Below are 72,089 nucleotides of genomic sequence, written 5' to 3'. Positions count from 1 at the left end.
GGTAAAGGCTGTGTTCAAAAGGGTATTCTAAAAACACATATGATGACTCATACAGCTGAAAAGCCAGTTTCTTGTACAGTTTGTGGTAAAAGCTTTGCTAGCACAAGTAATCTAAACAAACACATGAGGACTCATACAGGGGGGAAGCCTTTAGTTGAAGTTAGTCACACATATGATCATTCAGTCTAATCCAGGATGTCAATGACAAGGATACTAAATCAGAGGAATCTCATAATATGACAATATCAACGCGACTGAATAAACATTATTTGTTTCTGTATATAGATTTTTGTTTTATTTTGTGTATGGATCTTATTTTCGATTTAACAAGATGTAATTTCAATTGCTTGTTTTTTATAATCTTGTATTATTCCCTCCAGCTGAAGGTTATTGGTAGAACAACATGAGCACCACTGTCCGTCCACATTTGTCGGGATTAAAACGTGTGTTATTCATTATTATTTTCATTGATATGCATGCATAATGGTGCAGTATAGTGCTGACAAGCTGCTGGTTTTGTGTAGCTGTTCACTGTGTGTTGACATGTGTGTTGTTTGTATTGTTAAATTATCATAGTACATATTTGGTAGATGTCTGAGACAGCTGACAGTTGACTTAGTTTACTTTTACGGAATTGTTTTTACAGATTACTTATTTACATTTACTCTGTTTTTCTGAACTGAAATAAACACTTTAATATACCTGGGAAAGTAAACATTGATAATGTTTTTGGGTTGTTTGATTTTAATAAAGGTTTCACCACCACATGTCCTCTATATGTGCTTTATCATTACAGAAATGTTATCAAATATGTGTTGTACTCACCCCTTCATTTTACAGCCTTTATACCTTGTATACTTGTATTACTACAGGGTACATGAGTAAGTATTCATTTTACAGTCTGCATACATTGTATTATTATTATTAGTTGTGTTTGTGTTGGCATTATAAAATAATATTTTTTAACAGTGACCCAGAAGTATATATAGTATAAAACAGGTTAAAATGGTCATATTTTGTATGCTATATGAACCACTATGTTGACTGGGGTCCCCCTCCCTGTTTTCCTCTACACCAAATCTTTCACCAAATTAGCTGGGATCCCCCTGAAACGCACTAAACTAAAGGACCCCTAGTCTTTTATTGTTTTTAAATTAGAGTCAAATCTGCAGACAGGGATTTATATGTATCTGGAGACTCTTGGGTTGTTGAGACGATACTGCCTAATATATCATTTTACATATCCTCTCCTGTCTTTTCAGGATGTGGCTGAGCAAGGCCTTTTGCACTGCACACAGAGTGGGGGAGTGTTTACTAATGAATGACATTGTTTCATTCATAAATGCTGAGTTTCTTCACTACCAAACACATGCACCAAACAGATATCAGTATATCAATCATGGTGTCTCTAGTTAGTTCTTAAAGTGCCATATTGTAGATCAGTGGATCTCAATGTAGGGTTTGGGGACCTCCAGGGGTCATTGAATTTGATCACAATTTCACTGTGATCTCCATACCTACAGTACATAGACAGTAAATGTATTATGGACCAACAATTTGACTGAATCATTCCTGATAACATAAATATCCTTACATTTGGGTTCCAGAGATAAACATCTTGTCAAATGGAGTTATGTGGTCTAATGCAAATCTAATGCGTGGTCCTTGAAATTAGAGAGTTGGAGAATCACATGTAGATCAACGACAACCAAGTCTAGATTGGGGGATACTTGGAGACAATGACACACCTAAAGTGTGTGTAGATTATCTGTGCTGTGCCAAGTGGGCCGGCCGGCACATTTAAAATGCAAATAAGACAACAATAAGGAGTGTGTGTGTGTGTGTGTGTGTGTGTGTGTGTGTGTGTGTGTGTGTGTGTGTGTGTGTGTGTGTGTGTGTGTGTGTGTGTGTGTCTCTTTTGTCTTGTAGTGGAGAAAACCCTCCTCCAGTGAACTGCAGTCAGGGACCATTTCAATGTAAAAGGTTCATAACAAAAGACATCTAGATGATGATGATGGGCCATCATCAGAGATATTTACATAGAGGCAAGTTGACAATGTCTTCATCAACATGCTGACTGTTTTTTCTTAGCCAAAGAAAGCAAACCTCAAGATGTTAACAGTTTATTTCCAATCAAATTATTTTGGTCAATAAATTGGTCAGTGTAGATGATGAAAAAGGTTAGTCTACTGGTATGTGAATAAAATAAAGTGATGATCTGTGTTGTTAATGTGGCAGGATGGGCGTTGGTTCCCACGCTACCCACGGCCCATCCTCTGCCCACTCTATATTCCTGTATAATCATTGCTATAGGCCAGTGGTTCTCAACCTGTGGGTCTAATTTTTGGGATGAAGTCACAATTTAACTTGGACTATTAAGACCTCGCAATGTGAGGCGTTGTGAGTACATCTGCTGTTTTCACAATATGTATTAATTATAACAGAAGGTTCAGAACCACTGCTATACACGACAGAGGTCTCTCCAGCTCTTTAGTAAAAAGTGAATAAACAAGTGTATTTGGTGAAAATAATTTGACAAAATTGGAACTACGTATGATACAAGCTGAGGAATTATATTGTGGGGTTCCCTCTGCTGATGGGGCTTAATTTGTATACTTGACATTTACATTAAAACCAATGTGTGCCATCTTCCCCCAAACGTATTGTGACCTCTGACAGTCTACAAGTAGGTGTTCAATAGATTTGTCCTCATTACAGTTTTCAATAGGTAGTTTAACAGTTTCACACAGCAACTCCTCACTGAGACCAGCCACATGACGTACCTCTTTTTCAGAAATATTTTTACTCCGTATATTTTTATGCACGCCTGCTTTTGAGTGTCATCTAGACGTTTGTAGGGGAAAATGCCAGCATACACATCTTCACACAGATTAACATAAACATTTTTACTGGACATGTCAGACCAATATTTAAATGTGCTTACTAACTCACCATACATAATATTAAAATAAGGCACAGAGCTCCTTGCACAACCCTTCTGTTTGTGCAAACTGTGCTTGCACAACCCTTCTGTTTTTGCAAACTCAAGGCCTCACCTATCCACAAAGCTCTTCTTTATGAACCGGATGCTTCATTTTTTACCAAGCCCTCCATCTGTTAATTTAATACATTTGTAACCTCCCTAGTAATAGTTCCCCATATAAAGTTAACTAATATTTTAGTTCTGTACCTGTCTATCTGTTTGTCAATCAATATGCAGATTTTTAACATCTGCACAACATGTTGCTCTGGGTATTGAAATGAAAGTAAAGACATTGTTGGTAGTTCAAGAATTAAACTCATTCACATGCTATGTAAAAGAAGAACAAAATCACTGGAATAATGTCATTCATTAGTAAACACTCCCGCTCTGTGTGCATTGCTGATAAAACCCAGAATTCAGCACATTTTCTAAAACAAAAAAGGGTGGCATGACAGCGTATCATTGTAATGTCCACCAAACACACTTGTTTTCACAGTGAAGTAACATTTTGTTATCTAAACCGACAATTCCACGGAAGAACTTGATCAATAGCTAAACCTCAAAATTCACTTTTGCCTCATCACAAAGAAGTGAGTGAAATCTGTCATCATGGGTTTGCTTTCTTTGGTAAAAGAAAAACAGTCAAAATGTTGATGAAACAAAAGGCATTGAAACTTGCATCTATGTAAATGTTCCTCTGATGATGACCCATCATTACACTGTCTTTTGTTATGAGCCTTTCACATTGAAATGGACCCTGACTGCAGTGAACTGGATGAATGTGAGGATGTGGGAGGAGGTGTTTCTCCTCTTCAAGATAAAAGGTGGTGTTTTCACTCCAAATCTCCACTCTGTCCTCCTGCTCAGACTCCAGGACACACCACAGTTAAACTCTCAGGACTCACAGTGAGGGAGGACAGACTGTCTTTCCACAGCTCTATCTTCACTTACACACCAGGGGGCTGAAGGCCATAAAGGAGGTAAAAACGTGTCAAATGGAGTCTGTACGGCTGAAGATAAATGAACACATGTCGTCGGTGGGACAGGAGATATTGTGTGTTTTGGACAAACAGCAGCGTGGTGCTGATGTTTGTTGTGTGAAGCTTGTCAAAGTGTTTGTGTTGGAGCACCTCAGTGCGGCTGCAGAGTTCATGTGCAACCTCTTCCAGAGAGAGATAGAGACACTGGAAACTCTACTGGAGAAACAAAACAAACTGCTGGACATTGATTTTGATATGGACATCGATCTACACACTGCAGGTATGTCTGTTACACACGCAACATCAAACTACACACTGCAGCTATGTCTATTGCACAAACATCATCAAACTACACGCTAGAGGTATAAATATGTAAATCTCCACAATGGAGAAGCTTAATCCATGTGGTCACATTAAGTCAGAGATCATCATTGGAGCCACACCGTTTCCATGTGAATCCTGAGATCTACATGATTCTCACTGTTCTATTATAGCAGCTGTTTATAAAGTGGGTATTGCATTCCTTCATTCCAGACCAGTGTGTGGAGTCCAGTCTGCAGGTGAAGATCAGTTCTCCAGCCAGGACTGTTTCTATTAAACAGGAACCTGAAGACCCCCTTAAACAGGAACCTGAAGACCACCTGGATCTTAGTAAGTTTCAAACACTATCTCTTTATTTCTTAGTAGTTAATTAAGTGTGTGTGTGTGTGGGGGGGGGGGGGGTTGGGAGAGGGAATTAGCTACAGTAGTATTAAAGAAGTTTGTCACACTGCAGCTATGTCTATTGCACACACAACATCAAACTACACACTGCAGGTATGTCTGTTACACAACATCAAACTACACGCTACAGGTATACATATGTAAATCTATCTCCACAATGGAGAAGCTTATGTGGTCACATGAAGTCAGAGATCATCATTCAAGTGCTTTATAAAGTGCATTCCTTCATTCCAGACCAGTGTGTGGAGTCCAGTCTGCCGGTGAAGATCAGTTCTCCAGCCAGGACTGTTTCTATTAAACAGGAACCTGAAGACCACCTGGATCTCAGTAAGTTTCAAGCACACTCTATTTATTTTATTGGTGAAAGTGGGCCGGTACTGAGGGTGTAAAGAATCGGTTATCGATTTTAGCATTAACAATGTGACTACATCAATCTAAATGTACCATGAATCAGATGGTGGTTCAGTTGTGGGCAAAGAGTAATCAGTTGATACGTATTCCAGCCACAACTGCACTGAGGTACTGCAGTGGATGTACAAGATGCAAACATGTTATAGAGTCTCATTGTATCTTTTTCGTAGACTTCCTGCATGTCCCTGTGTGTAAAGAGGAGGTTTCCCCTGAAGAGGAGAGGAGCCCCAGTCAGCTCCAGGAGGAACCACAACCTCCTCAGATTAAAGAGGAACAAGAGGAGCTACTTCAAAGACTAAAAGAGAATGGTGGGTCAACGTTGACATTACTAGCAGTGAAAAGTGAAGATGATGATGAAAACAGAGAGACAGAGCCTGTAGCCAGCACCTCAACTGAACACATGAAAACACAAGCTGATGTAGAGGACTGTGGAACATCACCACCAACTAGTGATGACCAGCTCCTCTCTTCTCACTGTTCTGAATCAGACACTGAAGACAGTGATGAGTGGGAGGAGACTAGGGGAGATCAGTCAGCTTTAAAAACTCTGAAATCACACAAGACACAGAATGTGGGAGGACAGCGAAAGCTGTCCCACGACCTGAAATCACCGAAACAAACTCATACAGGCGAAAAGCCCTTTTCTTGTACAGTTTGTGGTAAAGGCTGTGTTCAGAAGGGTAATCTAAAAACACATATGATGACTCATACAGGTGAAAAGCCCTATACCTGTACAGTTTGTGGTAAAGGCTGTGCTCACAAGGGTAATCTAAAAAGACACATGATGACTCATACAGGTGAAAAGCCCTATACCTGTACAGTTTGTGGTAAAGGCTGTGTTAGCACAAGGGATCTAAAAACACACATGATGACTCATACAGGTGAAAAGCCCTATACCTGTACAGTTTGTGGTAAAGGCTGTAATCACAAGGGTAATCTAAAAACACATATGATGACTCATACAGGTGAAAAGCCCTATACCTGTACAGTTTGTGGTAAAGGCTGTGTTAGCACAAGGGATCTAAATACACACATGAGGACTCATACAGGTGAAAAGCCCTTTTCTTGTACAGTTTGTGGTAAAGGCTGTGTTCACAAGGGTCATCTAAAAAGACACATGATGACTCATACAGATGAAAAGCAATTTTCTTGTACAGTATGTGGTAAAAGCTTTAATCAACAGGGTCATCTAAAAACACACATGATGACGCATACAGGTGAAAAGCCCTGTACATGTACAATTTGTGGTAAAGGCTGTGTGCACAAGGGTGATCTAAGAAGACATATGATGACTCATACAGGTCAATGAACAAGGCAATATCATGCAGCTGTATCAAAGGCTGCCAGAAAAACTGTTCCTGTGCAAAGAAGGAAATTCCATGCTACTTAGGATGCCGTTGCCAGGGACTGGAGACACGATGCAGCAGGATCAGTGCAACACGTGACAACAGTGACAGTGAATAGCATTGTACCATAGTATCATTGGCTTTAGAAGCAGGCAAGACAGCACCATAGAGGTCAAAACATTTTAACCTCAAATCCGCTTTTACTCTGTTTGTCACTAAGTAGTCTATATTTTGTTATGTTACTTGAATGCATACCACTATGTTAATTTGTATAGCCCTAAAGTTGAAGTTTTTGGCAAGTCTTGGAGTGTGCATGTGTCTGTTTGTATTGTAGTTAGTTTATTAAAATGATACATAAGATACATTGTGGGCTTTTTCTCAGATTTTTCACTGCAATCATCCCCACAACTATAGATAGAATCTGAGCAAAAATGTAATACCATACATTATTTATGATTACAGCCATATTGACAACATAGAAATGAAAGCTCAAACTGACCAAATGTGTTCATATTGCTTAAAAAGCAGACTTTTTGCCATAACAGTTAGCTGTCACTGTAAAAGTCATAGTAAAACGCATTTTCGGGTGGCGTCCATCTTGGCGTCCATCTTGCAAAGTAAAGGTCCAGACACACCTAATCATAAAAATAAGTATTCCATTGAGTTTCTCATGCTCTGAAACCATGAAATAGACAGGTTTTTATTTCTAGCCCATCTGGTTCAAAAGTTATCGCCAAAACTATTTTCTGATAGGGGCCAATATTGAGGCGGCCATATTGAATTTCCAGCAAAAAAATTGACCGGGTTGTCCATATAGGTTGTGATCCCACTGGGTCATAGATATTATTTCTGGTGGCCAACCTTTTATGGCAGGGCAAATGCAGGGGGGTACCCTTTGCCCCCTGGGTATATGATGAATCATACAGGTGAAAAGCCCTATACCTGTACAGTTTGTGGTAAAGGCTGTGTTAGCACAAGGGATCTAAAAACACACATGATGACTCATACAGGTGAAAAGCCCTATACCTGTACAGTTTGTGGTAAAGGCTGTGCTCACAAGGGTAATCTAAAAACACATATGATGACTCATACAGGTGAAAAGCCCTATACCTGTACAGTTTGTGGTAAAGGCTGTGTTAGCCCAAGGGATCTAAATACACACATGAGGACTCATACAGGTAAAAAGCCCTTTTCTTGTACAGTTTGTGGTAAAGGCTTTAATCAACAGGGTCATCTAAAAACACACATGATGACTCATACAGGTGAAAAGCCCTGTACCTGTACAGTTTGTGGTAAAGGCTGTGTTAACAAAAGTAATCTAAACAAACACATGAGGACTCATAAAGGGGGAAGCCTTTAGTTGAAGTTAGTCACACACAGACACACATCATTCAGTCTAATCCAGGATGTCAATGACAAGGATACTAAAGCAGAGGAATCTCATAATCTGACAATATCAACATGATTGAATAAAATAAACATTATTTGTTTCTGTATATAGATTATTGATTTATCTTGTGTATGGATCTTATTTTCAATTCAACATGATGTAATTTCAATTGCTTGTTTTTTATAATCTTGTATTATTCACTCCAGCCTATAGGTTATTGGTAGAACAACATGAGCACCACTGTCTGTCCACATTTGTCTGGATTAAAACGAGTCTTGTTCATTATTATTTTCATTGTTATGCTTGCATAATGGTGCAGTACAGTGCTGACAAGCTGCTGGTTTTGTGTAGCTGTTCACTGTGTGTTGACATGTGTGTTGTTTGTATTGTTAAATTATCATAGTACATTTGGTAGATGTCTGAGACAGCTGACAGTTGACTTAGTCAACTGTCCCCCCTCCCTGTTTTCCTCTACACCAAAGCTTTCACCAAATTAGCTGGGACCCCCCTGAAACGCCCTCAACTAAAGGACCCCTAGTCTTTTATTGTTTTTAAATTAAAGTCAAATCTGCAGACAGGGATTTATATTTATCTGGAGACTCTTGGTTGTTGAGACGATACTGGCTAATATAATATAATTTTACATATCCTCTCCTGTCTTTTCAGGATGTGGCTGATCAAGGCCCTTTGCACTGCACACAGAGTGGGGGAGTGTTTACTAATGAATTAAATGGTTTCATTCATAATTCTTCAACTACCAAACACATGAGATGCACCAAACAGATATCAGTATATCAACCATGGTCTCTCTAGTTAGTTCTTAAAGTGCCATATTGTAGATCAGTGGATGATGTGGATCTCAATGTAGGGTTTGGGGACCTCCAGGGGTCATTGCATTTGATCACAATTTCACTGTGATCTCCATACCTACAGTACATAGACAGTAAATGTATTATGGACTGACAATTTGACTGAATCATTCCTAATAACATAACTATCCTTACATTTGGGTTCCAGAGATAAACATCTTGTCAAATGGAGGTTTGTGGTCTAATGCAAATCTAAAGGTGGGTCCTTGACATTAGAGAGTTGGAGAATCACAAGTAGATCAACGACAACCAAGTCGTTGGGGGATATTGGGGGATACTTGGAGACAATGACACACCTAAAGTGTGTGTAGATTATCTGTGCTGTGCCAAGTGGACCGGCCGGCACATTTAAAATGCAAATAAGACAACAATAAGGTGTGTGTGTGTGTGTGTGTGTGTGTGTGTGTGTGTGTGTGTGTGTCTTTTAATAATAGAAACTGAAGGCTTTCTATTCCTGGAAAGTTGCAATGTAATAAAATAAGCCATTGCTCTCGTGTTAATACAAATCTGAATAAGAAATGTGAAATCTAGTTGAAAAAAAAAATCATGCCTAACGATGATGTCACAGCTGGTAGACAGATTTCTGGACTGTCCACAGCCCTCCTATGAGACACAGACCAAGTAGAAAACAATTGTACCATTTTATCATGAGTATTAGTGAGGACCAATTATATGAAGATAGGTTGAAAACCGGTGAAGTCGTCCTTTAACAGTTTATTTCCAAAGTGATAAAATTATTTTGGTCAATAAAATGGTCAGTTTAGATGATGAAAAAGGTTAGTCTACTGGTATGTGAATAAAATAAAGAGATGATCTGTGTTGTTAATGTGGCAGGATGGGCGTTGGTTCCCACGCTATCCAAGGCCCATCCTCTGCCCACTCTATATTCCTGTATAATCATTGCTATAGGCCAGTGGTTCTCAACCTGTGGGTCTAATTTTTGGGATGAAGTCACAATTTAAGGACTATTAAGACCTCGCAATGTGAGGTGTTGTGAGCATGTAGATCTGCTGTTTTCACAATATGTATTAATTATAACAGAAGGTTCAGAACCACTGCTATAGACGACTGGGGTCTCTCCAGCTCTTTAGTAAAAAGTGAATAAACAAGTATATTTGGTGAATATAATTTGACCAAATTGGAACTACGTATGACACAAACTGAGGAATTATATCGTGGGGTTCCCTCTGCTGATGGGGCTTAACTTGTAACCAATCTGAAAATGTACAGTTTATTAAAGACCTGGAGAGACAGGGAGCTGTTACTGAACAAACACCCTATAGCAACTGCCCCATTCTAAAGACCAGACCGCACCAATGCAAAGTTAGTCGCAACTCCTTGCAACAAGACAGTTTTAAGGCCAGTCCACACCAATGAAACTCTTTGCAACTGCCATTGGGGATAATGGTTGCAAGGAGTTCCAAGGACCCAGAGAGAACCTCAACATTTTAGTCGCTGCTACCTCCACCAAGATTGTAAAAAATGGGACCCAATGCCATATAACTACACCCCAACTATACGATCGGCAGTGGCGTGCACAGACATTTTGAGGGGCAGGTGCTCAAGTAAAAAAAAAAGTGGTCTAATGCAAATCTAATGCGGGGTCCTTGAAATTAGAGAGTTGGAGAATCACATGTAGATCAACGACAACCAAGTCTAGATTGGGGGATACTTGGAGACAATGACACACCTAAAGTGTGTGTAGATTATCTGTGCTGTGCCAAGTGGGCCGGCCGGCACATTTAAAATGCAAATAAGACAACAATAAGGAGTGTGTGTGTGTGTGTGTGTGTGTGTGTGTGTGTGTGTGTGTGTGTGTGTGTGTGTGTGTGTGTGTGTGTGTGTGTGTGTGTGTGTGTGTGTGTGTGTGTGCGTGCGTGTGTGTGTGTGTCTTTTGTCTTGGAGTGGAGAAAAACCTCCTCCAGTGAACTGCAGTCAGGGACCATTTCAATGTAAAAGGATCATAACAAAAGACACCTAGATGATGATGATGGGCCATCATCAGAGATATTTACATAGAGGCAAGTTGACAATGTCTTCATCAACATGCTGGCTATTTTTTCTTAGCCAAAGAAAGCAAACCTCAAGATGTTAACAGTTTATTTCCAATCAAATTATTTTGGTCAATAAATTGGTCAGTGTAGATGATGAAAAAGGTTAGTCTACTGGTATGTGAATAAAATAAAGTGATGATCTGTGTTGTTAATGTGGCAGGATGGGCGTTGGTTCCCACGCTACCCACGGCCCATCCTCTGCCCACTCTATATTCCTGTATAATCATTGCTATAGGCCAGTGGTTCTCAACCTGTGGGTCTAATTTTTGGGATGAAGTCACAATTTAACTTGGACTATTAAGACCTCGCAATGTGAGGCGTTGTGAGTACATCTGCTGTTTTCACAATATGTATTAATTATAACAGAAGGTTCAGAACCACTGCTATACACGACAGAGGTCTCTCCAGCTCTTTAGTAAAAAGTGAATAAACAAGTGTATTTGGTGAAAATAATTTGACAAAATTGGAACTACGTATGATACAAGCTGAGGAATTATATTGTGGGGTTCCCTCTGCTGATGGGGCTTAATTTGTATACTTGACATTTACATTAAAACCAATGTGTGCCATCTTCCCCCAAACGTATTGTGACCTCTGACAGTCTACAAGTAGGTGTTCAATAGATTTGTCCTCATTACAGTTTTCAATAGGTAGTTTAACAGTTTCACACAGCAACTCCTCACTGAGACCAGCCACATGACGTACCTCTTTTTCAGAAATATTTTTACTCCGTATATTTTTATGCACGCCTGCTTTTGAGTGTCATCTAGACGTTTGTAGGGGAAAATGCCAGCATACACATCTTCACACAGATTAACATAAACATTTTTACTGGACATGTCAGACCAATATTTAAATGTGCTTACTAACTCACCATACATAATATTAAAATAAGGCACAGAGCTCCTTGCACAACCCTTCTGTTTGTGCAAACTGTGCTTGCACAACCCTTCTGTTTTTGCAAACTCAAGGCCTCACCTATCCACAAAGCTCTTCTTTATGAACCGGATGCTTCATTTTTACCAAGCCCTCCATCTGTTAATTTAATACATTTGCAACCTCCCTAGTAATAGTTCCCCATATAAAGTTAACTAATATTTTAGTTCTGTACCTGTCTATCTGTTTGTCAATCAATATGCAGATTTTTAACATCTGCACAACATGTTGCTCTGGGTATTGAAATGAAAGTAAAGACATTGTTGGTAGTTCAAGAATTAAACTCATTCACATGCTATGTAAAAGAAGAACAAAATCACTGGAATAATGTCATTCATTAGTAAACACTCCCGCTCTGTGTGCATTGCTGATAAAACCCAGAATTCAGCACATTTTCTAAAACAAAAAAGGGTGGCATGACAGCGTATCATTGTAATGTCCACCAAACACACTTGTTTTCACAGTGAAGTAACATTTTGTTATCTAAACCGACAATTCCACGGAAGAACTTGATCAGCCTTAGAAAGGCTGAGAGTTTCACGATCAAAGTGGGTGAAAATGTTATCACAAGAAAGGAGGAAATTACCTACCTGGGTTCCATCTTGGAGGCAAACCTCTCAGGTGACAAAAACGCTGAAAAGACGATCAAAAGGGTCCACAAAATAACACGGAGGATGTGGAGGCTTGTTCGTAAAGTCAGTAAGAATACTCTGAAGATTCTTGTAGGGGCCCTCATACAAGGTCATTATGATTATGCATGCACTTCATGGTATCACAACACCTCCAAGGCCCTAAAAACAAGGCTCCAAACATCCCAAAACAAACTTGTAAGGCTACTTCTTGGCCTCAATTTCAAAACCCATCTAACCCATGCCCATTTTGCTAGGCTTGGATGGCTTAGGGTTGAGGACAGAGTACAGCAACTTGCTATGGGCCTGGTCTTTAAGATACACCACAACATTGGGATCCCCCTGTATTTGTCAAAATACTTCCAAAATGTTAATCAAGTCCATGATCATAACACCAGAGGCAGCTCCACAAACCATGTTCAACCCAGATTTGGCACAACAAAGGGAATGAACTCTTTCTCATGCTATTCATCTAAAATGTGGAATGCCCTACCAAAAGGAGTAAAGGAGTGTAAAACCCTACTTACTTTCAAAAATGCCCTAAAGATACACCTTCAGGAGGCTGCAATTCAAAAATGGCCCCTGTCCAAGTCCTAACCTACCCCATGTCCTAACCTAACCTACCCCCCCCCCCCTCTCTTTCTTTTTTGTACATATTCTTCACCCTTCATACTTCATACCAGTAACCTGTAAACTGATTGTATGACATTCTGTATAGTAGTGTGTATATCTGTCTGTCTCTTATATGTCAACATGATTTGTGTGCATGGGGATCTCATCTTAAACAAGCTACGTGCTTAACTGAGCTATCCAGTTTAGTAGACCTTGTATTGCGAATTTGTACTTCCATGTACTGTTATGTACTGCCATGTACTGTTCTCATGTCTTACTAAATAAAGTACATCAATCAATCAATCAATCAATCAATAGCTAAACCTCAAAATTCACTTTTGCCTCATCACAAAGAAGTGAGTGAAATCTGTCATCATGGGTTTGCTTTCTTTGGTAAAAGAAAAACAGTCAACATGTTCATGAAACAAAAGGCTTTGGAACTTGCATCTATGTAAATGTTCCTCTGATGATGACCCATCATTACACTGTCTTTTGTTATGAGCCTTTCACATTGAAATGGGCCCTGACTGCAATGAACTGGATGAATGTGAGGATGTGGGAGGAGGTGTTTTTCCTCTTCAAGATAAATGGTGGTGTTTTCACTCCAAATCTCCACTCTGTCCTCCTGCTCAGACTCCAGGACACACCACAGTTAAACTCTCAGGACTCACAGTGAGGGAGGACAGACTGTCTTTCCACAGCTCTATCTTCACTTACACACCAGGGGGCTGAAGGCCATAAAGGAGGTAAAAACGTGTCAAATGGAGTCTGTACGGCTGAAGATAAATGAACACATGTCGTCGGTGGGACAGGAGATATTGTGTGTTTTGGACAAACAGCAGCGTGGTGCTGATGTTTGTTGTGTGAAGCTTGTCAAAGTGTTTGTGTTGGAGCACCTCAGTGCGGCTGCAGAGTTCATGTGCAACCTCTTCCAGAGAGAGATAGAGACACTGGAAACTCTGCTAGAGAAACAAAACAAACTACTGGACATTGATTTCGATATGGACATCGATCTACACACTGCAGGTATGTCTGTTACACACACAACATCAAACTACACACTGCAGCTATGTCTATTGCACAAACATCATCAAACTACACGCTAGAGGTATAAGTATGTAAATCTCCACAATGGAGAAGCTTAACCCATGTGGTCGCATTAAGTCAGAGATCATCATTGGAGCCACACCGTTTCCATGTGAATCCTGAGATCTACATGATTCTCACTGTTCTATTATAGCAGCTGTTTATAAAGTGCTTTATAAAGTGCATTCCTTCATTCCAGACCAGTGTGTGGAGTCCAGTCTGCCGGTGAAGATCAGTTCTCCAGCCAGGACTGTTTCTATTAAACAGGAACCTGAAGACCCCCTTAAACAGGAACCTGAAGACCACCTGGATCTCAGTAAGTTTCATGCACACTCTATTTATTTTATTTGTGAAAGTGGGTCGGTACTGAGGGTGTAAAGTTAGGAATTGGTAGGATATGGTTATCGATTTTAGCATTAACAATGTGACTACATCAATCTAAATGTACCATGAATCAGAACGATGGTTCAGTTGTGGGCAAAGAGTAATCAGTTGATACGTATTCCAGCCACAACTCTGCACTGAGGTACTGCAGTGGATGTACAAGAATCAAACATTTTATAGAGTCTCATTGTATCTTTTTCGTAGACTTCCTGCATGTCCCTGTGTGTAAAGAGGAGGTTTCCCCTGAAGAGGAGAGGAGCCCCAGTCTGCTCCAGGAGGAACCACAACCTCCACAGATTAAAGAGGAACAAGAGGAGCTACTTCAAATACCAGAAGAGGCTGGTGGGTCAACGTTGACATTACTAGCAGTGAAAAGTGAAGATGATGATGAAAACAGAGAGACAGAGCCTGTAGCCAGCACCTCAACTGAACACATGAAAACACAAGCTGATATAGAGGACTGTGGAACATCACCACCAACTAGTGATGACCAGCTCCTCTCTTCTCACTGTTCTGAATCAGACACTGAAGACAGTGATGAGTGGGAGGAGACTAGGGGAGATCAGTCAGCTTTAAAAACTCTGACATCACACAAGACACAGAAAGACCTGAAATCACCGAAACAAACTCATACAGGCAAAAAGGCCCTTTCTTGTACAGTTTGTGGTAAAGGCTGTGTCCACAAGGGTCATCTAAAAATACATATGATGACTCATACAGGTGAAAAGCCCTATACCTGTACAGTTTGTGGTAAAGGCTTTAATCAACAGGGTAATCTAAAAACACACATGATAACTCATACAGGTGAAAAGCCCTGTACATGTACAATTTGTGGTAAAGGCTGTGTGCACAAGGGTCATCTAAAAATACATATGATGACTCATACAGGTGAAAAGCCTTATACCTGTACAATTTGTGGTAAAGGCTTTAATCAACAGGGTAATCTAAAAACACATATGATGACTCATACAGGTGAAAAGCCATTTTCTTGTGCAGTATGTGGTAAAAGCTTTAATCAACAGGGTCGTCTAAAAACACACATGATGACTCATACAGGTGAAAAGCCCTGTACATGTACAATTTGTGGTAAAGGCTGTGTGCACATGGGTAATCTAAAAATACATATGATGACTCATACAGGTGAAAAGCCCTATACCTGTACAGTATGTGGTAGAGGCTGTGTTAGCACAAGAAATCTAAAAAGACACATGAGGACTCATACAGCTGAAAAGCCAGTTTCTTTCACAGTTTGTGGTAAAAGCTTTGCTAGCACAAGTAATGTAAACAAACACATGAGGACTCATTCAGTCTAATCCAGGATGTCAATGACAAGGATGCTAAATCAGAGGAATCTCATAATATGACAATATCAACGCGACGGAATAAACATTATTTGTTTCTGTATATAGATTTTTGTTTTATCTTGTGTATGGATCTTATTTTCGATTTAACAAGATGTCATTTCAATTGCTTGTTTTTTTATAATCTTGTATTAGTCCCTCCAGCCTATAGGTTATTGGTAGAACAACATGAGCACCACTGTCTGTTCACATTTGTCGGGATTAAAACGTGTCTTATTCATTATTATTTTCATTGATATGCATGCATAATGGTGCAGTAAAGTGCTGACAAGCTGCTGGTTTTGTGTAGCTGTTCACTGTGTGTTGACATGTGTGTTGTTTGTATTGTTAAATTATCATAGTACATATTTGGTAGATGTCTGAGACAGCTGACAGTTGACTTAGTTTACTTTTACGGAATTGTTTTTACAGATTACTACATTTACTCTGTTTTTCTGAACTCAAAGGAACACTTTAATACCTGGGAAAATAAATGTTGATCATGTTTTTGGTTGTTGGATTTAATAAAGGTTTCACCACTACATGTCCTCTATGTGTGCTTTATCATTACAGAAATGTTATAAAATATGTGTTGGACTTACCCCATAACTACTGTGAATACAGTCATTTTACAGGCTTTATAACTTGTATACTTCTATTACTACAGGGTACATGAGTAAGTATTCATTTTACAGTCTGCATACTAATGTATATTAGTAGTAGTAGTAGTAGTTTTTGTGTTGTGTTTATAACATAATAATAGAAGTATATATAGTATAAAACAGGTTAAAATAGACATATTTTTTATGCTATATGAACCACTATGTTGACTGGGGTCCCCCCTCCCTGTTTTCCTCTACACCAAAAATTTCACCAAATTAGCTGGGACCCCCCTGAAACGCCCTCAACTAAAGGACCCCTAGTCTTTTATTGTTTTTAAATTAAAGTCAATCTGCAGACAGGGATTTATATTTATCTGGAGACTCTTAGGTTGTTGAGACGATACTGGCTAATATAATATAATTTTACATATCCTCTCCTGTCTTTTCAGGATGTGGCTGATCATGGGGGAGTGTTTGTGGGGGAGTGTTTACTAATGAATGAAATGGTTTCATTCATAATTCTTCAACTACCAAACACATGAGATGCAGATATCAGTATATCAATCATGGTCTCTCTAGTTAGTTCTTAAAGTGCCATATTGTAGATCAGTGGATGATGTGGATCTCAATGTAGGGTTTGGGGACCTCCAGGGGTCATTGAATTTGATCACAATGTCACTGTGATCTCCATACCTACAGTACATAGACAGTAAATGTATTATGGACTGACAATTTGACTGAATCATTCCTAATAACATAAATATCCTTACATTTGGGTTCCAGAGATAAACATCTTGTCAAATGGAGTTATGTGGTCTAATGCAAATCTAAAGCGGGGTCCTTGAAATTAGAGAGTTGGAGAATCACATGTAGATCAACGACAACCAAGTCTAGATTGGGGGATACTTGGAGACAATGACACACCTAAAGTGTGTGTGGATTACCTGTGCTGTGCCAAGTGGACCGACCGGCACATTTAAAATGCAAATAAGACAACAATAAGGTGTGTGTGTGTGTGTGTGTGTGTGTGTGTGTGTGTGTGTGTGTGTGTGTGTGTGTGTGTGTGTGTGTGTGTGTGTGTGTGTGTGTGTGTGTGTGTGTGTGTGTCTTTTGTCTTGGAGTGGAGAAAAACCTCCTCCCACCTCCTCCAGTTAACTGCAGTCAGGGACCATTTCAATGTAAAAGGCTCATAACAAAAGACACATAGATGATGATGATGGGCCACCATCAGAGATATTTACATAGAGACAAGTTGACAAAGCAAACCTCAAGATGTTAAAGGACGACTTCACCGATTTTCAACCTATCTTCATATAATTGGTCCTCACTAATACTCATGATAAAATGGTACAATTCTTTTCTACTCTGTGTCTCAGAGGAAGTCTTTGGACAGTTCAGAGTTCCGTCTACCAGTGACATCATCAATGGGGAATCCAAGCTAATAGAAACTGCAGGCTTTCTATTCCTGGAAAGTTGCTATGCAATAAAAGAAGCCATTGCTCTCGTGTTAATACAAATCTAAATAAGAAATGTGAAATCTTGTTGAAAAAAAAAATCATGCCTAACGATGATGTCACAGCTGGTAGACAGATTTCTGGACTGTCCACAGCCCTCCTATGAGACACAGACCAAGTAGAAAAATTGTACCATTTTATCATGAGTATTAGTGAGGACCAATTATATGAAGATAGGTTGAAAATCGGTGAAGTCGTCCTTTAACAGTTTATTTCCAAAGTGATACAATTATTTTGGTCAATAAAATGGTCAGTTTAGATGATGAAAAAGGTTAGTCTACTAGTATGTGAATAAAATAAAGTGATGATCTGTGTTGTTAATGTGGCAGGATGGGCGTTGGTTCCCACGCTACCCACGGCCCATCCTCTGCCCACTCTATATTCCTGTATAATCATTGCTATAGGCCAGTGGTTCTCAACCTGTGGGTCTAATTTTTGGGATGAAGTCACAATTTAAGGACTATTAAGACCTCGCAATGTGAGGTGCTGTGAGCATGTAGATCTGCTGTTTTCACAATATGTATTAATTATAACACAATGTCAGAACCACTGCTATAGACAACAGGGGTCTCTCCAGCTCTTTAGTAAAAAGTGAATAAACAAGTATATAGTATAAAACAGGTTAAAATGGTCATATTTTTTTATGATATATGAACCACTATGTTGACTGGGGTCCCCCTCCCTGTTTTCCTCAGGTCAAATCTGCAGACAGGGATTTATATGTATCTGGAGACTCTTAGGTTGTTGAGACGATACTGGCTAATATAATATAATTTTACATATCCTCTCCTGTCTTTTCAGGATGTGGCTGAGCAAGGCCCTTTGCACTGCACACAGAGTGGGGGAGTGTTTACTAATGAATGACATTGTTTCATTCATAAATGCTGAGTTTCTTCACTACCAAACACATGAGATGCACCAAACAGATATCAGTATATCAATCATGGCGTCTCTAGTTAGTTCCATATTGTAGATCAGTGGATCTCAATGTAGGGTTTGGGGACCTCCAGGGGTCATTGAATTCACTGTGATCTCCATACCTACAGTACATAGACAGTAAATGTATTATGGACCAACAATTTGACTGAATCATTCCTAATAACATAAATATCCTTACATTTGGGTTCCAGAGATAAACATCTTGTCAAATGGAGTTATGTGGTCTAATGCAAATCTAAAGCGGGGTCCTTGAAATTAGAGAGTTGGAGAATCACATGTAGATCAACGACAACCAAGTCTAGATTGGGGGATACTTGGAGACAATGACACACCTAAAGTGTGTGTAGATTATCTGTGCTGTGCCAAGTGGGCCGGCCGGCACATTTAAAATGCAAATAAGACAACAATAAGGAGTGTGTGTGTGTGTGTGTGTGTGTGTGTGTGTGTGTGTGTGTGTGTGTGTGTGTGTGTGTGTGTGTGTGTGTGTGTGTGTGTGTGTGTGTGTGTGTGTGTGTGTCCTTTGTCTTTGAGTGGAGAAAAAGCAGCAGCAGAAAAACCTCCTCCAGTGAACTGCAGTCAGGGACCATTCAATGTAAAAGGATCATAACAAAAGACACCTAGATGATGATGATGGGCCATCATCAGAGATATTTACATAGAGGCAAGTTGACAATGTCTTCATCAACATGCTGACTGGCTTTTCTTACCCAAAGAAAGCAAACCTCAAGATGTTAACAGTTTATTTCCAATCAAATTATTTTGGTCAATAAATTGGTCAGTTTAGATGATGAAAAAGGTTAGTCTACTAGTATGTGAATAAAATAAAGTGATGATCTGTGTTGTTTATGTGGCAGGATGGGCGTTGGTTCCCACGCTACCCAAGGCCCATCCTCTGCCCACTCTATATTCCTGTATAATCATTGCTAATAGGCCAGTGGTTCTCAACCTGTGGGTCTAATTTTTGGGATGAAGTCACAATTTTAGGACTATTAAGACCTCGCAATGTGAGTCGTTGTGAGTACATCTGCTGTTTTCACAATATGTATTAATTATAACAGACGGTTCAGAACCACTGCTACACACGACAGAGGTCTCTCCAGCTCTTTAGTAAAAAGTGAATAAACAAGTGTATTTGGTGAAAATAATTTGACAAAATTGGAACTACGTATGACACAAGCTGAGGAATTATATTGTGGGGTTCCTGCTGATGGGGCTTAATTTGTATACTTGACATTTACATTAAAACCAATGTGTGCCATCTTCCCCCAAACGTATTGTGACCTCTGACAGTCTACAAGTAGGTGTTCAATAGATTTGTCCTCATTACAGTTTTCAATAGGTAGTTTAACAGTTTTCACACAGCAACTCCTCACTGAGACCAGCCACATGACGTACCGCTTTTTCAGAAATGTTTTTACTCCGTATATTTTTATACACACCTGCTTTTGAGTGTCATCTAGACGTTTGTAGGGCAGAATGCCACCATACACATCTTCACACAGATTAACAAAAACATTTTTACTGGACATGTCAGACCAATATTTAAATGTGCAAATGTGCTTACTAACTCACCATAATATTAAAATAAGGCACAGAGCTCCTTGCACAACCCTTCTGTTTGTGCAAACTGTTTGTGCTTGCAACCCTTCTGTTTTTGCCAACTCAAGGCCTCACCTATCCACAAAGCTCTTCTTTATAAACCGGATGCTACATTTTTACCAAGCCCTCCATCCGTTAATTTCTAATACATTTGTAACCTCCCTAGTAATAGTTCACCATATAAAGTTAACTAATAGTTTAGTTCTGTATCTGTCTATCTGTTTGTCAATCAGTATGCAGATGTTTAACATCTGCACAACATGTAAAAGAAGAACAAAATCACTGGAATAATGTCATTCATTAGTAAACACTCCCGCTCTGTGTGCATTGCTGATAAAACCCAGAATTCAGCACATTTTCTAAAACAAAAAAGGGTGGCATGACAGCATATATCATTGTAATGTCCACCAAACACACTTGTTTTCACAGTGAAATAACATTTTGTTATCTAAACGGACAATTCCACGGAAGAACTTGATCAATAGCTAAACCTCAAAATTCACTTTTGCCTCATCACAAAGAAGTGAGTGAAATCTGTCATCATGAGTTTGCTTTCTTTGGTAAAAGAAAAACAGTCAACATGTTGATGAAACAAAAGGCATTGGAACTTGCATCTATGTAAATGTTCCTCTGATGATGACCCATCATTACACTTTCTTTTGTTATGAGCCTTTCACATTGAAATGGACCCTGACTGCATTGAACTGGATGAATGTGAGGATGTGGGAGGAGGTTCTCCTTTTCAAGATAAAAGGTGGTGTTTTCACTCCAAATCTCCACTCTGTCCTCCTGCTCAGACTCCAGGACACACCACAGTTAAACTCTCAGGACTCACAGTGAGGGAGGACAGACTGTCTTTCCACAGCTCAGCTCAGCTGTGTTCCGTGAGCAGAAATAACGGAGCAGAAATAAGACTTCCGGTTGACGATCTCTTCAGAATAAGAGTACCCTCTAGAGTAAAAAGAAACTATTGAAAACCATTGAAAAACGGTTCATTTGCACATTAAAACTATAAATTAAGCATTTAAACGAAGCTATACAACACATATTATGTTTCTGTGTAACAAAAACGTTTTTTAAAATATAAAAAATGTATCTAAATGGATAAATGCTGTTCAAAGGAGTGCATAGCCTATAGAAATTGGACACTGGACCGGAGACGGACACGTGTGCCAACACTTGTGACATATTCACGCGTTCGGGGAGACCCCCTCTACAACGCCACACTCTCCGATAAGCGGCACAGGTGTAAAAAAAAGTGTGGCGGACCGTCCAGTGAGGTCAGAGGTCAGAAAAGTGCCGTTTACAGTACATAGCCTATACAAATTGAACACTGGACCGGAGACGGACGCGTGTGCCAACACTTGTGACATACTCACGCGTTCGGGGAGACCCCCTCTACAACGCCACACTCTCCGCTAAGCGGCACAGGCGTAGAAAAAAGTGTGGCGGACCGTCCAGTGAGGTAAGAGGTCAGAAAAGTGCCGTTTACAGTGCATAGCCTATACAAATTGGACACTGGACCGGAGACGGGCACGTGTGCCAACACTTGTGACATACTCACGCGTTCGGGGAGACCCCCTCTACAACGCCACACTCTCCGCTAAGCGGCACAGGTGTAAAAAAAAGTGTGGCGGACCGTCCAGTGAGGTCAGAGGTCAGATGATGACTCATACAGGTGAAAAGCCATTTTCTTGTACAGTATGTGGTAAAAGCTTTAATCAACAGGGTTATCTAAAAACACACATGATGACTCATACAGGTGAAAAGCCCTGTACATGTACAATTTGTGGTAAAGGCTGTGTGCGCAAGGGTGATCTAAGAAGACACATGATGACTCATACAGGTGAAAAGCCCTATACCTGTACAGTATGTGGTAGAGGCTGTGTTAGCACATGCGATCTAAAAGCACACATGAGGACTCATACAGGTGAAAAGCCAGTTTCTTGTACAGTTTGTGGTAAAAGCTTTGCTAGAACAAGTAATCTAAATAAACACATGAGGACTCATACAGGGGGGAAGCCTCGTTGAAGTTAGTCACACATATGATCATTCAGTCTAATCCAGGATGTCAATGACAAGGATACTAAATCAGAGGAATCTCATAATATGACAATATCAACGCGACTGAATAAACATTATTTGTTTCTGTATATAGATTTTTGTTTTATCTTGTGTATGGATCTTGTTTTCGATTTAACAAGATGTAATTCCAATTGCTTGTTTTTTATAATCTTTTGTTATTCCCTCCAGCTGAAGGTTATTGGTAGAACAACATGAGCACCACTGTCTGTTCACATTTGTCGGGATTAAAACGTGTCTTATTCATTATTATTTTCATTGATATGCATGCATAATGGTGCAGTAAAGTGCTGACAAGCTGCTGGTTTTGTGTAGCTGTTCACTGTGTGTTGACATGTGTGTTGTTTGTATTGTTAAATTATCATAGTACATATTTGGTAGATGTCTGAGACAGCTGACAGTTGACTTAGTTTACTTTTACGGAATTGTTTTTACAGATTACTTATTTACATTTACTCTGTTTTTCTGAACTGAAAGAAACACTTTAATATACCTGGGAAAGTAAACATTGATAAAGTTTTTTGGTTGTTTGATTTAATAAAGGTTTCACCACTACATGTCCTCTACGTGTACTTTATCGTTACAGAAATGTTATCAAATATGTGTTGGACTTACCCCATAACTACTGTGAACAATACAGTCATTGTACAGCCTTTATACCTTGTATACTTCTATTACTACAGGGTACATGAGTAAGTATTCATTTTACAGTCTGCATACATTTTATTATTATTAGTTGTGTTTGTGTTGTCATTATAAAATAATATTTTTTAACAGTGACCCAGAAGTATATATAGTATAAAACAGGTTACAATTGTTGTTTTTTGTATGCTATATGAACCACTATGTTGACTGGGGTCCCCCTCCCTGTTTTCCTCTACACCAAATCTTTCACCAAATTAGCTGGGATCCCCCTGAAACGCACTAAACTAAAGGACCCCTAGTCTTTTATTGTTTTTAAATTAGAGTCAAATCTGCAGACAGGGATTTATATGTATCTGGAGACTCTTAGGTTGTTGAGACGATACTGCCTAATATATAATTTTACATATCCTCTCCTGTCTTTTCAGGATGTGGCTGAGCAAGGCCCTTTGCACTGCACACAGAGTGGGGGAGTGATAATGAATGACATTGTTTCATTCATAAATGCTGAGTTTCTTCACTACCAAACACATGAGATGCACCAAACAGATATCAGTATATCAATCATGGTGTCTCTAGTTAGTTCTTAAAGTGCCATATTGTAGATCAGTGGATCTCAATGTAGGGTTTGGGGACCTCATTGAATTTGATCACAATTTCACTGTGATCTCCATACCTACAGTACATAGACAGTAAATGTATTATGGACCAACAATTTGACTGAATCATTCCTAATAACATAAATATCCTTACATTTGGGTTCCAGAGATAAACATCTTGTCAAATGGAGTTATGTGGTCTAATGCAAATCTAATGCGGGGTCCTTGAAATTAGAGAGTTGGAGAATCACATGTAGATCAACGACAACCAAGTCTAGATTGGGGGATACTTGGAGACATTGACACACCTAAAGTGTGTGTAGATTATCTGTGCTGTGCCAAGTGGGCCGGCCGGCACATTTAAAATGCAAATAAGACAACAATAAGGAGCGTGTGTGTGTGTGTGTGTGTGTGTGTGTCTGTGTGTGTGTGTCTTTTGTCTTGGAGTGGAGAAAAACCTCCTCCAGTGAACTGCAGTCAGGGACCATTTCAATGTAAAAGGATCATAACAAAAGACACCTAGATGATGATGATGGGCCATCATCAGAGATATTTACATAGAGGCAAGTTGACAATGTCTTCATCAACATGCTGACTGTTTTTTCTTAGCCAAAGAAAGCAAACCTCAAGATGTTAACAGTTTATTTCCAATCAAATTATTTTGGTCAATAAATTGGTCAGTTTAGATGATGAAAAAGGTTAGTCTACTGGTATGTGAATAAAATAAAGTGATGATCTGTGTTGTTAATGTGGCAGGATGGGCGTTGGTTCCCACGCTACCCACGGCCCATCCTCTGCCCACTCTATATTCCTGTATAATCATTGCTATAGGCCAGTGGTTCTCAACCTGTGGGTCTAAGTTTTGGGATTAAGTCACAATTTAAGGACTATTAATACCTCGCAATGTGAGGCGTTGTGAGTACATCTGCTGTTTTCACAATATGTATTAATTATAACAGAAGGTTCAGAACCACTGCTATACACGACAGAGGTCTCTCCAGCTCTTTAGTAAAAAGTGAATAAACAAGTGTATTTGGTGAAAATAATTTGACAAAATTGGAACTACATATTATACAAGCTGAGGAATTAGATTGTGGGGTTCCCGCTGCTGATGGGGCTTAATTTGTATACTTGTACATTTACATTAAAACCAATGTGTGCCATCTTCCCCCAAACGTATTGTGACCTCTGACAGTCTACAAGTAGGTGTTCAATAGATTTGTCCTCATTACAGTTTTCAATAGGTAGTTTAACAGTTTCACACAGCAACTCCTCACTGAGACCAGCCACATGACGTACCTCTTTTTCAGAAATGTTTTTACTCCGTATATTTTTATGCACACCTGCTTTTGAGTGTCATCTAGACGTTTGTAGGGGGAAATGCCAGCATACACATCTTCACACAGATTAACATAAACACTTTTACTGGACATGTCAGACCAATATTTAAATGTGCAAATGTGCTTACTAACTCACCATACATAATATTAAAATAAGGCACAGAGCTCCTTGCACAACCCTTCTGTTTGTGCAAACTGTTTGTGCTTGCACAACCCTTCTGTTTTTGCAAACTCAAGGCCTCACCTATCCACAAAGCTCTTCTTTATGAACCGGATGCTTCATTTTTACCAAGCCCTCCATCCGTTAATTTTTAATACATTTGTAACCTCCCTAGTAATAGTTCCCCATATAAAGTTAACTAATATTTTAGTTATGTACCTGTCTATCTTTTTGTCAATCAATATGCAGATTTTTAACATCTGCACAGCATGTTGCTCTGGGTATTGAAATGAAAGTAAAGACATTGTTGGTAGTTCAAGAATTAAACTCACTCATTCACATGCTATGTAAAAGAAGAACAAAATCACTGGAATAATGTCATTCATTAGTAAACACTCCCGCTCTGTGTGCATTGCTGATAAAACCCAGAATTCAGCACATTTTCTAAAACAAAAAAGGGTGGCATGACAGCGTATCATTGTAATGTCCACCAAACACACTTGTTTTCACAGTGAAGTAACATTTTGTTATCTAAACGGACAATTCCACAGAAGTACTTGATCAATAGCTAAACCTCAAAATTCACTTTTGCCTCATCACAAAGAAGTGAGTGAAATCTGTCATCATGGGTTTGCTTTCTTTGGTAAAAGAAAAACAGTCAACATGTTGATGAAACAAAAGACTTTGGAACTTGCATCTATATAAATGTTCCTCTGATGATGACCCATCATTACACTGTCTTTTGTTATGAGCCTTTCACATTGAAATGGACCCTGACTGCAGTGAACTGGATGAATGTGAGGATGTGGGAGGAGGTGTTTCTCCTCTTCAAGATAAATGGTGGTGTTTTCACTCCAAATCTCCACTCTGTCCTCCTGCTCAGACTCCAGGACACACCACAGTTAAACTCTCAGGACTCACCGTGAGGGAGGACAGACTGTCTTTCCACAGCTCTATCTTCACTTACACACCAGGCTGAAGGCCATAAAGGAGGTAAAAACGTGTCAAATGGAGTCTGTACGGCTGAAGATAAATGAACACATGTCGTCGGTGGGACAGGAGATATTGTGTGTTTTGGACAAACAGCAGCATGGTGCTGATGTTTGTTGTGTGAAGCTTGTCAAAGTGTTTGTGTTGGAGCACCTATGTGCGGCTGCAGAGTTCATGTGCAACCTCTTCCAGAGAGAGATAGAGACACTGGAAACTCTGTTGGAGAAACAAAACAAACTGCTGGACATTGATTTTGATATGGACATCGATCTACACACTGCAGGTATGTCTGTTACACACACAACAAACTACACACTGCAGCTATGTCTATTGCACAAACATCATCAAACTACACGCTAGAGGTATAAATATGTAAATCTCCACAATGGAGAAGCTTAATCCATGTGGTCACATTAAGTCAGAGATCATCATTGGAGCCACACCGTTTCCATGTGAATCCTGAGATCTACATGATTCTCACTGTTCTATTATAGCAGCTGTTTATAAAGTGGGTATTGCATTCCTTCATTCCAGACCAGTGTGTGGAGTCCAGTCTGCAGGTGAAGATCAGTTCTCCAGCCAGGACTGTTTCTATTAAACAGGAACCTGAAGACCCCCTTAAACAGGAACCTGAAGACCACCTGGATCTTAGTAAGTTTCAAACACTATCTCTTTATTTCTTAGTAGTTAATTAAGTGTGTGTGTGTGGGGGGGGGGGGGGGGGGGGGTTGGGAGAGGGAATTAGATACAGTAGTATTAAAGAAGTTTGTCACACTGCAGATATGTCTATTGCACACACAACATCAAACTACACACTGCAGGTATGTCTGTTACACACAACATCAAACTACACGCTACAGGTATACATATGTAAATCTATCTCCACAATGGAGAAGCTTATGTGGTCACATGAAGTCAGAGATCATCATTCAAGTGCTTTATAAAGTGCATTCCTTCATTCCAGACCAGTATGTGGTATCCATTCTGCCGGTGAAGATCAGTTCTCCAGCCAGGACTGTTTCTATTAAACAGGAACCTGAAGACCACCTTAAACAGGAACCTGAAGACCACCTGGATCTCAGTAAGTTTCAAGCACACTCTATTTATTTTATTGGTGAAAGTGGGCCGGTACTGAGGGTGTAGTTGAACCGATATGAATTGGTTATCGATTTTAGCATTAACAATGTGACTACATCAATCTAAATGTACCATGAATCAGATGGTGGTTCAGTTGTGGGCAAAGAGTAATCAGTTGATACGTATTCCAGCCACAACTGCACTGAGGTACTCCAGTGGATGTACAAGATGCAAACATGTTATAGAGTCTCATTGTATCTTTTTTGTAGACTTCCTGCATGTCCCTGTGTGTAAAGAGGAGGTTTCCCCTGAAGAGGAGAGGAGCCCCAGTCTGCTCCAGGAGGAACCACAACCTCCACAGATTAAAGAGGAACAAGAGGATCTACTTCAAAGACTAGAAGAGGCTGGTGGGTCAACGTTGACATTACTAGCAGTGAAAAGTGAAGATGATGATGAAAACAGAGAGACAGAGCCTGTAGCCAGCACCTCAACTGAACACATGAAAACACAAGCTGATGTAGAGGGCTGTGGAACATCACCACCAACTAGTGATGACCAGCTCCTCTCTTCTCACTGTTCTGAATCAGACACTGAAGACAGTGATGAGTGGGAGGAGACTAGGGGAGAGCAGTCAGCTTTAAAAACTCTGAAATCACACAAGACACAGAATGTGGGAGGACAGCGAAAGCTGTCCCAAGACCTGAAATCACAGAAACAAACTTATACAGGCGAAAAGCCCTATACCTGTACAGTTTGTGGTAAAGGCTGTGTCCACAAGAGTCATCTAAAAAGACACATGATGACTCATACAGGTGAAAAGCCCTATACCTGTACAGTCTGTGGTAAAGGCTGTGCTCTCAAGGGTAATCTAAAAACACATATGATGACTCATACAGGTGAAAAGCCATTTTCTTGTACAGTTTGTGGTAAAGGCTGTGTTAGCACAAGGGATGTAGAAACACACATGAGGACTCATACAGGTGAAAAGCCCTTTTCTTGTATAGTTTGTGGTAAAGGCTTTAATCAACAGGGTCATCTAAAATCACACATGATGACTCATACAGGTGAAAAGCCCTATACCTGTACAGTTTGTGGTAAAGGTTGTGTTCACAAGGGTGATCTAAAAACACATATGATGACTCATACAGGTGATAAGCCCTATACCTGTACAGTTTGTGGTAAAGGCTGTGTTAGTACAAGGGATCTAAAAACACACATGATGACTCATACAGGCGAAAAGCCCTATACCTGTACAGTTTGTGGTAAAGGCTGTGTTCACAAGGGTCATCTAAAAAGACACATGATGACTCATACAGGTGAAAAGCCATTTTCTTGTACAGTATGTGGTAAAAGCTTTAATCAACAGGGTTTTCTAAAAACACACATGATGACTCATACAGGTGAAAAGCCCTGTACATTTACAATTTGTGGTAAAGGCTGTGTGCACAAGGGTGATCTAAGAAGACATATGATGACTCATACAGGTGAAAAGCCCTATACCTGTACAGTATGTGGTAGAGGCTGTGTTAGCACAAGCGATCTAAAAACACACATGAGGACTCATACAGGTGAAAAGCCAGTTTCTTGTACAGTTTGTGGTAAAAGCTTTGCTAGAACAAGTAATCTAAACAAACACATGAGGACTCATACAGGGGGGAAGCCTTTAGTTGAAGTTAGTCACACATATGATCATTCAGTCTAATCCAGGATGTCAATGACAAGGATACTAAATCAGAGGAATCTCATAATATGACAATATCAACGCGACTGAATAAACATTATTTGTTTCTGTATATAGATTTTTGTTTTATCTTGTGTATGGATCTTGTTTTCGATTTAACAAGATGTAATTTCAATTGCTTGTTTTTTTATAATCTTGTATTATTCCCTCCAGCATATAGGTTATTGGTAGAACAACATGAGCACCACTGTCTGTTCACATTTGTCGGGATTAAAACGTGTCTTATTCATTATTATTTGCATTGATATGCATGCATAATGGTGCAGTAAAGTGCTGACAAGCTGCTGGTTTTGTGTAGCTGTTCACTGTGTGTTGACATGTGTGTTGTTTGTATTGTTAAATTATCATAGTACTATTTGGTAGATGTCTGAGACAGCTGACAGTTGACTTAGTTTACTTTTACGGAATTGTTTTTACAGATTACTTATTTACATTTACTCTGTTCTTCTGAACTCAAAGAAACACTTTAATATACCTGGGAAAGTAAACATTGATAATGTTTTTGGTTGTTTGATTTAATAAAGGTTTCACCACTACATGTCCTCTATGTGTGCTTTATCATTACAGAAATGTTATCAAATATGTGTTGTACTTACCCCATAACTACTGTGAACAATACAGTCATTTTACAGCCTTTATACCTTGTATACTTGTATTACTACAGGGTACATGAGTAAGTATTCATTTTACAGTCTGCATACATTGTATTATCATTATTAGTTGTGTTTGTGTTGTCATTATAAAATAATATTTGTTAACAGTGACCCAGAAGTATATATAGTATAAAACAGGTTAAAAGGGTCATATTTTGTATGCTATATGAACCACTATGTTGACTGGGGTCCCCCTCCCTGTTTTCCTCTACACCAAATCTTTCACCAAATTAGCTGGGACCCTCCTGAAACGCACTAAACTAAAGGACCCCTAGTCTTCTATTGTTTTTAAATTAGAGTCAAATCTGCAGAGAGGGATTTATATGTATCTGGAGACTCTTGGGTTGTTGAGACGATACTGCCTAATATATCATTTTACATATCCTCTCCTGTCTTTTCAGGGTGTGGCTGAGCAAGGCCCTTTGCACTGCACACAGAGTGGGGGAGTGTTTACTAATGAATGACATTGTTTCATTCATAAATGCTGAGTTTCTTCACTACCAAACACATGAGATGCACCAAACAGATAACAGTATATCAATCATGGTGTCTCTAGTTAGTTCTTAAAGTGCCATATTGTAGATCAGTGGATCTCAATGTAGGGTTTGGGGACCTCATTGAATTTGATCACAATTTCACTGTGATCTCCATACCTACAGTACATAGACAGTAAATGTATTATGGACCAACAATTTGACTGAATCATTCCTAATAACATAAATATCCTTACATTTGGGTTCCAGAGATAAACATCTTGTCAAATGGAGTTATGTGGTCTAATGCAAATCTAATGCGGGGTCCTTGAAATTAGAGAGTTGGAGAATCACATGTAGATCAACGACAACCAAGTCTAGATTGGGGGATACTTGGAGACAATGACACACCTAAAGTGTGTGTAGATTATCTGTGCTGTGCCAAGTGGGCCGGCCCGCACATTTAAAATGCAAATAAGACAACAATAAGGAGCGTGTGTGTGTGTGTGTGTGTGTCTCTTTTGTCTTGTAGTGGAGAAAACCCTCCTCCAGTGAACTGCAGTCAGGGACCATTTCAATGTAAAAGGTTCATAACAAAAGACATCTAGATGATGATGATGGGCCATCATCAGAGATATTTACATAGAGGCAAGTTGACAATGTCTTCATCAACATGCTGACTGTTTTTTCTTAGCCAAAGAAAGCAAACCTCAAGATGTTAACAGTTTATTTCCAATCAAATTATTTTGGTGAATAAATTGGTCAGTGTAGATGATGAAAAAGGTTAGTCTACTGGTATGTGAATAAAATAAAGTGATGATCTGTGTTGTTAATGTGGCAGGATGGGCGTTGGTTCCCACGCTACCCACGGCCCATCCTCTGCCCACTCTATATTCCTGTATAATCATTGCTATAGGCCAGTGGTTCTCAACCTGTGGGTCTAATTTTTGGGATGAAGTCACAATTTAAGGACTATTAAGACCTCGCAATGTGAGGCGTTGTGAGTACATCTGCTGTTTTCACAATATGTATTAATTATAACAGAAGGTTCAGAACCACTGCTATACACGACAGAGGTCTCTCCAGCTCTTTAGTAAAAAGTGAATAAACAAGTGTATTTGGTGAAAATAATTTGACAAAATTGGAACTACGTATGACACAAGCTGAGGAATTATATTGTGGGGTTCCCTCTGCTGATGGGGCTTAATTTGTATACTTGACATTTACATTAAAACCAATGTGTGCCATCTTCCCCCAAACGTATTGTGACCTCTGACAGTCTACAAGTAGGTGTTCAATAGATTTGTCCTCATTACAGTTTTCAATAGGTAGTTTAACAGTTTCACACAGCAACTCCTCACTGAGACCAGCCACATGACGTACCTCTTTTTCAGAAATGTTTTTACTCCGTATATTTTTATACACACCTGCTTTTGAGTGTCATCTAGACGTTTGTAGGGCAGAATGCCAGCATACACATCTTCACACAGATTAACAAAAACATTTTTACTGGACATGTCAGACCAATATTTAAATGTGCAAATGTGCTTACTAACTCACCATACATAATATTAAAATAAAGCACAGAGCTCCTTGCACAACCCTTCTGTTTTTGCAAACTCAAGGCCTCACCTATCCACAAAGCTCTTCTTTATGAACCGGATGCTTCATTTTTACCAAGCCCTCCATAGCTCCGTTCCGTCAGCAGAAATTGGACTTCCGGTTTTCGAGCTAGCAGAAATAAGGGTTCCGGTTGCCTTCAAAATAAGAGCGTGAATTTTTTATGTTTTTTAAAAGACACAAATCTAATTTAAAAATACATTTATGATGTATGCCTTTTAAATGGCTCATACTAAAAAACTTCTAAGTGGCAAGTTTAAAAAAGAAAGACACAATTGTATTTAAAAAATACATTTATGATGTACATTATGTCTTTTTAAATGGCTTATACTAGATCACTTCTAAGTGCCAGGTTGTTCCAGTTTGAAATTGGCTATTGACCCCCATTAAATGTGCACTTAGCACTGTTTTGCACTTTAACTGGATATTGATTTGTGTGTGTTACATATATGTATTGTTTTTGTATTGTTTGTCCATTGTTGTAATAATGATGACTCTAGGCCAGGTCACTCTTGGAAAATGATGATGATATAATATTGTTTATTGCAGAAGCAAATAAACAATGATAAAAGAGACCACAAAATATGCTACAAATAATAATAGTAGATAGTGCAAGCGAGATAAAAAAAAGAGAAGAATTTGGGGTTTATAAAGTTGATCTCACGTATTTAAAAACTAAAATACAATACAAATACAAAAGTAATCAGAAAAAAAATATTACAAATTTATATTATTTAACAACATATATACAACATGGAAACACAGCATAAAAAAAGATAGAGAAATATTAGTACATTTTTAGTGTGTGTGTGTGTGTGTGTGTGTGTGTGTGTGTGTGTGTGTGTGTGTGTGTGTGTGTGTGTACTTCTCCATAACTGAGCGCCCCTAAACTTGATAGAAAATGGATACAGACCAGTAGAGAATATTGGTGAACATTTGAGAGATAATTTGTAAAAAAAAAAGAAAGTGGCAGGCCGCCCAGTGCGGCCTGACGTAAGAAAAGTGCCAATTTCAGACAATACTGGACACTGGACAGGAGACGGCTGTTGGCGCCAGCACTTTTGACATACGCACACGTTCAGGGAGACCCCCTCTACAACGCCACACTCTCCGCTAAGCCAGACAGGTGTATTTGGAAAAATGGCGGGCCGTCCAGTGAGGTCAGGGGTCAGAAAACAGCCATTTTTAGTGCATAGACTGCACAAATTGGGCGCTGGACACGAGACAGGAATTTGTGGCGGCACTTTTGACATACGCACGCGTTCAGGGAGACCCCCTCTACAACGCCACACTCTCCGCTAAGCCAGACAGGTGTATTTGGAAAAGTGGCGGGCCGTCCAGTGAGGTCAGGGGTCAGAAAACAGCCATTTTTAGTGCATAGACTTCACAAATTGGGCGCTGGACACGAGACAGGAATTTGTGGCGGCACTTGTGACATACGCACGCGTTCAGGGAGACCCCCTCTACAACGCCACACTCTCCGCTAAGCCAGACAGGTGTATTTGGAAAAATGGCGGGCCGTCCAGTGAGGTCAGGGGTCAGAAAACAGCCATATTTAGTGCATAGACTTCACAAATTGGGCGCTGGACACGAGACAGGAATTTGTGGCGGCACTTGTGACATACGCACGCGTTCAGGGAGACCCCCTCTACAACGCCACACTCTCCGCTAAGCCAGACAGGTGTATTTGGAAAAGTGGCGGGCCGTCCAGTGAGGTCAGGGGTCAGAAAACAGCCATTTTTAGTGCATAGACTTCACAAATTGGGCGCTGGACACGAGACAGGAATTTGTGGCGGCACTTGTGACATACGCACGCGTTCAGGGAGACCCCCTCTACAACGCCACACTCTCCGCTAAGCCAGACAGGTGTATTTGGAAAAATGGCGGGCCGTCCAGTGAGGTCAGGGGTCAGAAAACAGCCATATTTAGTGCATAGACTGCACAAATTGGGCGCTGGACACGAGACAGGAATTTGTGGCGGCACTTTTGACATACGCACGCGTTCAGGGAGACCCCCTCTACAACGCCACACTCTCCGCTAAGCCAGACAGGTGTATTTGGAAAAGTGGCGGGCCGTCCAGTGAGGTCAGGGGTCAGAAAACAGCCATTTTCAGACCCCCTCTAAAAAAAAAAATTTGAAATAGTGAAAATAGACGATTAGCATGCAGATATACGTCAGAATCACTTGTCAGTGCACATTTATTTATATTTATTTATTTAACAGGGACAATGCACATTGATCAACATGTCAGTTATTCACGTCCATGTAAATGAGCCAGAGTTGGCTAATTTTCATCTGTAGTCCCTGGGCAGGCTGTTAAAAAAGTGGTATAGTTATCCATACAAAAAGAGACATTGTCAACTATACAAAACAAGTAGACATAGTACAATACAGTAAAATAGGAGGAGACACATCAGTGATTAATGGAGGCGAAATTTACTCATGATTACAAATTTGGTTAGCTTTTAGCCATCTTTTAAGGTTGAATTTAAAGGTTAGAAAGTTGTTGGTCTCTCTTACTTCGGTAGGAAGACTGTTCCAGTGATGGGGGGCTCTAACAGAGAAGACTGTTTTACCAACACACTCCGTCTGAATGGTACCTCACAGTCTCCTCTGGTAGTTGCCCTTGTTGATCTGTCACCACTCTCCCTTCGCTCTATGAACTGTTTTAGTGGTGGAGGTGCAAGCCCATTTAAAACCTTAAAAATGAGACAGGCATCTGCAAAATGTTTAAAGCTATCAAAATTAAATAAATTATACTTTTGAACTATACGGCAATGGTGGTAACGGTTGGGTTTTTGATCAAGTGTTTTTAATGTCTGTTTGTAAAGTGATTCTATGGGTTTGAGAGTTCTTAGATGTGTCTGTCAGTGCATTGTGCAAATAACATTGTGCAAATAAGTGTCAATTGGTCACCTGGTAGTACCAGGTGACACTTTGCCGACTGGGACTGTACGTGTGGGACTGGGACTATTTTAAAATAGTTAAAATAGGCGATATACTGTACAAGCTCACAATGTGATTTACAATTTAGGCATTTAGGCATTTAGCAGACGCTCTTAATCCAGAGCGATTTACAGTAAGCAAGGTAATACATCAAATGCATAGAAATAGTAATCTAGGATCATACTGTATGTAAACCAAGAATCATCAGTCTAACAGCTCCCTATCCCCCCAAAAAATCTATAATCTCTACATTGAAACTATTCAAACTATAGGATGCCAGGTCAACAATGGCCTGGCATCTGTCTACATAACATGGTATCTAATTACATTTTAGCCTTTGCATAAGCCTGCAAGCCTGCAATGCGTTGCTATCTTGTATTTTTGCACATTTGCCACTGCTGCTACAGATTATCATACATGTTTTAAGAGGTTTATCATACATGCCATTCCATCTGTACTTTCATTTTATTTCTGTTATCTATAATTCTAAAAAGATATTGGTTGTGTTAGCACAGTCTCTGTAGAAACAGCCCCAAACATTTCACTGCTTGTACCTGTATTGAGTAAGTGACAAATAAATCCCTATTGATTCTTGTTCAGATTAGTTCCAGAGTTCTCTTTGAAAATGTCACACATTTTGAAATGGCTCCACATCCATTACCTGATAGAAGAGAGTTTCAGATTTTCATGGAACTTGGTAGAAATGATCTCTAGGCTGCCCTATAAAAATGGCTCAAGGTCACAATCATAGTCACAGTCAATGTTACATCAGTCATATCTCAGGAACGGAGAGAGACACAGAACGAGATGTTAGTGTGTGCCTTATAATGGTATTGAAATTTTATACTGATGTCAAACTGGGAAACTGAAATAGAAGCAAGGCTTGTCCATAGCCATGTCTGTTTTGTGGGAGTATCCACACATATCTATCAATAACTGGTCAACGCAACAGTACAGTATACACAGAAGATGCTTTAAAACTTCCTGATGATATTCTGTGGCACTTCCTGGGACTTGCATCCTCTTCCAAAAAGCCAATGAGTAGGTTTGATTTATTATGGAGTCATAAGGAGGTGACATCAATAGAACTTTTTAAAAGGTATTTTATTTAATTTGATAGGTGAAGTCACAGCAGTAGATTGGCTAATTTCAGCATGCAACCAAGTGTAAAATGTAGCATTACGACGCCATCAAGGCCTGCCAAAATACATTTTTGACGACAAAATCAACTGTAGATTTAGTCGACTAAAATCGTATTATATTTAGTCGACTAAAACTACACTAAAACAAACATTTAAGGTGAATAAAATATGACTAAAACTAAATTAAATGTTATTCAAAAGACTATGACTAAAACGAAATAAAAACAACAACAGGTAACCTCAGTCTGTGATATTAATCTACATTTTTTTGTGTTAAATTGTGACTGTAGCCTGAATGATCAGCGGCCAATTGTAAGCAAGAACAGATTGTTATAATTGTAAGTAAGTAATAGTAAGTGCCACGGCAAATAGCTGTCTCATGTCTGGCTTAGCGGAGAGTGTGGCGTTGTAGAGGGGGTCTCCCTGAACGCGTGCGTATGTCACACGTGCCGCCGCAAATAGCTGTCTCGTGTCCAGCGCCCAATTTGTGAAGTCTATGCACTAAAAATGGCTGTTTTCTGCCCCCTGAGCTCACTGGACGGCCCGCCACTTTTCCAAATACACCTGTCTGGCTTAGCGGAGAGTGTGGCGTTGTAGAGGGGGTCTCCCTGAACGCGTGCGTATGTCACAAGTGCCGCCACAAATTCCTGTCTCGTGTCCAGCGCCCAATTTGTGAAGTCTATGCACTAAAAATGGCTGTTTTCTGACCCCTGACCTCACTGGACGGCCCGCCACTTTTCCAAATACACCTGTCTGGCTTAGCGGAGAGTGTGGCGTTGTAGAGGGGGTCTCCCTGAACGCGTGCGTATGTCACAAGTGCCGCCACAAATTCCTGTCTCGTGTCCAGCGCCCAATTTGTGAAGTCTATGCACTAAAAATGGCTGTTTTCTGACCCCTGACCTCACTGGACGGCCCGCCACTTTTCCAAATACACCTGTCTGGCTTAGCGGAGAGTGTGGCGTTGTAGAGGGGGTCTCCCTGAACGCGTGCATATGTCACAAGTGCCGCCACAAATTCCTGTCTCGTGTCCAGCGCCCAATTTGTGAAGTCTATGCACTAAAAATGGCTGTTTTCTGACCCCTGACCTCACTGGACGGCCCGCCATTTTTCCAAATACACCTGTCTGGCTTAGCGGAGAGTGTGGCGTTGTAGAGGGGGTCTCCCTGAACGCGTGCGTATGTCAAAAGTGCCGCCACAAATTCCTGTCTCGTGTCCAGCGCCCAATTTGTGCAGTCTATGCACTAAATATGGCTGTTTTCTGACCCCTGACCTCACTGGACGGCCCGCCATTTTTCCAAATACACCTGTCTGGCTTAGCGGAGAGTGTGGCGTTGTAGAGGGGGTCTCCCTGAACGCGTGCGTATGTCACAAGTGCCGCCACAAATTCCTGTCTCGTGTCCAGCGCCCAATTTGTGAAGTCTATGCACTAAAAATGGCTGTTTTCTGACCCCTGAGCTCACTGGACGGCCCGCCACTTTTCCAAATACACCTGTCTGGCTTAGCGGAGAGTGTGGCGTTGTAGAGGGGGTCTCCCTGAACGCGTGCGTATGTCACACGTGCCGCCGCAAATAGCTGTCTCGTGTCCAGCGCCCAATTTGTGAAGTCTATGCACTAAAAATGGCTGTTTTCTGACCCCTGACCTCACTGGACGGCCCGCCATTTTTCCAAATACACCTGTCTGGCTTAGCGGAGAGTGTGGCGTTGTAGAGGGGGTCTCCCTGAACGCGTGCGTATGTCACAAGTGCCGCCACAAATAGCTGTCTCGTGTCCAGCGCCCAATTTGTGAAGTCTATGCACTAAAAATGGCTGTTTTCTGACCCCTGACCTCACTGGACGGCCCGCCATTTTTCCAAATACACCTGTCTGGCTTAGCGGAGAGTGTGGCGTTGTAGAGGGGGTCTCCCTGAACGCGTGCGTATGTCACAAGTGCCGCCACAAATAGCTGTCTCGTGTCCAGCGCCCAATTTGTGAAGTCTATGCACTAAAAATGGCTGTTTTCTGACCCCTGACCTCACTGGACGGCCCGCCACTTTTCCAAATACACCTGTCTGGCTTAGCGGAGAGTGTGGCGTTGTAGAGGGGGTCTCCCTGAACGCGTGCGTATGTCACAAGTGCCGCCACAAATTCCTGTCTCGTGTCCAGCGCCCAATTTGTGAAGTCTATGCACTAAAAATGGCTGTTTTCTGACCCCTGACCTCACTGGACGGCCCGCCACTTTTCCAAATACACCTGTCTGGCTTAGCGGAGAGTGTGGCGTTGTAGAGGGGGTCTCCCTGAACGCGTGCGTATGTCACAAGTGCCGCCACAAATTCCTGTCTCGTGTCCAGCGCCCAATTTGTGAAGTCTATGCACTAAAAATGGCTGTTTTCTGACCCCTGACCTCACTGGACGGCCCGCCATTTTTCCAAATACACCTGTCTGGCTTAGCGGAGAGTGTGGCGTTGTAGAGGGGGTCTCCCTGAACGCGTGCGTATGTCACAAGTGCCGCCACAAATAGCTGTCTCGTGTCCAGCGCCCAATTTGTGAAGTCTATGCACTAAAAATGGCTGTTTTCTGACCCCTGACCTCACTGGACGGCCCGCCACTTTTCCAAATACACCTGTCTGGCTTAGCGGAGAGTGTGGCGTTGTAGAGGGGGTCTCCCTGAACGCGTGCGTATGTCACAAGTGCCGCCACAAATTCCTGTCTCGTGTCCAGCGCCCAATTTGTGAAGTCTATGCACTAAAAATGGCTGTTTTCTGACCCCTGACCTCACTGGACGGCCCGCCACTTTTCCAAATACACCTGTCTGGCTTAGCGGAGAGTGTGGCGTTGTAGAGGGGGTCTCCCTGAACGCGTGCGTATGTCACAAGTGCCGCCACAAATTCCTGTCTCGTGTCCAGCGCCCAATTTGTGAAGTCTATGCACTAAAAATGGCTGTTTTCTGACCCCTGACCTCACTGGACGGCCCGCCACTTTTCCAAATACACCTGTCTGGCTTAGCGGAGAGTGTGGCGTTGTAGAGGGGGTCTCCCTGAACGCGTGCGTATGTCACAAGTGCCGCCACAAGTTCCTGTCTCGTGTCCAGCGCCCAATTTGTGAAGTCTATGCACTAAAAATGGCTGTTTTCTGACCCCTGACCTCACTGGACGGCCCGCCACTTTTCCAAATACACCTGTCTGGCTTAGCGGAGAGTGTGGCGTTGTAGAGGGGGTCTCCCTGAACGCGTGCGTATGTCAAAAGTGCCGCCACAAATTCCTGTCTCGTGTCCAGCGCCCAATTTGTGAAGTCTATGCACTAAATATGGCTGTTTTCTGACCCCTGACCTCACTGGACGGCCCGCCATTTTTCCAAATACACCTGTCTGGCTTAGCGGAGAGTGTGGCGTTGTAGAGGGGGTCTCCCTGAACGCGTGCGTATGTCACAAGTGCCGCCACAAATTCCTGTCTCGTGTCCAGCGCCCAATTTGTGAAGTCTATGCACTAAAAATGGCTGTTTTCTGACCCCTGACCTCACTGGACGGCCCGCCACTTTTCCAAATACACCTGTCTGGCTTAGCGGAGAGTGTGGCGTTGTAGAGGGGGTCTCCCTGAACGCGTGCGTATGTCACAAGTGCCGCCACAAATTCCTGTCTCGTGTCCAGCGCCCAATTTGTGAAGTCTATGCACTAAAAATGGCTGTTTTCTGACCCCTGACCTCACTGGACGGCCCGCCACTTTTCCAAATACACCTGTCTGGCTTAGCGGAGAGTGTGGCGTTGTAGAGGGGGTCTCCCTGAACGCGTGCGTATGTCACAAGTGCCGCCACAAATTCCTGTCTCGTGTCCAGCGCCCAATTTGTGAAGTCTATGCACTAAAAATGGCTGTTTTCTGACCCCTGACCTCACTGGACGGCCCGCCATTTTTCCAAATACACCTGTCTGGCTTAGCGGAGAGTGTGGCGTTGTAGAGGGGGTCTCCCTGAACGCGTGCGTATGTCACAAGTGCCGCCACAAATTCCTGTCTCGTGTCCAGCGCCCAATTTGTGAAGTCTATGCACTAAAAATGGCTGTTTTCTGACCCCTGACCTCACTGGACGGCCCGCCATTTTTCCAAATACACCTGTCTGGCTTAGCGGAGAGTGTGGCGTTGTAGAGGGGGTCTCCCTGAACGCGTGCGTATGTCACAAGTGCCGCCACAAATTCCTGTCTCGTGTCCAGCGCCCAATTTGTGAAGTCTATGCCCTAAAAATGGCTGTTTTCTGACCCCTGACCTCACTGGACGGCCCGCCACTTTTCCGAATACACCTGTCTGGCTTAGCGGAGAGTGTGGCGTTGTAGAGGGGGTCTCCCTGAACGCGTGCGTATGTCACAAGTGCCGCCACAAATTCCTGTCTCGTGTCCAGCGCCCAATTTGTGAAGTCTATGCACTAAAAATGGCTGTTTTCTGACCCCTGACCTCACTGGACGGCCCGCCACTTTTCCAAATACACCTGTCTGGCTTAGCGGAGAGTGTGGCGTTGTAGAGGGGGTCTCCCTGAACGCGTGCGTATGTCACAAGTGCCGCCACAAATTCCTGTCTCGTGTCCAGCGCCCAATTTGTGAAGTCTATGCACTCCAGTGAACAGCATTTATCCATTTAGATAATTTTTTTATGTTATTAAAACAGTTAAACACTTTTTTATTACAAATATACATAATATGTGTTTTCTAGCTTCGTTTAAATGCTTAATTTATAGTTTTAATGTGCAAATGAACCGTTTTTCAATGGTTTTCAATGGTTTCTTTTTACTCTAGAGGCTACTCTTATTCTGAAGAGATCGTCAACCGGAAGTCTTATTTCTGCTCCGTTATTTCTGCTGACGGAACACAGCTGCCCTCCATCCGTTAATTTCTAATACATTTGTAACCTCCCTAGTAATAGTTCCCCATATAAAGTTAACTAATATTTTAGTTCTGTATCTGTCTATCTGTTTGTCAATCAATATGCAGATTTTTAACATCTGCACAACATGTTGCTCTGGGTATTGAAATGAAAGTAAAGACATTGTTGGTAGTTCAAGAATTAAACTCATTCACATGCTATGTAAAAGAAGAACAAAATCACTGGAATAATGTCATTCATTAGTAAACACTCCCGCTCTGTGTGCATTGCTGATAAAACCCAGAATTCAGCACATTTTCTAAAACAAAAAAGGGTGGCATGACAGCGTATCATTGTAATGTCCACCAAACACACTTGTTTTCACAGTGAAGTAACATTTTGTTATCTAAACGGACAATTCCACGGAAGAACTTGATCAATAGCTAAACCTCAAAATTCACTTTTGCCTCATCACAAAGAAGTGAGTGAAATCTGTCATCATGGGTTTGCTTTCTTTGGTAAAAGAAAAAGAGTCAACATGTTCATGAAACAAAAGCCTTTGGAACTTCCATCTATGTAAATGTTCATCTGATGATGACCCATCATTACACTGTCTTTTGGTATGAGCCTTTCACATTGAAATGGTCCCTGACTGCAGTGAACTGGATGAATGTGAGGATGTGGGAGGAGGTGTTTCTCCTCTTCAAGATAAAAGGTGGTGTTTTCACTCCAAATCTCCACTCTGTCCTCCTGCTCATACTCCAGGACACACCACAGTTAAACTCTCAGGACTCACAGTGAGGGAGGACATACTGTCTTTCCACAGCTCTATCTTCACTTACACACCAGGGGGCTGAAGGCCATAAAGGAGGTAAAACGTGTCAAATGGAGTCTGTACGGCTGAAGATAAATGAACACATGTCGTCGGTGGGACAGGAGATATTGTGTGTTTTGGACAAACAGCAGCGTGGTGCTGATGTTTGTTGTGTGAAGCTTGTCAAAGTGTTTGTGTTGGAGCGCCTCGGTGCGGCTGCAGAGTTCATGTGCAACCTCTTCCAGAGAGAGATAGAGACACTGGAAACTCTGCTGGAGAAACAAAACAAACTGCTGGACATTGATTTTGATATGGACATCGATCTACACACTGCAGGTATGTCTGTTACACACACAACCTCAAACTACACACTGCAGCTATGTCTATTGCACAAACATCATCAAACTACACGCTAGAGGTATAAATATGTAAATCTCCACAATGGAGAAGCTTAATCCATGTGGTCACATTAAGTCAGAGATCATCATTGGAGCCACACCGTTTCCATGTGAATCCTGAGATCTACATGATTCTCACTGTTCTATTATAGCAGCTGTTTATAAAGTGGGTATTGCATTCCTTCATTCCAGACCAGTGTGTGGAGTCCAGTCTGCAGGTGAAGATCAGTTCTCCAGCCAGGACTGTTTCTATTAAACAGGAACCTGAAGACCCCCTTAAACAGGAACCTGAAGACCACCTGGATCTTAGTAAGTTTCAAGCACTATCTCTTTATTTTGTATATTGGTTACCCTAAAGGGTTTATTAAGAAAGTAAGATAGGAAACATATTAGAGTGTTATTAGAGTTATTAAGGGAAACAGGAGTATGATAGGATATAGAGTAGTTAATTAAGTGTGTGTGTGTGTGTGTGTGTGGGGGGGAGTTGGGAGAGGGGATTAGATACAGTAGTATTAAAGAAGTTTGTCACACTGCAGCTATGTCTATTGCACACACAACATCAAACTACACACTGCAGGTGTGTCTGTTACACACAACATCAAACTACACGCTACAGATATAAATATGTAAATCTATCTCCACAATGGAGAAGCTTATGTGGTCACATGAAGTCAGAGATCATCATTGGAGCCACACCATTTCCATGTGAATCCTGAGATCTACATAATTATCACTGTTCTATTATAGCAGCTGTTTATAAAGTGCTTTATAAAGTGCATTCCTTCATTCCAGACCAGTGTGTGGAGTCCAGTCTGCCGGTGAAGATCAGTTCTCCAGCCAGGACTGTTTCTATTAAACAGGAACCTGAAGACCACCTTAAACAGGAACCTGAAGACCACCTGGATCTCAGTAAGTTTCAAACACACTATTTATTTTATTGGTGAAAGTGGGCCGGTACTGAGGGTGTAAAGTTGAACCGATATGAATTGGTTATCGATTTTAGCATTAACAATGTGACTACATCAATCTAAATGTACCATGAATCAGACGATGGTTCAGTTGTGGGCAAAGAGTAATCAGTTGATACGTATTCCAGCCAAACTTCTGCACTGAGGTACTGCAGTGGATGTACAAGATTCAAACATGTTATAGAGTCTCATTGTATCTTTTTCGTAGACTTCCTGCATGTCCCTGTGTGTAAAGAGGAGGTTTCCCTTGAAGAGGAGAGGAGCCCCAGTCTGCTCCAGGAGGAACCACAACCTCCACAGATTAAAGAGGAACAAGAGGATCTACTTCAAAGACTAGAAGAGGCTGGTGGGTCAACGTTGACATTACTAGCAGTGAAAAGTGAAGATGATGATGAAAACAGAGAGACAGAGCCTGTAGCCAGCACCTCAACTGAACACATGAAAACACAAGCTGATGTAGAGGACTGTGGAACATCACCACCAACTAGTGATGACCAGCTCCTCTCTTCTCACTGTTCTGAATCAGACACTGAAGACAGTGATGAGTGGGAGGATACTAGGGGAGATCAGTCAGCTTTAAAAACTCTGAAATCACACAAGACACAGAATGTGGGAGGACAGCGAAAGCTGTCCCAAGACCTGAAATCACCGAAACAAACTCATACAGGCGAAAAGCCCTTTTCTTGTACAGTTTGTGGTAAAGGATGTGTTCACAAGGGTAATCTAAAAACACATATGATGACTCATACAGGTGAAAAGCCCTATACCTGTACAGTTTGTGGTAAAGGCTGTGTTCACAAGGGTCATCTAAAAAGACACATGATGACTCATACAGGTGAAAAGCCATTTTCTTGTACAGTATGTGGTAAAAGCTTTAATCGACAGGGTTGTCTAAAAACACACATGATGACTCATACAGGTGAAAAGCCCTGTACATGTACAATTTGTGGTAAAGGCTGTGTGCACAAGGGTGATCTAAGAAGACATATGATGACTCATACAGGTGAAAAGCCCTATACCTGTACAGTATGTGGTAGAGGCTGTGTTAGCACAAGCGGTCTAAAAACACACATGAGGACTCATACAGGTGAAAAGCCAGTTTCTTGTACAGTTTGTGGTAAAAGCTTTGCTAGAACAAGTAATCTAAACCAACACATGAGGACTCATACAGGGGGGAAGCCTTGTTGAAGTTAGTCACACATATGATCATTCAGTCTAATCCAGGATGTCAATGACAAGGATACTAAATCAGAGGAATCTCATAATATGACAATATCAACGCGACTGAATAAACATTATTTGTTTCTGTATATAGATTTTTGTTTTATCTTGTGTATGGGTCTTGTTTTCGATTTAACAAGATGTAATTTCAATTGCTTGTTTTGTATAATCTTGTATTATTCCCTCCAGCTGAAGGTTATTGGTAGAACAACATGAGCACCACTGTCTGTTCACATTTGTCGGGATTAAAATGTGTCTTATTCATTATTATTTTCATTGATATGCATGCATAATGGTGCAGTAAAGTGCTGACAAGCTGCTGGTTTTGTGTAGCTGTTCACTGTGTGTTGACATGTGTGTTGTTTGTATTGTTAAATTATCATAGTACATATTTGGTAGATGTCTGAGACAGCTGACAGTTGACTTAGTTTACTTTTACGGAATTGTTTTTACAGATTACTTATTTACATTTACTCTGTTTTTCTGAACTGAAAGAAACACTTTAATATACCTGGGAAAGTAAACATTGATCATGTTTTTTGGTTGTTTGATTTAATAAAGGTTTCACCACTGCATGTCCTCTACGTGTACTTTATCATTACAGAAATGTTATCAAATATGTGTTGGACTTACCCCATAACTACTGTGAACAATACAGTCATTGTACAGCCTTTATACCTTGTATACTTCTATTACTACAGGGTACATGAGTAAGTATTCATTGTACAGTCTGCATACATTGTATTATTATTATTAGTTGTGTTTGTGTTGTCATTATAAAATAATATTTTTATGTGGGAGGACAGCGAAAGCTGTCCCAAGACCTGAAATCACCGAAACAAACTCATACAGGCGAAAAGCCCTTTTCTTGTACAGTTTGTGGTAAAGGATGTGTTCACAAGGGTAATCTAAAAACACATATGATGACTCATACAGGTGAAAAGCCCTATACCTGTACAGTTTGTGGTAAAGGCTGTGTTCACAAGGGTCATCTAAAAAGACACATGATGACTCATACAGGTGAAAAGCCATTTTCTTGTACAGTATGTGGTAAAAGCTTTAATCGACAGGGTTGTCTAAAAACACACATGATGACTCATACAGGTGAAAAGCCCTGTACATGTACAATTTGTGGTAAAGGCTGTGTGCACAAGGGTGATCTAAGAAGACATATGATGACTCATACAGGTGAAAAGCCCTATACCTGTACAGTATGTGGTAGAGGCTGTGTTAGCACAAGCGGTCTAAAAACACACATGAGGACTCATACAGGTGAAAAGCCAGTTTCTTGTACAGTTTGTGGTAAAAGCTTTGCTAGAACAAGTAATCTAAACCAACACATGAGGACTCATACAGGGGGGAAGCCTTGTTGAAGTTAGTCACACATATGATCATTCAGTCTAATCCAGGATGTCAATGACAAGGATACTAAATCAGAGGAATCTCATAATATGACAATATCAACGCGACTGAATAAACATTATTTGTTTCTGTATATAGATTTTTGTTTTATCTTGTGTATGGGTCTTGTTTTCGATTTAACAAGATGTAATTTCAATTGCTTGTTTTGTATAATCTTGTATTATTCCCTCCAGCTGAAGGTTATTGGTAGAACAACATGAGCACCACTGTCTGTTCACATTTGTCGGGATTAAAATGTGTCTTATTCATTATTATTTTCATTGATATGCATGCATAATGGTGCAGTAAAGTGCTGACAAGCTGCTGGTTTTGTGTAGCTGTTCACTGTGTGTTGACATGTGTGTTGTTTGTATTGTTAAATTATCATAGTACATATTTGGTAGATGTCTGAGACAGCTGACAGTTGACTTAGTTTACTTTTACGGAATTGTTTTTACAGATTACTTATTTACATTTTGTTTTTCTGAACTGAAAGAAACACTTTAATATACCTGGGAAAGTAAACATTGATCATGTTTTTTGGTTGTTTGATTTAATAAAGGTTTCACCACTGCATGTCCTCTACGTGTACTTTATCATTACAGAAATGTTATCAAATATGTGTTGGACTTACCCCATAACTACTGTGAACAATACAGTCATTGTACAGCCTTTATACCTTGTATACTTCTATTACTACAGGGTACATGAGTAAGTATTCATTTTACAGTCTGCATACATTGTATTATTATTATTAGTTGTGTTTGTGTTGTCATTATAAAATAATATTTTTGAACAGTGACCCAGAAGTATATATAGTATAAAACAGGTTAAAAATGCTATATGAACCACTATGTTGACTGGGGACCCCCTCCCTGTTTTCCTCTACACCAAATCTTTCACCAAATTAGCTGGGACCCCCCTGAAACGCCCTCAACTAAAGGACCCCTAGTCTTTTATTGTTTTTAAATTAAAGTCAATCTGCAGACAGGGATTTATATTTATCTGGAGACTCTTAGGTTGTTGAGACGATACTGGCTAATATAATATAATTTTACATATCCTCTCCTGTCTTTTCAGGATGTGGCTGATCAAGGCCCTTTGCACTGCACACAGAGTGGGGGAGTGTTTAATGAATGAAAAGGTTTCATTCATAATTCTTCAACTACCAAACACATGAGATGCAGATATCAGTATATCAATCATGGTCTCTCTAGTTAGTTCTTAAAGTGCCATATTGTCGATCAGTGGATGATGTGGATCTCAATTTCACTGTGATCTCCATACCTACAGTACATAGACAGTAAATGTATTATGGACCGACAATTTGACTGAATCATTCCTAATAACATAACTATCCTTACATTTGGGTTCCAGAGATAAACATCTTGTCAAATGGAGGTTTGTGGTCTAATGCAAATCTAATGTGGGGTCCTTGACATTAGAGAGTTGGAGAATCACATGTAGATCAACGACAACCAAGTCGTTGGGGGATATTGGGGGATACTTGGAGACAATGACACACCTAAAGTGTGTGTAGAGTATCTGTGCTGTGCCAAGTGGACCGGCCGGCACATTTAAAATGCAAATAAGACAACAATAAGGTGTGTGTGTGTGTGTGTGTGTGTGTGTGTGTGTGTGTGTGTGTGTGTGTGTGTGTGTGTGTGTGTGTGTGTGTGTGTGTGTGTGTGTGTGTGCGTGCGTGCGTGCGTGCGTGCGTGCGTGCGTGCGTGCGTGCGTGCGTGCGTGCGTGCGTGCGTGCGTGCGTGCGTGTGTGTGTCTTTTGTCTTGGAGTGGAGAAAAACCTCCTCCGACCTCCTCCAGTTAACTGCAGTCAGGGACCATTTCAATGTAAAAGGATCATAACAAAAGACACCTAGATGATGATGATGGGCCACCATCAGAGATATTTACATAGAGACAAGTTGACAAAGCAAACCTCAAGATGTTAAAGGACGACTTCACCGATTTTCAACCTATCTTCATATAATTGGTCCTCACTAATACTCATGATAAAATGGTACAATTCTTTTCTACTCTGTCTGTGTCTCAGAGGAAGGCTTTGGACAGTTCAGAGTCCCGTCTACCAGTGACATCATCAATGGGGAATCCAAGCTAATAGAAACTGCAGGCTTTCTATTCCTGGAAAGTTGCAATGCAATAAAAGAAGCCATTGCTCTCGTGTTAATACAAATCTAAATAAGAAATGTGAAATCTTGTTGAAAAAAAAAATCATGCCTAACGATGATGTCACAGCTGGTAGACAGATTTCTGGACCGTCCACAGCCCTCCTATGAGACACAGACCAAGTAGAAAAAATTGTACCATTTTATCATGAGTATTAGTGAGGACCAATTATATGAAGATAGGTTGAAAATCGGTGAAGTCGTCCTTTAACAGTTTATTTCCAAAGTGATAAAAAAATATTTTGGTCAATAAAATGGTCAGTTTAGATGATGAAAAAGGTTAGTCTACTGGTATGTGAATAAAATAAAGTGATTTAAGGACTATTAAGACCTTGCAATGTGAGGCGCTGTGAGCATGTAGATCTGCTGTTTTCACAATATGTATTAATTATAACACAAGGTTCAGAACCACTGCTATAGACAACAGGGGTCTCTTCAGCTCTTTAGTAAAAAAGTGAATAAACAAGTGTATTTGGGGAAAATAATTTGACCAAATTGGAATTACGTATGACACAAGCTGAGGAATTATATTGTGGGGTTCCCTCTGCAGATGGGGCTTAATTTGTAACCAACCTGAAAATGTACAGTTTATTAAAGACCTGGAGAGACGGGGAGACCGCTGTTACTGAACAAACACTCTATAGCAACTGCCCCATTCTAAAGACCAGACTGCACCAATGCAAAGTTAGTCGCAAATCCTTGCAACAAGACAGTTTTAAGGCCAGTCCACACCAATGCAACTCTTTGCAACTGCCATTGGGGATAATGGTTGCAAGGCGTTAAGGACCCAGAGAGAACCTCAACATTTTAGTCGCTGCTACCTCCACCAAGATTGTAAAAAATGGAACCCAATGCCATATAACTACACCCCAACTATACGATCGGCAGTGGCGTGCACAGACATTTTGAGGGGCAGGTGCTCAAGTAAAAAAAAAAAGGGCACCCTGTGCGGCGCACAGAACCGCCGGCTGCCCTAGTAGGCTAGTGTGATATTTATTACAGGCACATCTTGTACGTCGTAATTGCATATGTATTTGTTTCAATAGCCATATGCTGTCTGATGCAAATGTGTAAACTAAAAAAAGAAAAAAAAAAGTTTTTTTTTCTTTTCTTTCCAAAAGGGCACTTCTGGTCCAGAGGGCAAAGGGCAGGTGCTCTAGCACCACCTAGAGTCTATCTGTGCATGTGCCTGATGAGCGGGGTGGTTGTATTTGGCATTAGCGCAGTGGTAAAACATTTTTACAATAATCAGCTCTCGTGCAGGAGACCAAGTACTGCACTGTACATGTCCAATGTACAATTTTGAGGTATTTTGACTTTACTAGAGCATTTACAATTTTCAATACTTTTACATCTACTCCACTACATCTCAGAGACAAAATATTGTACTTTTACTCTACAATTATTTGAGACCCTTAGTCACTAATTACTTTGCAGATATAAATTATTACATTATAAAGCATACATTAACCACTTTAGTCCTATTTTATACCTAGGCTATTTGAAAATAGCCGATGTGCGACACGTTGTGAGCTTGTAGATCTGCTATTTTGAAACATTTTAGTACTTTTACTTTTGGTACTTTAAGTATACTTTCATGACAATACTTTTGTATACCTGGGAAAGTAAACATTGATAATGTTTTTTGGTTGTTTGATTTAATAAAGGTTTCACCACTACATGTCCTCTACGTGTGCTTTATCATTACAGAAATGTTATCAAATATGTGTTGGACTTACCCCATAACTACTGTGAACAATACAGTCATTTTACAGCCTTTATACCTTGTATACTTCTATTACTACAGGGTACATGAGTAAGTATTCATTTTACAGTCTGTATACATTGTATTATTATTATTATTGTGTTTGTGTTGTCATTATAAAATAATATTTTTTAACAGTGACCCAGAAGTATATATAGTATAAAACAGGTTAAAATGGTCATATTTTGTATGCTATATGAACCACTATGTTGACTGGGGTCCCCCTCCCTGTTTTCCTCTACACCAAATCTTTCACCAAATTAGCTGGGATCCCCCCGAAACGCACTAAACTAAAGGACCCCTAGTATTTTATTGTTTTTAAATTAGAGTCAAATCTGCAGACAGGGATTTATATGTATCTGGAGACTCTTAGGTTGTTCAGACGATACTGCCTAATATATAATTTTACATATCCTCTCCTGTCTTTTCAGGATGTGGCTGATCAAGGCCCTTTGCACTGCACAGAGAGTGGGGGAGTGTTTACTAATGAATGACATTGTTTCATTCATAAATGCTGAGTTTCTTCACTACCAAACACATGAGGTGCACCAAACAGATATCAGTATATCAATCATGGTGTCTCTAGTTAGTTCTTAAAGTGCCATATTGTAGATCAGTGGATCTCAATGTATGGTTTGGGGACCTCCAGGGGTCATTGAATTTGATCACAATTTCACTGTGATCTCCATACCTACAGTAAATAGACAGTAAATGTATTATGGACCAACAATTTGAATGAATCATTCCTAATAACATAAATATCCTTACATTTGGGTTCCAGAGATAAACATCTTGTCAAATGGAGTTATGTGGTCTAATGCAAATCTAATGCGGGGTCCTTGAAATTAGAGAGTTGGAGAATCACATGTAGATCAACGACATCCAAGTCTAGATTGGGGGATACTTGGAGACAATGACACACCTAAAGTGTGTGTAGATTATCTGTGCTGTGCCAAGTGGGCCGGCCGGCACATTTAAAATGCAAATAAGACGACAATAAGGAGTGTGTGTGTGTGTGTGTGTGTGTGTGTGTGTGTGTGTGTGTGTGTGTGTGTGTGTGTGTGTGTGTGTGTGTGTGTGTGTGTGTGTGTGTGTGTGTGTGTGTGTGTGTCTTTTGTCTTGGAGTGGAGAAAAACCTCCTCCAGTGAACTGCAGTCAGGGACCATTTCAATGTAAAAGGATCATAACAAAAGACACCTAGATGATGATGATGGGCCATCATCAGAGATATTTACATAGAGGCAAGTTGACAATGTCTTCATCAACATGCTGACTGTTTTTTCTTAGCCAAAGAAAGCAAACCTCAAGATGTTAACAGTTTATTTCCAATCAAATTATTTTGGTCAATACATTGGTCAGTTTAGATGATGTTAGTTGTTGATGTTAGGTTAGTCTACTGGTGATGTTAGGTTAGTCTACTGGTATGTGAATAAAATAAAGTGATGATCTGTGTTGTTAATGTGGCAGGATGGGCGTTGGTTCCCACGCTACCCACGGCCCATCCTCTGCCCACTCTATATTCCTGTATAATCATTGCTATAGGCCAGTGGTTCTCAACCTGTGGGTCTAAGTTTTGGGATTAAGTCACAATTTAAGGACTATTAATACCTCGCAATGTGAGGCGTTGTGAGTACATCTGCTGTTTTCACAATATGTATTAATTATAACAGAAGGTTCAGAACCACTGCTATACACGACAGAGGTCTCTCCAGCTCTTTAGTAAAAAGTGAATAAACAAGTGTATTTGGTGAAAATAATTTGACAAAATTGGAACTACATATTATACAAGCTGAGGAATTAGATTGTGGGGTTCCCGCTGCTGATGGGGCTTAATTTGTATACTTGTACATTTACATTAAAACCAATGTGTGCCATCTTCCCCCAAACGTATTGTGACCTCTGACAGTCTACAAGTAGGTGTTCAATAGATTTGTCCTCATTACAGTTTTCAATAGGTAGTTTAACAGTTTCACACAGCAACTCCTCACTGAGACCAGCCACATGACGTACCTCTTTTTCAGAAATGTTTTTACTCCGTATATTTTTATGCACACCTGCTTTTGAGTGTCATCTAGACGTTTGTAGGGGGAAATGCCAGCATACACATCTTCACACAGATTAACATAAACACTTTTACTGGACATGTCAGACCAATATTTAAATGTGCAAATGTGCTTACTAACTCACCATACATAATATTAAAATAAGGCACAGAGCTCCTTGCACAACCCTTCTGTTTGTGCAAACTGTTTGTGCTTGCACAACCCTTCTGTTTTTGCAAACTCAAGGCCTCACCTATCCACAAAGCTCTTCTTTATGAACCGGATGCTTCATTTTTACCAAGCCCTCCATCCGTTAATTTTTAATACATTTGTAACCTCCCTAGTAATAGTTCCCCATATAAAGTTAACTAATATTTTAGTTATGTACCTGTCTATCTTTTTGTCAATCAATATGCAGATTTTTAACATCTGCACAGCATGTTGCTCTGGGTATTGAAATGAAAGTAAAGACATTGTTGGTAGTTCAAGAATTAAACTCACTCATTCACATGCTATGTAAAAGAAGAACAAAATCACTGGAATAATGTCATTCATTAGTAAACACTCCCGCTCTGTGTGCATTGCTGATAAAACCCAGAATTCAGCACATTTTCTAAAACAAAAAAGGGTGGCATGACAGCGTATCATTGTAATGTCCACCAAACACACTTGTTTTCACAGTGAAGTAACATTTTGTTATCTAAACGGACAATTCCACAGAAGTACTTGATCAATAGCTAAACCTCAAAATTCACTTTTGCCTCATCACAAAGAAGTGAGTGAAATCTGTCATCATGGGTTTGCTTTCTTTGGTAAAAGAAAAACAGTCAACATGTTGATGAAACAAAAGACTTTGGAACTTGCATCTATATAAATGTTCCTCTGATGATGACCCATCATTACACTGTCTTTTGTTATGAGCCTTTCACATTGAAATGGACCCTGACTGCAGTGAACTGGATGAATGTGAGGATGTGGGAGGAGGTGTTTCTCCTCTTCAAGATAAATGGTGGTGTTTTCACTCCAAATCTCCACTCTGTCCTCCTGCTCAGACTCCAGGACACACCACAGTTTAACTCTCAGGACTCACCGTGAGGGAGGACAGACTGTCTTTCCACAGCTCTATCTTCACTTACACACCAGGCTGAAGGCCATAAAGGAGGTAAAAACGTGTCAAATGGAGTCTGTACGGCTGAAGATAAATGAACACATGTCGTCGGTGGGACAGGAGATATTGTGTGTTTTGGACAAACAGCAGCATGGTGCTGATGTTTGTTGTGTGAAGCTTGTCAAAGTGTTTGTGTTGGAGCACCTATGTGCGGCTGCAGAGTTCATGTGCAACCTCTTCCAGAGAGAGATAGAGACACTGGAAACTCTGTTGGAGAAACAAAACAAACTGCTGGACATTGATTTTGATATGGACATCGATCTACACACTGCAGGTATGTCTGTTACACACACAACAAACTACACACTGCAGCTATGTCTATTGCACAAACATCATCAAACTACACGCTAGAGGTATAAATATGTAAATCTCCACAATGGAGAAGCTTAATCCATGTGGTCACATTAAGTCAGAGATCATCATTGGAGCCACACCGTTTCCATGTGAATCCTGAGATCTACATGATTCTCACTGTTCTATTATAGCAGCTGTTTATAAAGTGGGTATTGCATTCCTTCATTCCAGACCAGTGTGTGGAGTCCAGTCTGCAGGTGAAGATCAGTTCTCCAGCCAGGACTGTTTCTATTAAACAGGAACCTGAAGACCCCCTTAAACAGGAACCTGAAGACCACCTGGATCTTAGTAAGTTTCAAACACTATCTCTTTATTTCTTAGTAGTTAATTAAGTGTGTGTGTGTGGGGGGGGGGGGGGGGTTGGGAGAGGGAATTAGATACAGTAGTATTAAAGAAGTTTGTCACACTGCAGATATGTCTATTGCACACACAACATCAAACTACACACTGCAGGTATGTCTGTTACACACAACATCAAACTACACGCTACAGGTATACATATGTAAATCTATCTCCACAATGGAGAAGCTTATGTGGTCACATGAAGTCAGAGATCATCATTCAAGTGCTTTATAAAGTGCATTCCTTCATTCCAGACCAGTATGTGGTATCCATTCTGCCGGTGAAGATCAGTTCTCCAGCCAGGACTGTTTCTATTAAACAGGAACCTGAAGACCACCTTAAACAGGAACCTGAAGACCACCTGGATCTCAGTAAGTTTCAAGCACACTCTATTTATTTTATTGGTGAAAGTGGGCCGGTACTGAGGGTGTAGTTGAACCGATATGAATTGGTTATCGATTTTAGCATTAACAATGTGACTACATCAATCTAAATGTACCATGAATCAGATGGTGGTTCAGTTGTGGGCAAAGAGTAATCAGTTGATACGTATTCCAGCCACAACTGCACTGAGGTACTCCAGTGGATGTACAAGATGCAAACATGTTATAGAGTCTCATTGTATCTTTTTTGTAGACTTCCTGCATGTCCCTGTGTGTAAAGAGGAGGTTTCCCCTGAAGAGGAGAGGAGCCCCAGTCTGCTCCAGGAGGAACCACAACCTCCACAGATTAAAGAGGAACAAGAGGATCTACTTCAAAGACTAGAAGAGGCTGGTGGGTCAACGTTGACATTACTAGCAGTGAAAAGTGAAGATGATGATGAAAACAGAGAGACAGAGCCTGTAGCCAGCACCTCAACTGAACACATGAAAACACAAGCTGATGTAGAGGGCTGTGGAACATCACCACCAACTAGTGATGACCAGCTCCTCTCTTCTCACTGTTCTGAATCAGACACTGAAGACAGTGATGAGTGGGAGGAGACTAGGGGAGAGCAGTCAGCTTTAAAAACTCTGAAATCACACAAGACACAGAATGTGGGAGGACAGCGAAAGCTGTCCCAAGACCTGAAATCACCGAAACAAACTTATACAGGCGAAAAGCCCTATACCTGTACAGTTTGTGGTAAAGGCTGTGTCCACAAGAGTCATCTAAAAAGACACATGATGACTCATACAGGTGAAAAGCCCTATACCTGTACAGTCTGTGGTAAAGGCTGTGCTCTCAAGGGTAATCTAAAAACACATATGATGACTCATACAGGTGAAAAGCCATTTTCTTGTACAGTTTGTGGTAAAGGCTGTGTTAGCACAAGGGATGTAGAAACACACATGAGGACTCATACAGGTGAAAAGCCCTTTTCTTGTATAGTTTGTGGTAAAGGCTTTAATCAACAGGGTCATCTAAAATCACACATGATGACTCATACAGGTGAAAAGCCCTATACCTGTACAGTTTGTGGTAAAGGTTGTGTTCACAAGGGTGATCTAAAAACACATATGATGACTCATACAGGTGAAAAGCCCTATACCTGTACAGTTTGTGGTAAAGGCTGTGTTAGTACAAGGGATCTAAAAACACACATGATGACTCATACAGGCGAAAAGCCCTATACCTGTACAGTTTGTGGTAAAGGCTGTGTTCACAAGGGTCATCTAAAAAGACACATGATGACTCATACAGGTGAAAAGCCATTTTCTTGTACAGTATGTGGTAAAAGCTTTAATCAACAGGGTTTTCTAAAAACACACATGATGACTCATACAGGTGAAAAGCCCTGTACATGTACAATTTGTGGTAAAGGCTGTGTGCACAAGGGTGATCTAAGAAGACATATGATGACTCATACAGGTGAAAAGCCCTATACCTGTACAGTATGTGGTAGAGGCTGTGTTAGCACAAGCGATCTAAAAACACACATGAGGACTCATACAGGTGAAAAGCCAGTTTCTTGTACAGTTTGTGGTAAAAGCTTTGCTAGAACAAGTAATCTAAACAAACACATGAGGACTCATACAGGGGGGAAGCCTTTAGTTGAAGTTAGTCACACATATGATCATTCAGTCTAATCCAGGATGTCAATGACAAGGATACTAAATCAGAGGAATCTCATAATATGACAATATCAACGCGACTGAATAAACATTATTTGTTTCTGTATATAGATTTTTGTTTTATCTTGTGTATGGATCTTGTTTTCGATTTAACAAGATGTAATTTCAATTGCTTGTTTTTTTATAATCTTGTATTATTCCCTCCAGCATATAGGTTATTGGTAGAACAACATGAGCACCACTGTCTGTTCACATTTGTCGGGATTAAAACGTGTCTTATTCATTATTATTTGCATTGATATGCATGCATAATGGTGCAGTAAAGTGCTGACAAGCTGCTGGTTTTGTGTAGCTGTTCACTGTGTGTTGACATGTGTGTTGTTTGTATTGTTAAATTATCATAGTACTATTTTTTTTTTTTTTTTTTTTTTTGCTTTATAAATAAGTTACAGGAGTTTTTACTGTATATGGTGTGTGTGATATGAAATTTGAGCTTACCCTAATCACAATAATCCCCGCATATATCGGTATCGGTTGATATCGGTATCGGTAATTAAGAGTTGGACAATATCGGTATATCGGTTATCGGTAAAAAAGCCAATATCGGACAACCCTACAGTAAATGTATTATGGACCAACAATTTGACTGAATCATTCCTAATAACATAAATATCCTTACATTTGGGTTCCAGAGATAAACATCTTGTCAAATGGAGTTATGTGGTCTAATGCAAATCTAATGCGGGGTCCTTGAAATTAGAGAGTTGGAGAATCACATGTAGATCAACGACAACCAAGTCTAGATTGGGGGATACTTGGAGACAATGACACACCTAAAGTGTGTGTAGATTATCTGTGCTGTGCCAAGTGGGCCGGCCCGCACATTTAAAATGCAAATAAGACAACAATAAGGAGCGTGTGTGTGTGTGTGTGTGTGTCTCTTTTGTCTTGTAGTGGAGAAAACCCTCCTCCAGTGAACTGCAGTCAGGGACCATTTCAATGTAAAAGGTTCATAACAAAAGACATCTAGATGATGATGATGGGCCATCATCAGAGATATTTACATAGAGGCAAGTTGACAATGTCTTCATCAACATGCTGACTGTTTTTTCTTAGCCAAAGAAAGCAAACCTCAAGATGTTAACAGTTTATTTCCAATCAAATTATTTTGGTGAATAAATTGGTCAGTGTAGATGATGAAAAAGGTTAGTCTACTGGTATGTGAATAAAATAAAGTGATGATCTGTGTTGTTAATGTGGCAGGATGGGCGTTGGTTCCCACGCTACCCACGGCCCATCCTCTGCCCACTCTATATTCCTGTATAATCATTGCTATAGGCCAGTGGTTCTCAACCTGTGGGTCTAATTTTTGGGATGAAGTCACAATTTAAGGACTATTAAGACCTCGCAATGTGAGGCGTTGTGAGTACATCTGCTGTTTTCACAATATGTATTAATTATAACAGAAGGTTCAGAACCACTGCTATACACGACAGAGGTCTCTCCAGCTCTTTAGTAAAAAGTGAATAAACAAGTGTATTTGGTGAAAATAATTTGACAAAATTGGAACTACGTATGACACAAGCTGAGGAATTATATTGTGGGGTTCCCTCTGCTGATGGGGCTTAATTTGTATACTTGACATTTACATTAAAACCAATGTGTGCCATCTTCCCCCAAACGTATTGTGACCTCTGACAGTCTACAAGTAGGTGTTCAATAGATTTGTCCTCATTACAGTTTTCAATAGGTAGTTTAACAGTTTCACACAGCAACTCCTCACTGAGACCAGCCACATGACGTACCTCTTTTTCAGAAATGTTTTTACTCCGTATATTTTTATACACACCTGCTTTTGAGTGTCATCTAGACGTTTGTAGGGCAGAATGCCAGCATACACATCTTCACACAGATTAACAAAAACATTTTTACTGGACATGTCAGACCAATATTTAAATGTGCAAATGTGCTTACTAACTCACCATACATAATATTAAAATAAAGCACAGAGCTCCTTGCACAACCCTTCTGTTTTTGCAAACTCAAGGCCTCACCTATCCACAAAGCTCTTCTTTATGAACCGGATGCTTCATTTTTACCAAGCCCTCCATCCGTTAATTTCTAATACATTTGTAACCTCCCTAGTAATAGTTCCCCATATAAAGTTAACTAATATTTTAGTTCTGTATCTGTCTATCTGTTTGTCAATCAATATGCAGATTTTTAACATCTGCACAACATGTTGCTCTGGGTATTGAAATGAAAGTAAAGACATTGTTGGTAGTTCAAGAATTAAACTCATTCACATGCTATGTAAAAGAAGAACAAAATCACTGGAATAATGTCATTCATTAGTAAACACTCCCGCTCTGTGTGCATTGCTGATAAAACCCAGAATTCAGCACATTTTCTAAAACAAAAAAGGGTGGCATGACAGCGTATCATTGTAATGTCCACCAAACACACTTGTTTTCACAGTGAAGTAACATTTTGTTATCTAAACGGACAATTCCACGGAAGAACTTGATCAATAGCTAAACCTCAAAATTCACTTTTGCCTCATCACAAAGAAGTGAGTGAAATCTGTCATCATGGGTTTGCTTTCTTTGGTAAAAGAAAAAGAGTCAACATGTTCATGAAACAAAAGCCTTTGGAACTTCCATCTATGTAAATGTTCATCTGATGATGACCCATCATTACACTGTCTTTTGGTATGAGCCTTTCACATTGAAATGGTCCCTGACTGCAGTGAACTGGATGAATGTGAGGATGTGGGAGGAGGTGTTTCTCCTCTTCAAGATAAAAGGTGGTGTTTTCACTCCAAATCTCCACTCTGTCCTCCTGCTCATACTCCAGGACACACCACAGTTAAACTCTCAGGACTCACAGTGAGGGAGGACATACTGTCTTTCCACAGCTCTATCTTCACTTACACACCAGGGGACTGAAGGCCATAAAGGAGGTAAAACGTGTCAAATGGAGTCTGTACGGCTGAAGATAAATGAACACATGTCGTCGGTGGGACAGGAGATATTGTGTGTTTTGGACAAACAGCAGCGTGGTGCTGATGTTTGTTGTGTGAAGCTTGTCAAAGTGTTTGTGTTGGAGCGCCTCGGTGCGGCTGCAGAGTTCATGTGCAACCTCTTCCAGAGAGAGATAGAGACACTGGAAACTCTGCTGGAGAAACAAAACAAACTGCTGGACATTGATTTTGATATGGACATCGATCTACACACTGCAGGTATGTCTGTTACACACACAACCTCAAACTACACACTGCAGCTATGTCTATTGCACAAACATCATCAAACTACACGCTAGAGGTATAAATATGTAAATCTCCACAATGGAGAAGCTTAATCCATGTGGTCACATTAAGTCAGAGATCATCATTGGAGCCACACCGTTTCCATGTGAATCCTGAGATCTACATGATTCTCACTGTTCTATTATAGCAGCTGTTTATAAAGTGGGTATTGCATTCCTTCATTCCAGACCAGTGTGTGGAGTCCAGTCTGCAGGTGAAGATCAGTTCTCCAGCCAGGACTGTTTCTATTAAACAGGAACCTGAAGACCCCCTTAAACAGGAACCTGAAGACCACCTGGATCTTAGTAAGTTTCAAGCACTATCTCTTTATTTTGTATATTGGTTACCCTAAAGGGTTTATTAAGAAAGTAAGATAGGAAACATATTAGAGTGTTATTAGAGTTATTAAGGGAAACAGGAGTATGATAGGATATAGAGTAGTTAATTAAGTGTGTGTGTGTGTGGGGGGGAGTTGGGAGAGGGGATTAGATACAGTAGTATTAAAGAAGTTTGTCACACTGCAGCTATGTCTATTGCACACACAACATCAAACTACACACTGCAGGTGTGTCTGTTACACACAACATCAAACTACACGCTACAGATATAAATATGTAAATCTATCTCCACAATGGAGAAGCTTATGTGGTCACATGAAGTCAGAGATCATCATTGGAGCCACACCATTTCCATGTGAATCCTGAGATCTACATAATTATCACTGTTCTATTATAGCAGCTGTTTATAAAGTGCTTTATAAAGTGCATTCCTTCATTCCAGACCAGTGTGTGGAGTCCAGTCTGCCGGTGAAGATCAGTTCTCCAGCCAGGACTGTTTCTATTAAACAGGAACCTGAAGACCACCTTAAACAGGAACCTGAAGACCACCTGGATCTCAGTAAGTTTCAAACACACTATTTATTTTATTGGTGAAAGTGGGCCGGTACTGAGGGTGTAAAGTTGAACCGATATGAATTGGTTATCGATTTTAGCATTAACAATGTGACTACATCAATCTAAATGTACCATGAATCAGACGATGGTTCAGTTGTGGGCAAAGAGTAATCAGTTGATACGTATTCCAGCCAAACTTCTGCACTGAGGTACTGCAGTGGATGTACAAGATTCAAACATGTTATAGAGTCTCATTGTATCTTTTTCGTAGACTTCCTGCATGTCCCTGTGTGTAAAGAGGAGGTTTCCCTTGAAGAGGAGAGGAGCCCCAGTCTGCTCCAGGAGGAACCACAACCTCCACAGATTAAAGAGGAACAAGAGGATCTACTTCAAAGACTAGAAGAGGCTGGTGGGTCAACGTTGACATTACTAGCAGTGAAAAGTGAAGATGATGATGAAAACAGAGAGACAGAGCCTGTAGCCAGCACCTCAACTGAACACATGAAAACACAAGCTGATGTAGAGGACTGTGGAACATCACCACCAACTAGTGATGACCAGCTCCTCTCTTCTCACTGTTCTGAATCAGACACTGAAGACAGTGATGAGTGGGAGGATACTAGGGGAGATCAGTCAGCTTTAAAAACTCTGAAATCACACAAGACACAGAATGTGGGAGGACAGCGAAAGCTGTCCCAAGACCTGAAATCACCGAAACAAACTCATACAGGCGAAAAGCCCTTTTCTTGTACAGTTTGTGGTAAAGGATGTGTTCACAAGGGTAATCTAAAAACACATATGATGACTCATACAGGTGAAAAGCCCTATACCTGTACAGTTTGTGGTAAAGGCTGTGTTCACAAGGGTCATCTAAAAAGACACATGATGACTCATACAGGTGAAAAGCCATTTTCTTGTACAGTATGTGGTAAAAGCTTTAATCGACAGGGTTGTCTAAAAACACACATGATGACTCATACAGGTGAAAAGCCCTGTACATGTACAATTTGTGGTAAAGGCTGTGTGCACAAGGGTGATCTAAGAAGACATATGATGACTCATACAGGTGAAAAGCCCTATACCTGTACAGTATGTGGTAGAGGCTGTGTTAGCACAAGCGGTCTAAAAACACACATTAGGACTCATACAGGTGAAAAGCCAGTTTCTTGTACAGTTTGTGGTAAAAGCTTTGCTAGAACAAGTAATCTAAACCAACACATGAGGACTCATACAGGGGGGAAGCCTTGTTGAAGTTAGTCACACATATGATCATTCAGTCTAATCCAGGATGTCAATGACAAGGATACTAAATCAGAGGAATCTCATAATATGACAATATCAACGCGACTGAATAAACATTATTTGTTTCTGTATATAGATTTTTGTTTTATCTTGTGTATGGGTCTTGTTTTCGATTTAACAAGATGTAATTTCAATTGCTTGTTTTGTATAATCTTGTATTATTCCCTCCAGCTGAAGGTTATTGGTAGAACAACATGAGCACCACTGTCTGTTCACATTTGTCGGGATTAAAATGTGTCTTATTCATTATTATTTTCATTGATATGCATGCATAATGGTGCAGTAAAGTGCTGACAAGCTGCTGGTTTTGTGTAGCTGTTCACTGTGTGTTGACATGTGTGTTGTTTGTATTGTTAAATTATCATAGTACATATTTGGTAGATGTCTGAGACAGCTGACAGTTGACTTAGTTTACTTTTACGGAATTGTTTTTACAGATTACTTATTTACATTTACTCTGTTTTTCTGAACTGAAAGAAACACTTTAATATACCTGGGAAAGTAAACATTGATCATGTTTTTTGGTTGTTTGATTTAATAAAGGTTTCACCACTGCATGTCCTCTACGTGTACTTTATCATTACAGAAATGTTATCAAATATGTGTTGGACTTACCCCATAACTACTGTGAACAATACAGTCATTGTACAGCCTTTATACCTTGTATACTTCTATTACTACAGGGTACATGAGTAAGTATTCATTTTACAGTCTGCATACATTGTATTATTATTATTAGTTGTGTTTGTGTTGTCATTATAAAATAATATTTTTGAACAGTGACCCAGAAGTATATATAGTATAAAACAGGTTAAAAATGCTATATGAACCACTATGTTGACTGGGGACCCCCTCCCTGTTTTCCTCTACACCAAATCTTTCACCAAATTAGCTGGGACCCCCCTGAAACGCCCTCAACTAAAGGACCCCTAGTCTTTTATTGTTTTTAAATTAAAGTCAATCTGCAGACAGGGATTTATATTTATCTGGAGACTCTTAGGTTGTTGAGACGATACTGGCTAATATAATATAATTTTACATATCCTCTCCTGTCTTTTCAGGATGTGGCTGATCAAGGCCCTTTGCACTGCACACAGAGTGGGGGAGTGTTTAATGAATGAAAAGGTTTCATTCATAATTCTTCAACTACCAAACACATGAGATGCAGATATCAGTATATCAATCATGGTCTCTCTAGTTAGTTCTTAAAGTGCCATATTGTCGATCAGTGGATGATGTGGATCTCAATTTCACTGTGATCTCCATACCTACAGTACATAGACAGTAAATGTATTATGGACCGACAATTTGACTGAATCATTCCTAATAACATAACTATCCTTACATTTGGGTTCCAGAGATAAACATCTTGTCAAATGGAGGTTTGTGGTCTAATGCAAATCTAATGTGGGGTCCTTGACATTAGAGAGTTGGAGAATCACATGTAGATCAACGACAACCAAGTCGTTGGGGGATATTGGGGGATACTTGGAGACAATGACACACCTAAAGTGTGTGTAGAGTATCTGTGCTGTGCCAAGTGGACCGGCCGGCACATTTAAAATGCAAATAAGACAACAATAAGGTGTGTGTGTGTGTGTGTGTGTGTGTGTGTGTGTGTGTGTGTGTGTGTGTGTGTGTGTGTGTGTGTGTGTGTGTGTGTGTGCGTGCGTGCGTGCGTGCGTGCGTGCGTGCGTGTGTGTGTCTTTTGTCTTGGAGTGGAGAAAAACCTCCTCCGACCTCCTCCAGTTAACTGCAGTCAGGGACCATTTCAATGTAAAAGGATCATAACAAAAGACACCTAGATGATGATGATGGGCCACCATCAGAGATATTTACATAGAGACAAGTTGACAAAGCAAACCTCAAGATGTTAAAGGACGACTTCACCGATTTTCAACCTATCTTCATATAATTGGTCCTCACTAATACTCATGATAAAATGGTACAATTCTTTTCTACTCTGTCTGTGTCTCAGAGGAAGGCTTTGGACAGTTCAGAGTCCCGTCTACCAGTGACATCATCAATGGGGAATCCAAGCTAATAGAAACTGCAGGCTTTCTATTCCTGGAAAGTTGCAATGCAATAAAAGAAGCCATTGCTCTCGTGTTAATACAAATCTAAATAAGAAATGTGAAATCTTGTTGAAAAAAAAAATCATGCCTAACGATGATGTCACAGCTGGTAGACAGATTTCTGGACCGTCCACAGCCCTCCTATGAGACACAGACCAAGTAGAAAAAATTGTACCATTTTATCATGAGTATTAGTGAGGACCAATTATATGAAGATAGGTTGAAAATCGGTGAAGTCGTCCTTTAACAGTTTATTTCCAAAGTGATAAAAAAATATTTTGGTCAATAAAATGGTCAGTTTAGATGATGAAAAAGGTTAGTCTACTGGTATGTGAATAAAATAAAGTGATTTAAGGACTATTAAGACCTTGCAATGTGAGGCGCTGTGAGCATGTAGATCTGCTGTTTTCACAATATGTATTAATTATAACACAAGGTTCAGAACCACTGCTATAGACAACAGGGGTCTCTCCAGCTCTTTAGTAAAAAAGTGAATAAACAAGTGTATTTGGGGAAAATAATTTGACCAAATTGGAATTACGTATGACACAAGCTGAGGAATTATATTGTGGGGTTCCCTCTGCAGATGGGGCTTAATTTGTAACCAACCTGAAAATGTACAGTTTATTAAAGACCTGGAGAGACGGGGAGACCGCTGTTACTGAACAAACACTCTATAGCAACTGCCCCATTCTAAAGACCAGACTGCACCAATGCAAAGTTAGTCGCAAATCCTTGCAACAAGACAGTTTTAAGGCCAGTCCACACCAATGCAACTCTTTGCAACTGCCATTGGGGATAATGGTTGCAAGGCGTTAAGGACCCAGAGAGAACCTCAACATTTTAGTCGCTGCTACCTCCACCAAGATTGTAAAAAATGGAACCCAATGCCATATAACTACACCCCAACTATACGATCGGCAGTGGCGTGCACAGACATTTTGAGGGGCAGGTGCTCAAGTAAAAAAAAAAAGGGCACCCTGTGCGGCGCACAGAACAGCCGGCTGCCCTAGTAGGCTAGTGTGATATTTATTACAGGCACATCTTGTACGTCGTAATTGCATATGTATTTGTTTCAATAGCCATATGCTGTCTGATGCAAATGTGTAAACTAAAAAAAGAAAAAAAAAAGTTTTTTTTTCTTTTCTTTCCAAAAGGGCACTTCTGGTCCAGAGGGCAAAGGGCAGGTGCTCTAGCACCACCTAGAGTCTATCTGTGCATGTGCCTGATGAGCGGGGTGGTTGTATTTGGCATTAGCGCAGTGGTAAAACATTTTTACAATAATCAGCTCTCGTGCAGGAGACCAAGTACTGCACTGTACATGTCCAATGTACAATTTTGAGGTATTTTGACTTTACTAGAGCATTTACAATTTTCAATACTTTTACATCTACTCCACTACATCTCAGAGACAAAATATTGTACTTTTACTCTACAATTATTTGAGACCCTTAGTCACTAATTACTTTGCAGATATAAATTATTACATTATAAAGCATACATTAACCACTTTAGTCCTATTTTATACCTAGGCTATTTGAAAATAGCCGATGTAGAAACACGCTGTTTCTATTAAACAGGAACCTGAAGACCCCCTTAAACAGGAACCTGAAGACCACCTGGATCTTAGTAAGTTTCAAGCACTATCTCTTTATTTTGTATATTGGTTACCCTAAAGGGTTTATTAAGAAAGTAAGATAGGAAACATATTAGAGTGTTATTAGAGTTATTAAGGGAAACAGGAGTATGATAGGATATAGAGTAGTTAATTAAGTGTGTGTGTGTGTGGGGGGGAGTTGGGAGAGGGGATTAGATACAGTAGTATTAAAGAAGTTTGTCACACTGCAGCTATGTCTATTGCACACACAACATCAAACTACACACTGCAGGTGTGTCTGTTACACACAACATCAAACTACACGCTACAGATATAAATATGTAAATCTATCTCCACAATGGAGAAGCTTATGTGGTCACATGAAGTCAGAGATCATCATTGGAGCCACACCATTTCCATGTGAATCCTGAGATCTACATAATTATCACTGTTCTATTATAGCAGCTGTTTATAAAGTGCTTTATAAAGTGCATTCCTTCATTCCAGACCAGTGTGTGGAGTCCAGTCTGCCGGTGAAGATCAGTTCTCCAGCCAGGACTGTTTCTATTAAACAGGAACCTGAAGACCACCTTAAACAGGAACCTGAAGACCACCTGGATCTCAGTAAGTTTCAAACACACTATTTATTTTATTGGTGAAAGTGGGCCGGTACTGAGGGTGTAAAGTTGAACCGATATGAATTGGTTATCGATTTTAGCATTAACAATGTGACTACATCAATCTAAATGTACCATGAATCAGACGATGGTTCAGTTGTGGGCAAAGAGTAATCAGTTGATACGTATTCCAGCCAAACTTCTGCACTGAGGTACTGCAGTGGATGTACAAGATTCAAACATGTTATAGAGTCTCATTGTATCTTTTTCGTAGACTTCCTGCATGTCCCTGTGTGTAAAGAGGAGGTTTCCCTTGAAGAGGAGAGGAGCCCCAGTCTGCTCCAGGAGGAACCACAACCTCCACAGATTAAAGAGGAACAAGAGGATCTACTTCAAAGACTAGAAGAGGCTGGTGGGTCAACGTTGACATTACTAGCAGTGAAAAGTGAAGATGATGATGAAAACAGAGAGACAGAGCCTGTAGCCAGCACCTCAACTGAACACATGAAAACACAAGCTGATGTAGAGGACTGTGGAACATCACCACCAACTAGTGATGACCAGCTCCTCTCTTCTCACTGTTCTGAATCAGACACTGAAGACAGTGATGAGTGGGAGGATACTAGGGGAGATCAGTCAGCTTTAAAAACTCTGAAATCACACAAGACACAGAATGTGGGAGGACAGCGAAAGCTGTCCCAAGACCTGAAATCACCGAAACAAACTCATACAGGCGAAAAGCCCTTTTCTTGTACAGTTTGTGGTAAAGGATGTGTTCACAAGGGTAATCTAAAAACACATATGATGACTCATACAGGTGAAAAGCCCTATACCTGTACAGTTTGTGGTAAAGGCTGTGTTCACAAGGGTCATCTAAAAAGACACATGATGACTCATACAGGTGAAAAGCCATTTTCTTGTACAGTATGTGGTAAAAGCTTTAATCGACAGGGTTGTCTAAAAACACACATGATGACTCATACAGGTGAAAAGCCCTGTACATGTACAATTTGTGGTAAAGGCTGTGTGCACAAGGGTGATCTAAGAAGACATATGATGACTCATACAGGTGAAAAGCCCTATACCTGTACAGTATGTGGTAGAGGCTGTGTTAGCACAAGCGGTCTAAAAACACACATTAGGACTCATACAGGTGAAAAGCCAGTTTCTTGTACAGTTTGTGGTAAAAGCTTTGCTAGAACAAGTAATCTAAACCAACACATGAGGACTCATACAGGGGGGAAGCCTTGTTGAAGTTAGTCACACATATGATCATTCAGTCTAATCCAGGATGTCAATGACAAGGATACTAAATCAGAGGAATCTCATAATATGACAATATCAACGCGACTGAATAAACATTATTTGTTTCTGTATATAGATTTTTGTTTTATCTTGTGTATGGGTCTTGTTTTCGATTTAACAAGATGTAATTTCAATTGCTTGTTTTGTATAATCTTGTATTATTCCCTCCAGCTGAAGGTTATTGGTAGAACAACATGAGCACCACTGTCTGTTCACATTTGTCGGGATTAAAATGTGTCTTATTCATTATTATTTTCATTGATATGCATGCATAATGGTGCAGTAAAGTGCTGACAAGCTGCTGGTTTTGTGTAGCTGTTCACTGTGTGTTGACATGTGTGTTGTTTGTATTGTTAAATTATCATAGTACATATTTGGTAGATGTCTGAGACAGCTGACAGTTGACTTAGTTTACTTTTACGGAATTGTTTTTACAGATTACTTATTTACATTTACTCTGTTTTTCTGAACTGAAAGAAACACTTTAATATACCTGGGAAAGTAAACATTGATCATGTTTTTTGGTTGTTTGATTTAATAAAGGTTTCACCACTGCATGTCCTCTACGTGTACTTTATCATTACAGAAATGTTATCAAATATGTGTTGGACTTACCCCATAACTACTGTGAACAATACAGTCATTGTACAGCCTTTATACCTTGTATACTTCTATTACTACAGGGTACATGAGTAAGTATTCATTTTACAGTCTGCATACATTGTATTATTATTATTAGTTGTGTTTGTGTTGTCATTATAAAATAATATTTTTGAACAGTGACCCAGAAGTATATATAGTATAAAACAGGTTAAAAATGCTATATGAACCACTATGTTGACTGGGGACCCCCTCCCTGTTTTCCTCTACACCAAATCTTTCACCAAATTAGCTGGGACCCCCCTGAAACGCCCTCAACTAAAGGACCCCTAGTCTTTTATTGTTTTTAAATTAAAGTCAATCTGCAGACAGGGATTTATATTTATCTGGAGACTCTTAGGTTGTTGAGACGATACTGGCTAATATAATATAATTTTACATATCCTCTCCTGTCTTTTCAGGATGTGGCTGATCAAGGCCCTTTGCACTGCACACAGAGTGGGGGAGTGTTTAATGAATGAAAAGGTTTCATTCATAATTCTTCAACTACCAAACACATGAGATGCAGATATCAGTATATCAATCATGGTCTCTCTAGTTAGTTCTTAAAGTGCCATATTGTCGATCAGTGGATGATGTGGATCTCAATTTCACTGTGATCTCCATACCTACAGTACATAGACAGTAAATGTATTATGGACCGACAATTTGACTGAATCATTCCTAATAACATAACTATCCTTACATTTGGGTTCCAGAGATAAACATCTTGTCAAATGGAGGTTTGTGGTCTAATGCAAATCTAATGTGGGGTCCTTGACATTAGAGAGTTGGAGAATCACATGTAGATCAACGACAACCAAGTCGTTGGGGGATATTGGGGGATACTTGGAGACAATGACACACCTAAAGTGTGTGTAGAGTATCTGTGCTGTGCCAAGTGGACCGGCCGGCACATTTAAAATGCAAATAAGACAACAATAAGGTGTGTGTGTGTGTGTGTGTGTGTGTGTGTGTGTGTGTGTGTGTGTGTGTGTGTGTGTGTGTGTGTGTGTGTGTGTGTGTGTGTGTGTGTGTGCGTGCGTGCGTGCGTGCGTGCGTGCGTGCGTGTGTGTGTCTTTTGTCTTGGAGTGGAGAAAAACCTCCTCCGACCTCCTCCAGTTAACTGCAGTCAGGGACCATTTCAATGTAAAAGGATCATAACAAAAGACACCTAGATGATGATGATGGGCCACCATCAGAGATATTTACATAGAGACAAGTTGACAAAGCAAACCTCAAGATGTTAAAGGACGACTTCACCGATTTTCAACCTATCTTCATATAATTGGTCCTCACTAATACTCATGATAAAATGGTACAATTCTTTTCTACTCTGTCTGTGTCTCAGAGGAAGGCTTTGGACAGTTCAGAGTCCCGTCTACCAGTGACATCATCAATGGGGAATCCAAGCTAATAGAAACTGCAGGCTTTCTATTCCTGGAAAGTTGCAATGCAATAAAAGAAGCCATTGCTCTCGTGTTAATACAAATCTAAATAAGAAATGTGAAATCTTGTTGAAAAAAAAAATCATGCCTAACGATGATGTCACAGCTGGTAGACAGATTTCTGGACCGTCCACAGCCCTCCTATGAGACACAGACCAAGTAGAAAAAATTGTACCATTTTATCATGAGTATTAGTGAGGACCAATTATATGAAGATAGGTTGAAAATCGGTGAAGTCGTCCTTTAACAGTTTATTTCCAAAGTGATAAAAAAATATTTTGGTCAATAAAATGGTCAGTTTAGATGATGAAAAAGGTTAGTCTACTGGTATGTGAATAAAATAAAGTGATTTAAGGACTATTAAGACCTTGCAATGTGAGGCGCTGTGAGCATGTAGATCTGCTGTTTTCACAATATGTATTAATTATAACACAAGGTTCAGAACCACTGCTATAGACAACAGGGGTCTCTCCAGCTCTTTAGTAAAAAAGTGAATAAACAAGTGTATTTGGGGAAAATAATTTGACCAAATTGGAATTACGTATGACACAAGCTGAGGAATTATATTGTGGGGTTCCCTCTGCAGATGGGGCTTAATTTGTAACCAACCTGAAAATGTACAGTTTATTAAAGACCTGGAGAGACGGGGAGACCGCTGTTACTGAACAAACACTCTATAGCAACTGCCCCATTCTAAAGACCAGACTGCACCAATGCAAAGTTAGTCGCAAATCCTTGCAACAAGACAGTTTTAAGGCCAGTCCACACCAATGCAACTCTTTGCAACTGCCATTGGGGATAATGGTTGCAAGGCGTTAAGGACCCAGAGAGAACCTCAACATTTTAGTCGCTGCTACCTCCACCAAGATTGTAAAAAATGGAACCCAATGCCATATAACTACACCCCAACTATACGATCGGCAGTGGCGTGCACAGACATTTTGAGGGGCAGGTGCTCAAGTAAAAAAAAAAAGGGCACCCTGTGCGGCGCACAGAACAGCCGGCTGCCCTAGTAGGCTAGTGTGATATTTATTACAGGCACATCTTGTACGTCGTAATTGCATATGTATTTGTTTCAATAGCCATATGCTGTCTGATGCAAATGTGTAAACTAAAAAAAGAAAAAAAAAAGTTTTTTTTTCTTTTCTTTCCAAAAGGGCACTTCTGGTCCAGAGGGCAAAGGGCAGGTGCTCTAGCACCACCTAGAGTCTATCTGTGCATGTGCCTGATGAGCGGGGTGGTTGTATTTGGCATTAGCGCAGTGGTAAAACATTTTTACAATAATCAGCTCTCGTGCAGGAGACCAAGTACTGCACTGTACATGTCCAATGTACAATTTTGAGGTATTTTGACTTTACTAGAGCATTTACAATTTTCAATACTTTTACATCTACTCCACTACATCTCAGAGACAAAATATTGTACTTTTACTCTACAATTATTTGAGACCCTTAGTCACTAATTACTTTGCAGATATAAATTATTACATTATAAAGCATACATTAACCACTTTAGTCCTATTTTATACCTAGGCTATTTGAAAATAGCCGATGTGCGACACGTTGTGAGCTTGTAGATCTGCTATTTTGAAACATTTTAGTACTTTTACTTTTGGTACTTTAAGTATACTTTCATGACAATACTTTTGTATACCTGGGAAAGTAAACATTGATAATGTTTTTTGGTTGTTTGATTTAATAAAGGTTTCACCACTACATGTCCTCTACGTGTGCTTTATCATTACAGAAATGTTATCAAATATGTGTTGGACTTACCCCATAACTACTGTGAACAATACAGTCATTTTACAGCCTTTATACCTTGTATACTTCTATTACTACAGGGTACATGAGTAAGTATTCATTTTACAGTCTGTATACATTGTATTATTATTATTATTGTGTTTGTGTTGTCATTATAAAATAATATTTTTTAACAGTGACCCAGAAGTATATATAGTATAAAACAGGTTAAAATGGTCATATTTTGTATGCTATATGAACCACTATGTTGACTGGGGTCCCCCTCCCTGTTTTCCTCTACACCAAATCTTTCACCAAATTAGCTGGGATCCCCCCGAAACGCACTAAACTAAAGGACCCCTAGTATTTTATTGTTTTTAAATTAGAGTCAAATCTGCAGACAGGGATTTATATGTATCTGGAGACTCTTAGGTTGTTCAGACGATACTGCCTAATATATAATTTTACATATCCTCTCCTGTCTTTTCAGGATGTGGCTGAGCAAGGCCCTTTGCACTGCACAGAGAGTGGGGGAGTGTTTACTAATGAATGACATTGTTTCATTCATAAATGCTGAGTTTCTTCACTACCAAACACATGAGGTGCACCAAACAGATATCAGTATATCAATCATGGTGTCTCTAGTTAGTTCTTAAAGTGCCATATTGTAGATCAGTGGATCTCAATGTATGGTTTGGGGACCTCCAGGGGTCATTGAATTTGATCACAATTTCACTGTGATCTCCATACCTACAGTAAATAGACAGTAAATGTATTATGGACCAACAATTTGAATGAATCATTCCTAATAACATAAATATCCTTACATTTGGGTTCCAGAGATAAACATCTTGTCAAATGGAGTTATGTGGTCTAATGCAAATCTAATGCGGGGTCCTTGAAATTAGAGAGTTGGAGAATCACATGTAGATCAACGACAACCAAGTCTAGATTGGGGGATACTTGGAGACAATGACACACCTAAAGTGTGTGTAGATTATCTATGCTGTGCCAAGTGGGCCGGCCGGCACATTTAAAATGCAAATAAGACGACAATAAGGAGTGTGTGTGTGTGTGTGTGTGTGTGTGTGTGTGTGTGTGTGTGTGTGTGTGTGTGTGTGTGTGTGTGTGTGTGTGTGTGTGTGTGTGTGTGTGTGTGTGTGTGTGTGTCTTTTGTCTTGGAGTGGAGAAAAACCTCCTCCAGTGAACTGCAGTCAGGGACCATTTCAATGTAAAAGGATCATAACAAAAGACACCTAGATGATGATGATGGGCCATCATCAGAGATATTTACATAGAGGCAAGTTGACAATGTCTTCATCAACATGCTGACTGTTTTTTCTTAGCCAAAGAAAGCAAACCTCAAGATGTTAACAGTTTATTTCCAATCAAATTATTTTGGTCAATAAATTGGTCAGTTTAGATGATGTTAGTTGTTGATGTTAGGTTAGTCTACTGGTGATGTTAGGTTAGTCTACTGGTATGTGAATAAAATAAAGTGATGATCTGTGTTGTTAATGTGGCAGGATGGGCGTTGGTTCCCACACTACCCACGGCCCATCCTCTGCCCACTCTATATTCCTGTATAATCATTGCTATAGGCCAGTGGTTCTCAACCTGTGGGTCTAATTTTTGGGATGAAGTCACAATTTAAGGACTATTAAGACCTCGCAATGTGAGGCGTTGTGAGTACATCTGCTGTTTTCACAATATGTATTAATTATAACAGAAGGTTCAGAACCACTGCTATACACGACAGAGGTCTCTC

This window comes from Gymnoscopelus microlampas (genome assembly GCF_963454915.1).
Source record: "Gymnoscopelus microlampas genome assembly, chromosome: 17".
In the NCBI taxonomy this organism is placed as follows: Eukaryota; Metazoa; Chordata; class Actinopteri; order Myctophiformes; family Myctophidae; genus Gymnoscopelus; species Gymnoscopelus microlampas.
The sequence above is the reverse complement of the archived record's forward strand: the minus strand, read 5'-3'. Positions refer to the sequence as shown.